This window comes from the organism of the source record quoted next, unplaced genomic scaffold (genome assembly GCF_019419815.1).
Source record: "Pyrus x bretschneideri cultivar Hongxiangsu unplaced genomic scaffold, Pyrus_bretschneideri_v1 Contig25, whole genome shotgun sequence".
In the NCBI taxonomy this organism is placed as follows: domain Eukaryota; kingdom Viridiplantae; phylum Streptophyta; class Magnoliopsida; order Rosales; family Rosaceae; genus Pyrus; species Pyrus x bretschneideri.
The window spans coordinates 206,378-278,466 of NW_025999557.1; the positions used below are offsets into that span (position 1 = coordinate 206,378).

A 72,089-nucleotide genomic window follows, 5' to 3' on the forward strand; every position below is an offset into this window, starting at 1 on the left:
TCAAATGGATGTACAGACTTCGAAACGGACGGAGAGAATGGTAGTTTACTAAACTTACCCTCTAGACAAGTTTGACACAATGAAGGAATACTATCAGCAACACAAGACACTTTGGAATTCCTTAAAATCTGAGAAACTATGGAATTAGAAGGATGACCGAGCCTCTTATGCCAAATACTGACTGTGACCTGTTTTCCAAGAAAAGCTACAGGTTGGCCTGTATAGTGGACTGAAGAAGCACGCGGTGAAATGATGGGATACAATCCATTGTTACACAGCCCTTTGTAGAGAATCTTCCCTGTGGCTTTGTCCTGAATCCAAAACGAAAAAGCATCGAAGATCAACCAACAGTTATTATCCAAACAAATTTTATGGACAGACAGTAAGTTTTGTGACAGTTTTGGAACATATAAAACAGAATTGAGCTTGATAGGCTGCATTGGAGTTTTTAGGAGAGAAGAACCAATGTGAGAGATAGCTAAAACTTCACCATTAGCTGTCTGAATTACTTCATTTGCGGGATAAGGAGTTGCTAAGGAAAGAGTGCTCAATTCGGAAGTCATATGGTTATTAGCACCAGAGTCAGTGAGCCAAACTTGTGGTTGTTGTGCCGGTGCAGATGGAACTGAGAATTGAGAAGTAGCAGCATGCATTGCATTCAATTGAGTAGACGAATTCTTCTGAAAACAAGTTTCTGCACTATGATAAGAATTGCCACAATTCTGACAACCGGAAGGAGCAACAGCATTCCTATATCTGCAGGTATCAGCAAAGTGATTGTTTTTACCACAAATCTGACAACCTTGTAGGGTGATTGTATTCCTGAACCGGCAAGTAGACGCCAAATGATTATTCTTCCCACAGATCTGACATTGGTGATTCTGAAAACCATAATTTGGAGCTCTTGGTAGAGATGTACCCAGAATTCCAGGAGCAGAATTCGAATGAAAATTCTTGTTGTTGCCAAACTTTGAGTGGAAGTTGGAATTGAACCGATTTCGACCCTTATTGTTATTGGTGAATGACTTGTAAGCAGTAGAATTAGGACTGCTATGAGTACCACCAGCAGCAAAAAAAGACTGATGCTTGGGAGAAAAACCATTACTTTGTGCCATTAATGCAGATAACACAGGAGAATTCGTGCCATTTTCAAGCAAAGCTTCTTCAGCAAGCAATTGAGATCGAAGATCTTTCAATGAGATCACAGTCTCACGACCCCTAATCACAGATCGTATGGTATTGAATTCAGAAGGTAAACCATTGAGTGTAAGAATCACCATGTCATCATCATCAAAAAATACACCAGCAGCAGACAATAAATCTCTTGCTTCTTTAATTTTCTGCAAATATAATGTGACAGAATCATTACCCTTCTTTATTGTCTGAAGCTCAGATTTGAGTTGAAAGATACTCGTTCTTGTGACTGTAGAGAACTGATCTTTAAGACGATTCCACAGTTCTTTAGAGCTAGTGCTTCCAATTACACAATAGACTGCAGCCGGAGACAAAGTCGCAGTAATTAATTGCATTAAGGCCTTATCATGCATCTTCCATATCTTGTAATCGTCAGACAAAACCCTAGCAGAAGAATCACCAGACAAAATAGCCGAATGATCAGAAGAATCTTGACTGAATTGAGCAGGACAAGGTATTGACCCATCAACGAACCCAATTATGCTATGGCCTTCAAGTAGGAGCTGCATCTGGAAATGCCAAGCCAAATAATTCGTCTCATCCAGTTTCACATTTACCGAACTCGAAACAGATGAGATCAAGGACGCAATCGGAGATTGTAAGATCTGTAGCTGAGACGCTGTTACCATTGTTGCAAATCGTCGAGAAATCACAGATAATCGTGTCTGAAACCAAATCACAAACAGTTGGTGTGCACGTTTGGAGAACGGAAGAACCAGACGTAGAGTAGCAGAGAACACTCGCCAACTACCAGAAACTGAACAGCAATATATCAATATACAAGAAGAACAATTACAGTAGCGGAAGCAATTGAAACCAAGATCGACACCACTGCCAAGTTGTTATGCGGATTTCGGCGAAGATACCATGTAAAGCATCAAGTGTTATTGAGAAAAGAGATTATACAGAAGCAAGAAGAAGAAGAACATAGAGGAAGAAGGAGACGATCGGAGATATTTGAGAGAGAAGTTTGTTGTGAATTGTTGTATTCTTTTCTTATTAGTTACAATGATTTGTTACAAGCTATATATAATAACATTTGGTAGCTTACACTCTAAGTAACAATATAACCAATGTAACTAACTTCATGATCTTTTGACACTTGTCCATTTCATAACCATTGGATCTTAATACTCCAAACATAAATCACGTTACTTATATACATTAGAGGGTAGATTGGTAATTTTTCATAAAGAAATAGTAAGTTAACTTTAAAGAGTAAATTAAACGTTAGATTCGCAACCTATATGAAATGTTAAGGGCTTATAGGTGAAAAAATGACGGTACACTTCAAGTAACTTAAGTTAACGAAAAATTGAATAAAATAGCTTTGAATATGATAGTAGGGATGAAATTAGCAATTTTTAATGAATTTAGGGACTTATTTTACTGAAAAAATAATTCAGTGACCTAATTTTCTCTGAGGTAATAATTTATGGACCAAATCGGCACTTCACCCTAAAAATTAATGTAAATATACAAGAGAACATTCGAGATTACATTCAACTGTTCATTAATCCAAAAAAAACTTTAACATAAAATAATAGATCAACTTGGCTAAACTAATTGTCACCCTACTGTTGTATAGTTAACTAATTAATTTAACTAATGGCATTTCAATTTCACTTAATCAAGAACGTGTTTCACACATATACAGGCTGTTTAGAATCAAGCCACGTGGTGTCTTTGATTATATAATAGATGATAAATATGTCTCTAATACGTGGCTTAGTCTTTTAATAAGTATCATAATTAATCAATCTTAATTATGATTGTGGAAACCCTATAAAGCTAAGAAAATTTTGCTTAGGGCTAGTTTGGTATTGTTGTGCTTTGAAAAAAAAAATTGTTTCTGTTGTACTGTGAGAATAAGCTCATTTTTGCTATTTCATATTTTCAGCTTTTTTTATCTAAAACTGTGAAATAAGCCATTTTTAAGTGTTTACCAAACACATTTTTCAGCTCAACTTTTTTTTATACAAACTTTTTATAAAATCAGCTCAGTACCAGACCAATATTGAAACTAATGAGAAGGAGGGTTTCCTTTCGTGGTCATGATTGTGTTGTAATGACAATGTGGTCGCCGCTGATCTAATTATAATTTGAATTAAAGGTAGTGGGGGCATTGTGCCGTTGGTAGACCCGCCTTGTTTGGTTTGCAAACTCTTCTAGGTCATAAGCAAACTAAAAACAAAAAATTAATTACAAATTAATATAAATCAAATCAACTACAAACTCATGCAATATTTTTCACGATATTATATATAAATAAATACAGCACAACGCAATTTTGATATTAAATTTGATAAAATCTTAGATAGTGTTATTCAAACATACATTTTTATACTTCTTCTACACTTTTGTTAATTTTTTGTCACTGATCTTTTTGAATTCATTCGATCCGATCAATGGCGGAGCTAGAAATTTTTCACCGAATGAGTTAACTTAAAAATTTAAATCTTTATAAACAAATAAACTTAATACTGTATTTTTCACAATATCAGCAAGCTTAAAAAAAGCCAAGTATTTTCGTTATTAAACAAATACATGTTAAAATTCAAACAAATCAAAACTTATACAAATACGAGAAGCGATGAGAAAATGGATATAAGAAAAAAAAATGGTTTGTAAACTGCATTATATAATTTTATATAATTAAAATTATAGAATTTGGATCAATGACTAAATATATGATGGGTTACATTAAAAAATCAATAAAAATTATATGTAAAATTTTATTTTCCACTAAAAGCTACCTGGGCTATAGCCCAGGGTAGCCCTTAACGTGGCTCCACCAGTAAATCCCAGGGTTAAAAATTTTAAAAATATATATGTAAAAAATAAAAATAGATATATAAATAACACTATCTAATATTGACAATCTATGGGCGCAACGAATGTGATTGTGAGGCTTAGAGGCCTACTTTTAACATTGGACCTGGTTTCTGTGCCCTCCCAATTTCCATACACTCTTATTTCCTTCTATTTGTACGATTACGGTTAAGCCACGTTAATATTTTATATCACTATTGTTTTTTGTCTTATGATCTCTATAAAAAATTAATATAAAATGTTGATATACCTTAACCGTGATCGTATAAAATAAAAAATAAAAGGGAATGAAAGTGTATGGAAACTGAAATGATAAAGAAGCCGGGTCCTTTAACATTTTGGCATAATGATTATGTTTTCTAGCATTATGTGTCTCAGTTCACCAACTAACGACCAGGAAGGATGTAAATACAATTCAAGGGGTGGCTGATTGGACGGCATCGATATGACAGTAAGCCACTCGTCTTGAATATATATGTTCTTTTCTTGATTAGATGCATCCTTGTTTTGAATCTAGCTGACAACCTGTTCAAGACACACTTAATTGTTATGGACAAACGAAAAGGAAACCTCTTATCAAACAGTATATGATTTCAGATTTTTCATTTGCAATCGTGGGATCATGTGGAATGATTTGCACTAAAAGAGTTCATCTTGACTTTGACGTCGTACCTTAATAATATAATATTATAAATAAGTTTTTTTTATTTTTACATGATTGCACTATTAGAACGTTATTCGATAGTAAACATATTTCATGCAAGTTGTTCTCGACAATATATCATGTCAAACATATATTAAAGAAGAAAATTCTTGTTAAAGAGTCTAAGCATATCAAATTTATAAACATAAAGACGTAATTTGGTATCTAGGATTGAGTTGGAATACATTTGCTACTATATTCAAGTCTGAAGGTAGAATGAATGATTTCTTTTATTTAGAAGTGATCATAACATAAGAAGATTAAGCATGAAAAAAAACTTATTTCTTGTAAAACTACCTTTTATAAAATAAAATAAATAAGGTAAAATAAATAAGTTTTATCAACGAATAATACACATATTCTCTTCTACCCTCAAGTTAAATTTATTTTTATTTTTCAAAATCTTATAAACTAAACGTAACCAAATTGTGCGAGATACATGTCTCCCCGGAATCATAGTTTTGTTAAAAAAATTTAATCAAAGAAAAGAAGAGTGGATCGAGAACTAGGTTGGTGAGGATCTCTCGTCTTTTGCTTTTGCTTGGCCCTGCATGACAAAACACCAAGATCCTTTTTAGCCTATCATTTTGACAAGTACCAAATACCAAACCCCACTTTTAGCTTTACGTGCAAGTCTTGTCCAACTGTCCGGGGGTCCGTTATATTACAGAAACATTATAATATAATAGTTTACATATTCACCATGCAGCGTCAATCATATCATCGCCTCACTTGACTTGATGCTTTTTTCTACTTTTCTTCAGCAAACCCAACCAAGATAACTAGCTCAAGTTGTATAGTTTTCCGAATCGTATAAGGAACTCTGGTTTAATCGTATAAGGAACTCTGGTTTAATCAAACTCTCGTTGTAACTTAATTCTGCTCATTTTCTTTAATTTCGCTCACCGTTTGATGTTAATTCTAGTTTTATCGAACTCTTAACTTGATCTAATTCTAATTATTTTTATAATTTATCTCACCATTTGATGCTAACTCTAATTTTATCGAATTGATTGTCTTATCAAAGTTCTATGCAATAATAAGAAAATTGTTATAGTGACACTATAAGTCTATAAATCCAACACAATGTCAAACACAAATTTTTCGATGACTTTAGCATCACATTGATATGTCACATGATATTATTGTCACGTACAATAACTTTTCTTTTCTATATTTCCTTATAGAAGTTATTGCCTCTTTGTGGCTATATGTTCCATGAACATCAACAAAGTTTTGTTAGAGATCCGAGTGCATAATAAAATCACCCGTTATAACCATATTAAACTCATCTAAATGTTTTAAAAGTACAAATAAAGTCTTTGTCTCATACATTCCATAAGCACATTTGATCTGGTCTAGCTTATATTCTGAGGCAGTCTGGGCTAGCCGTCGACCCAACCCTTTTTCTTGAATGAAGATCCTCTTCGGATCCTCTTTTGTGAGGATCTTAGGGATCAATTCATTTCAGTCGTTTATCATATATCGTGCGGTCAGTTTTCATTAGGTACTGTTTATCTTCAATTTTAAATAAAAAATTCAAAATGATTTCTAACAATAAGATAACTGATGAATGGATAACATGAATTGATCCCTAGAATCCTCACAAAAAGAATCCAAATAGAATCATGTTCCCTTTTTCTTGGTGTCTTCATCCTCTTTTAGTTTAATCGTAATAAACTATTCACACGAGCTCCCCAAAGCTTGATATGCAAGAATGAGTTGTAATGCATTTTTGGAACCAGGTCAGGTCAATGCCATATTTAGCTGGAAGATAATTTGGTCAAGTTACTTTACCATATTTTAATCTTAATAAACCATTTAGATACATGGCTTAACAAGGAAACCATCGGCATGTTTGGATGAAATGCACGGCTGTCAAGGTCCCTACTCCCTAGTTCTTAATTAGGTATTTGCCTTGCTAACCAAGTTGGAGTAAAGAAATCATATAAAGCTGCACTGCACTAGTTATTATATCATGAAGGAATAATCCAAAGTGTCCAACACCTTGAAGGGATGGGATTTGGTTTACCATGAATTGTTGGATTCTAAATTTGCAAAAATGAACTCTTTGATTGTCTTGGTATTTTCTCTTTTTTTTTTAACAAGCTGCAGTTACATCGATGATCATAGTCATTTTAGCTATGTCGTTGATATCTAATTTTTGTTAGTTTATCTATTGAGATTTAGTTTTTAGTCATTTAGCTAATTTTCTAAATAATATAATTTCAAATATTACTAAAATGATCATTTTTTAAGTTTTTTTTAATATATATATATAACCAATTTGATTGCTAATGTCGTCAATATTTGATTGACATGTTTTCATTGAATTTGAAATGTCAACAATTAAGATTTATAAAATATTCATTTTAACCAATTTTCCTAATTAATAATAACACGAAACAATGTTGTTTGCTTTTCAAACATAAAAATGTTTTGAAAAAATGGTCACAATAATAATTTCTCGTGTCTCAATTTTAGTATATCTTTTTCAACATAATGTCAAAATTTAATCATTATGTCATCAATATCAGATATGTGATAATCCGTCCCTAATTTTACGATTTTATTAATTTTTAAAAGAGTGAATTGACGAAAATGCCCCTACTGGCGAGATTGTTGATTTTCATTGACCGTCATTTAGTGACGCATGTAAGTTACTATTTTACTGTACTCTTGAAGTTCTCAACGGGACGATCGCATAAGCATACCTGAATAGAAACCAGAGTTATGATAGGGTTTTTACGGAACTACAAATTCGAAAAGTACTTTTGTAAAGATTACTATTTATTATTATTATTATATATATATATATATATATATATACATCTCATAGTTATTATGTCACATCCCAGCCCGAGCCCCCACCACATCTCGGACTCGACTCCACCATAGCACGATATTGTCCGCTTTGGGCTCTGATCACGCCCTCACGGTTTTGTTTTTGGGAACTCACACGAGAACTTCCCAGTGGATGACCCATCTTGGGATTGCTCTCGCACGAACTCGTTTAACTTCGAAGTTCCAATGGAACCTGAAGCCAGTGAGCTCCCAAAATGTATCGTGCTAGGTAGAGATGGGAATATACATATAAGGCTTACAGGATCTACTCCCTTGGGCGATGTGAGATGTTACAATCTACCCCCTTAGGGGCCCGACATCCTCGTCGGCACACTTCTGGCCAAGGATTGGCTCTGATACCAAATTGTCACATCCCGGCCCGGGCCCCACCATATCTCGAGCTCGACTCCACCGTAGCACAATATTGTCAGCTTTGGGCCCCGACCACGCCCTTACAATTTTGTTTTTGGGAACTCACACGAGAACTTCCAAGTGGGTCACCCATCCTAGGATTGCTCTCGCACGAACTCGCGTAACTTCGAAGTTTTGATGGAACCTGAAGCCAATAAGCTCCCAAAAGGCTTCGTGCTAGGTAGAGATGGGAATATACATATAAGGCTTACAGGATCCACTCCCCTAGGCGATGTGGGATGTTACATATTATATTATTATTTTAATATTAGTTGAGAGAAATGAAGGAAATAAGAAGGATGGACAGAGGAAATAAAGGAGAAAAGAGAAAAAATAGGGTGTTGCTGCCCAATCGGATGAGAAAAATGAGAAAGGAAAGAGAGGAAGTTGGATGCCCAATCAAAAGAAGAGGAAGAGAGAATGACCAACCAGAGAGGAGAGAAAAGAGAGGAAAGGAATGAGTGGGGGAGCACCAGATCACCCTTGACCCAGTTCCTCCCTGCCGACCCAACTTGATTTCGAAACACCCCATGCAGATTCCGACATTTTCCAGGCGAGACGACCATCGCCACTACCCAAAACCAACTCCACGACCTTCCTTCTTCAAGTTCCACCCCAAACCCGACCATTTTTTGTCTCAGTTTCGTGGGGATAGCATCGACGGCACTGTGGAGGAGATCGGCGAAAATCCACCATTTTTAAGGTGATTCCTTCAACCACCACATCTATTAGCCTCCTCTTGAACCCAAGAACAAGGACCAAGCCTTGGTTGGTGTGGCGGAGCACTGAAGGTGACAAATCGAAGCATTTTCTGATGGTTCATGGTAATTTCAGGCCACTTCTCGGCCGAATTAAACTTCGGCTCATGTATGAAAGTTGTTCCTCTCATTGAGAAATTCATTTCTATGAAATTGGTAATTTTTTGGCTGAGACCCCACTTGACCATCCTAGGCTAATTTTATGCCCCGATTCCATAAATTGACATCCGTTTAGTGAAATCCGTCACTTGAATTTGCGATTAGCGGAGATCCAACCGTTGGATCGTAAAAAAGTTTTAGTATGTTGTTTTAGAAGCATAGTGTGGATATTGGGAAGTTACGAATCAGAAATCCATCGGTGGATGTTCCAGATTGACTTGTGTAGGGTTGTGGACCCTCCTCAGCGTATTTCGACGTGTTGATTTCAAATCCACTGTCCGTTTTCCGAAATTAGACCGTTATAAGATAGTTCCTTTATTAGCCATACTTTGTACGAAAACTTGTAATTTCATTAACACGTTATATTTACCTAAATGGTTTTGTTTCTAGGCGAAATAGATCTCAAGGACTCTCGATGCTACGAGACGGGTTCGACTCGGTGACATGATCTATAAGTGGGCCTTTTTCTTTATATATATATATATATATATATTGGTTAGTCTCCATATATACAAGCGTTAATAAATTCTTTATGCGATTGCCATGATTAAATTAACGTTTATAAGAAACATCTTATTGTTAGGAAATGATGAAATAATCCTACGGGATGTGCAGGTAAGTTTATTATGTTTACTAGAATTATTGAATCATTATGGCATGATTATATTTATGTAGTCTACTCATCATTGCTGCATCCAGTGTTAGTGCTCGCCTAGGGCAAGGGCCAGGGCCAATCTTTCATGTGTATGTTCACATCCACACTGTACACTCGCCTTAGATCCAAGTAGGTGCCAGTCTTGTTGTACAGGTTGCAATAGGCAACTCCAACTCGTATGTGACTGCGAATAGCGCCAGTCTTCATGTGATTGTAGCACTAGAGCGTGTATATATATATATATATTACACCCAATCATGTTCATGTCAGAATACCTCTGCATGAACTCGTGTGTCAGCATGTGTCAATGAGCATCTGATATGATATTTTGCTTATGTGAGATTTTATGATTATGGATGTCATGCCTTTATTTATGAGATATTGTGCCGTAATGAATCTTGGAATGTTGTAGACTACAGTAAGTATTTTCTTACTATCCATAGTATGTATATTTTGGAAACTGTACTTGTTTTACAGCAATAGGTTACTATGTTTTCGAAAAAGCTTTTACAAAGATTTGTTTCTAGGCCTACTCACCCTTGTTTTTCATCCCTCCAGGTTTTATTGTTGAACTTACATGTCGATGAGGATTTTTAGCAAATCTTGGTGTAGATGATTACCTTCGATGATATAATTCTCACCTTATCTTACTGTACTGTACTTATGCTTTGAATCACGTGTGAAATGAGTTCATTCCCGCTCACAACACACTCTTATATTTAGGCACTTTTAGGTTTAAATTTATTCACATTTTCCACTACACTACACTTTATGGCTTCTTCACCTTCCAGGTGTCGACTAGCACAACTCAATTCGGAGTTCAAGTGGACATTTCGGGTTGGGGTGTGTCAAGATCACTACATTGGTAATAATTTATTTTTCTCAATACAACATTTATAATTTAATTTCTAATCATTTAACCCATTTCCCATAAAATTCCACTATTATCAAAATTAGCTTGTTTTTGTGTAATCACCTTTTTTGTGAAAGCTTTAAATATGCATACCAAAATAATGTTTTTTTTTTTTTTTGTTTAAATTACCAGTTAGTGGCTTCACTACAGCAATTCACCATTTCAAAGACTCAAAAAACTCACATAAGTATTTTAGCATCTCCTTAATTACCATCGTGTGAGTCACTATCATGTATAAAACCATCCTTATTTATGGTATTTGAAAATGGGATATATGCATTGTCTTTGACAAACCACAAACCCACCTCTCTATAAAATACATATAGTATTATATTTCTAGGGTTGTTTAGGGCACTCACTCTAAAAAGTTGTAAATACCTGCAACCAAACACGTGATTGAAGGTGGGTGATGATAAATCTTTAGGACGATTTTAATAAGACATAAAAAATGGGAACAATTTCTTTGACTTTTTGCCCTTTTGTGATAGTTGACAATTTAATCTTCTTCAACCTACTCCATATATATAGGCTTAGTCTTGCTTACCCTATTTTGATTCTGCCCTAAGACCTAAACACTGCCATATCAAATTTTAGCATATGCTATTTTCCATAGCTGTGTGTATCTTTCTTGTTATGGAGGTATAATTGAAACCTCCCTCACCACTTATTTTCTGCCAAAAGTCAAAAGGGATGAGATGTCCTATAAGTAATGATTTATTTTGTATAGTATATAGGTCCATGTCCCTATTAAGGTGTGAGAACTTTGGATTTGTCTTAAGATTTTGGAGTGTGACCTCAAATTTTTATATGGTATCAATTACAGCTATTAGGACATTTGTTTGGGGGTTTATTTAGTGAGGTTTACAAAACCAATAAAATTATTTCAATTATTTATTTTTATTTTTTACAGATTATGTTGGCAATCATGTTGGAACTAAATTTATGCACCACCCTAGATACAAGAGTGCAAGAACGGCCACTTGTAAAAGAAGAAGATTAACCGTGAATCCCTTAGGCACCAGTGTGGTGTACCGACCAAAGGTTTTCCGATGGTTAAGTTCATATAAAGATCGTAGAACTCAAACAGTAGGCAAGGAAGTGACTGAGAGCAAATTACGCGTTGCCATGTTGAATCCTAGAGGGGTGTATTTATAGTAGTCGGGAGAGAGTCCTCTTAAGATAGTGATGTCCGTATTAAACCGGAAAAATCCTAGCGGATAGCATTAGATATTCTTTACTTTTAGGATTGTGATTACTTAAGGCATAAGTCAATCCTTAGATTGTATGAATCTCCGATATTATAGGAAACTAGCTTGTCGGAACAAGCCTTCGTATCTTCTGGAGCAAGCATACAAGACCGATTGGCCTTGCCTACCATTCCAGAGCCCAACAAAGTGTGGTGGCATCATTTGTTCGTTTGTACAGCCCCGTCTAATCGAAGCCGTTTAGTTCATGACCAGACTTGAAAGACGTTTATATTTTGATCCACCTTACTCCTGCCTTGAAAAATGCATCGTCTCATATATGACATCTCCTATAAAATAGATATGATAGCTTATGAAAAAGGTGATCAGCAACATTATCTAAGATGGATATAGAAGGGAATACATAAGCTTGAACATACAATACCCAAAATTTTGCGTATAGATATATACTTGCAAAATGAGATGCACATTAGGTTACAAGAACATACGTTTTGTGGTTGTATAAGGTGTTTTTTGTTGGAATTAATTTTTCGGTTAGGAATTGGTTGGCCACCCAATAACAAGTAACAATGGTAGATATTATTCAATGAAAGACTTTCTCTATGTATCTCTCTCATCTCATAAGAGAGATAAGAAAAATAAAGGTATACTCTTAATGAGTATCATTCTCATGGTTACCTGATGATCAATGATTGGTGGTTATTCATCATCAAATTTGATATCATGAGTGGAAATTAAAAAAAATAAAAATAAACTCATTCATTCATTCTTCACACTCGATATTGAATCCAACGATGAGTAATCATGAAATTTAATCCCAACCATCGATGTGTTTTTTGGGATGTAGGATAGAATGCTCTATAAAACCCACCTACCAACAAGCATAAAGAGAAAGCCATTTGTATATATATATATATATGGGGAGATACACATTACAAAATACACACACAGAATTGTTAAATATTAAAATGGCAGGCAGACATTAATATAATGGTCCCAATTGTCTAAACAAATATAATTTATTAATAATCAATGAGAATTGTTATTAGCACTCCTAAAATCTTATTTAGCACTCTAAATTTTCTATAATTAGAAAGAAAAATACACTTATGTGGAATGTAAAATAAGATTTTTAAAGTGTTAATAACAGTTCCCTAATTAATTGGTCTCAAAAACGGTTGAAGCAAGTAGGAAGAAAAGCACTTAACAGTAATGGGCTGGACAGCATGTGACAGGTAAGGTGAATGGAAAGTGGTTGGCCACAAATACACAGGCAGGCTGTATAATCTAACTACTTTGCTGCTACTACTAGTCTGCTGCCGCTGCTGCCGCTGCCGCTGCTGCTGTATGCACTCAGCATTGAATTTGTACACAGTATTTGAATTTTACTGGGCTTGCAGTTTTAGGCCCAGATTAAAGCAAAGCCCGTGACTAGAGGTGAACTCTTTTTGGAAACTTTTTGGGTAGCATCACCATCACGTTCCCACTTTTTACCTTTCCTCCCATCTCCATCTATATGTAGAGGACCATCTTGATTTAGAGATCTTGGCTTTAAAAGTGATGAATGTAACAAAACTACTTATTGCAAACCGCTTGTAACTTTTAACTAACTTGTAAGCCAGTTAATTTTTTTTTAGTACAAGTACGACGATATATTTTACATTAAATGGAGGGAGAGAGTTAGGTTAAGCCACACAATAAGCAATCTAATTCAGTAATTTGGTATCGAATTCGTCATCTACGAGATTCGAATAGAAAAACATTTATCTCTTCACCCCGAGGTCCTAGGTTTGTTACCTCTTCTCCCACTATCTCTTTTATAAAATAAAATAAAAACTAATTAATTTCAAAAAATAAAAATTAGAGAGGAATATCAAACAAACCTAAAAATCTAAATGTCAATTGCAGAGTTGTAATAACAACCATAAATTTTCTTTTCCTCTTTATTTCTGATCTTTGAATTTAATAAATCAAATGGAAACAATAGAAATAATTAAATGGGAGTGTATAAAAAACAGAAACCGTGTCTGTTATCGTTTCCCTAATTGCTTTGCACAAAAAATAGATTACAATTTTAGAATCAACATTCTTCTATATTTATTAATGAGAAACTGTCATTGATGACATTTGAACTTTAAACCTCTTCCAACAAATAGGTGATTGAGTGCCACAATCCAATGGTCATTGATACATTATATCTTAGTTTATAAATTAAAAAAAATCAAATCATTGGAATAGCGATGTTAAGTTCAAAAGTGAAAGATGTCATTTATTACTATGGTATAATTGTATTTCTCTTTACTTGTAAGTGATAGGTCTTAGATTCAATTATCGACAAAGGAGAATTCAAACAAAACTATTATGACTAACTCATTGTAAGGTTTAGCCCACCTCCTCACTCCTTAGTGTAAATAATATCTAGAGCCATCTCTGAAATTTCGAGGGCGATGTGCGAAGTTAATAAAAGGGCCTCTATAGTCTTCCAAATAAAATTACGTTAATGTATTGAGCTAGAAAGTAATAACTTAAATCAAAACAACTATTCACATTGATTATAAGTTTACAAATACTATTAAATAATAAGTAAAGAGAGTTCCAAATATACCCTTCACTAAAAATTAAAAAACCGTTCAATCTTAAACAACCAAATAAAAAAAACTTCAAAAACTCTAAAATTAAAGTTGTACTTGAATATATAGCATTATTATATATATAATTGGAAAATCATTTTATTAAAGTGTTGTTATTAGCACTCCAAATATATAATAGTGCATTCCAATTTTTTAAGTTTTTTTTAATGCATATGATATTATTTACACTGAGGGGGAAAGTGTGCTAAGCTTTATAATATGCTAGCAGAAAAATTAAAAAAAGATTTGAATTTTCTTTTGACGAGAATCAATCCTAAAACATTTCACATGTAAGTGAAGAGGAATACTAGTAAACCGTAATATTAAGTGGCCCAAATTTTTATATCTAGAAAGAAAAAATGTATAGCTATAAGGAATGCGCAATGAGATTTAATAGTGCCAATAAAAGTATATTTTTTAAAGACATACGATATTATTTATGTTAAAAAATAGGAGAATGAGTTAAGCCTGACATTATTATTATTATGAATATTAAATAGCAATTTTTTTGTGGAGACCCTTTAAGCGAATATATTAAAAAGAAATGCTACAAATTAAAGAGGAAAATATTAACTCGAATATACGTTGCACTTGATACTTTAGTTTTCTATTGATTTGTAATCTTTTCCGATTTGCCAGTGATGGGAACCGAAAGAGGGTGCTCAACATGCGTCCATGTGCTGCCGATATTCTCAGCTTAAGTGATATTGGTTAAAAAACCAAAAGAAGCCACCTTAATTTTAGGATAATGCTTGTGTCTTCTGTAGGACGGAATTATTTGTCCTTTACCTACTATTAACGAATTTTTACAGTCTGAACATCATAATTAGAACTGTTCATTCTTTTTATTATCATCTAAAAATCATATCTGTAAAAAAAAAAAATCATTCAATTTGAAAATCATTTAGTCATTCATATATGTTAAACCAATCAATGGTTTTGGTATTAAGTAGTATCCCTATGATGGATCGTCAATTTGTTTTATGCATATGAATGTTTAAAACTTAAAAGATCTCTAAATTTAATATTTTTTTGCAGAAACAATTTTTTGATAATGATAAAGAGAATAAAAGAGTTCCGATTATGATGTTCAGATAGTAAAAATTCTATTAATCATAAATAGAATAACAGAGGAGATACAAGCATTATCTTAATTTTTGTTACATTTTCCATGGCTATCCATTAATCATATAAATTAAGGTGAAGAATCAATGGCATGTAAAAAGCCAATTAAAATGATTGTTAGTTGTTAATTCATGAGTCTTCCATCGTAAATCTCCACAACAACCTTCTTGTGATCATGAAAAAATGGGCTTCTAATGCTTTGGGATAAAACTAGAAGATGAAGCAACCCCTTTGGTTTCCTTAAGAGTTTCAAACCATTCAAATAAATTTAAATTAAAAACAGTTATATATATTTTTTGGGAATTGTTATTGGCACTCCAAAAATCTCATTCTACACTTCAAACTTTCTATATTTGGAAAGAAAAATATACTTGTGAGGAGTGTAGAATGAGATTTTTGGAGTGCCAATAACACTTCCTTTTTTTTTATTGCAATGATATATTTATACTACTAGTTGGGAAAATGGGTTTAGCCACACAAAGTGTCTGCACAATAATTAACTAGCATATGGGCACAAACAAAGTGTGTGAGAAATTTTTTTTATTTTTGTTTTTGAAATAGAAGGAGAGAGGAAGGAAGTGATAGAGAATGTGGGAGTGAGATTTTTTTTTATTTTTTTTAATTTTTTTAATTAGAGATATGTCAGGATGACATGTAGGTGAGATTTTGAAAAGAAAAAAAAACAAAATTTGGTTATGTGAAATTATATTTCTGCCCCATATTTTATTCCTATTTTGTTTTAATTAGAGGGTTAAACTAGTAATTTTATAGGGTTTTGGTTAACAATGAGTGTTTTATTAATTAGTAGAGATTAGTAGAGATAATGAACTCATCATCCATAGGAGTCGAACCGAATAACTCTTACTCACAAGTGGAGAGAAATATTAGTAGATATACTAAGTGCAAAAATTCCACAAGTATTAATTATGTTCAAAATTCTTTAAAAAAATGTTCAAATAAACAAGTTTCCAATAAAAAAAGAAGAGTGCCTGTCTGGTTCGACCTAAAGTATAGATGATTCCGATCATTGCACTACATCACATGATAAATCAAGTAAAAGTTAATTCGCTCCCAGATTACTCACACTAGCTACCTTTCTTTCTCGTCTATGTAATAAATGTTAAATTATAACAGTTGTCTCTCAATTATTTTGCATTTTGGTCCATGAATTTGGTTATCCGAATTTTCAATAGTTAATATATCACACATGACATTTTAGTCTTTTTCTCATCATTTTTGTCAAAGTTTTTGCCCATTTGACAAAATTGAGTGATTGTGATTTAGTTGTTATCTATATTAATTGAATATTAATCGATTTTTAATTCAATGTTAGGACTAAATTTGTAGTATATTAAGTGATTAAGGCTCAGTTTGGAGTATATAATTAACCCCACTAATTTATGCAACCAATGGTGGTGATTTCATATAAATGTGACCTAAATTGACCCATTTACCTCTCATATTGCATAAGTGATGGAGAAGAACTAATAATACCACGCATAAGAGTGTATTCCCTGCCTCGTCTCCTCCTCCCCCTCCTTGTCTCTAAACAACTCTCACCATTCCGGGCTCCGCCCTCAATCGTCTCCTTCAACTGCCGGTTTAAGAGTTGGCATGTGTTCTCGACGTTCTTCGCCGCTTTTCCGACATTTATCGTCAGTTTTAGTTGCCTTAATTGTCTTAGTTTTCCACCCTTCTCATCTTCTCATCGTCCTTTTCAAACCCAAACTTCCATCCTTCCCATCCCTTTCCTCTACACTCCCCAACAGATGTTCTATGCATTTTGAATAATAGGAATAAGGGTTACCTTTATTTTTGTCCTATCACTTATTGGGCTAGACCTTTATGTAATCCGTTGTAACTTTTGTTTCTGCTTATAAATGTTATTTTTCGACAAAAAACAAAAAAAAAAAAAAAAAAGAAAAAAGAAGAGGAGAGTGTTAAGGACTAAATAATTAAAAAAAAAAAAAAAAGTTAAGAACCAATGTAAATTAGAGTATAATCAAAGCCCCATACAAAAATGTATATTCAAACACCTATATTCTTAAACTCCCAACTCAAATCCAATTTTGAAATTTGGTGTTTAACAGTTTGAGATTGCGATGGCCATGAAATGATTAATTCATGTATTGTAAATGCTACTTAATTAGACATGTATTCTAACATGGTGCATAACAACAATAATGTGACTCTATAGTGGTCACACCATGTAATTTCTACCATTGAGAAGTGTCATGGCCATGTCCAATGCCTCCAGTTGAGATAAACCATAGACAGGTGTATCGGTGTTCAAAAGCAATACTCTAATACCTCTGGATAGAGGTGCTATTATGATCAGAATTTTTTTTTTATCTTTTTGTAAATTTTTAATAATCATGATGAGTATTTGTTTTTTTTTTTCTTCGGAAACAATGGGTAGTTTTTTTTTTTTTTTTTTTTTTTTTTCCAAGGGTAGTTTTTTTAGTTGTAAGAAAATTAGAAGAGTTTACTTATTTGAAACTTTTAAAACTAAAATTTGTTTTTATGTTAAACACATAAATAGAAAATTACCTAAAGCCCGTTAAGACAAACCGAATCCAACAATTATCCCCTAATTACCCCCAAATTTATTTCCAATCCCATCCATCCCGTACAAAATTAAAATCCAGAGTCTCAATCCAAACGTTTCCTTTCCCACTCCTCACACATTTTCCTTTTTATTAGAAAAAAAACAAACAAACAAACAAGAAAATCCCTCTCTCCCTCTCTCTCTCTCTCTCTCTCTCCCCCCTCCTCCCTCTCTCCCTCTCTCTCTCTCTACTCTGATACACGCACAACAACATCAACAACTGCTCAAGCCCCAACCCAAACCAACCCAGCAGCATAGGGCTTCGTTCCTCCACGCTCTCTCTCCTCCATCTCTTCTCTCTCTCTCTCTCTCTCTCTCTCTCTCTCTCTCTCTCTCTCCCGTAACCCGATCTGATTTACAACCCGAAAGACGCACACTTCCACAGCCGTCTCTTCTGCGATCCCATCAAATTCCCACCCCGCTCTCTCCGAACCCAACAAACGAATCGGCCGATTCGAACCGAGCACACTACAAAACGCCGCCGTTTCTGCCGCACCCGCGTCGGATCCGATCCGCGCTGGTGAAATTTCTCGGGCATTTTCATTACCCAATGGGAATGCCCAGTAAACGATGAGCAGAGCCGGACAGGAAGAAGACGAAGACAACGAGTGCTTCTACGAGTCCCTCGATCGCATTGTCTCCTCCTCTTGTTCTTGTTCCACTTCGAACTCCGACTCCGACCCCGACCCCGACCCGAATCCGAAGTATGCCGTACCCAAATTCCCAATGGGCGCCTCCACCAAGTACGACGTTTGGATCTCCGAGCCTTCTTCCGTCTCTGAACGCCGGTCCAAACTCCTCACTGAAATGGGTCTCACCGGCGACCCAGTTCTGACCCGGGCCAAACCCCAACAGGGTTTTTCCGGCGAGTTCGGGCGGTCTGTCTCGTCGGATTATTCGATCACTCAGGTAAATTCCGGCGGTGGAGGCGTTAATAGCATCGTCCGCTCCAAATCTGACGGCGGCGATCAGTGTAATAACGCTTGTTCTACTTCATCTGTTTCTTCTTCCCCAATTCTTTCGATTCGTTGTGGTGCCGGTGAGGCCGAGACCGAGCCTGAACCCGAAACCAGTTCATTTGTAAATAGAAATACAAAATCTTTGGCTTGTAAATCTTCAAGCGGTAAAAGCAACTCATCCCCGCCGCCGAATAAGCCGCCTTCCGGCAAGAATTCGAGGAGGGTAGACGAGATTCGAAGCGATTCGAAGGTGGAGGAGTTGGATTGCAATGACATTGGTAAGGTTGGTGAAAGTGATGCTAATACTAATGCCCAAGTGTGTACTATTAGGAACCTTGATAATGGTAAAGAGTTTGTTGTGAATGAGATTAGGGAAGATGGAATGTGGAACAAGCTTAAGGAAGTGGGTACAGGGAAGCAGTTGACCATGGAGGAGTTTGAGATGAGCGTCGGGCATTCACCGATTGTTCAAGAACTGATGAGGAGGCAGAATGTGGAGGAGGGTCATAAAGATGGTTCCGAGTCCAATGCCAATGGGAGCAATGACGGGGTTTCAAAGTTGAAGAAGAAAGGGGGTTGGTTGAAGAGCATCAAGAGTGTTGCGATCACCATGACAGGTCACAAGGATAGGCGGAGTAGCGATGACAGGGACACATTGTCGGAAAAGGGAGGTCGGAGGTCAAGCTCTGGCACAGATGATAGCCAGGATGTGTCGTTTCATGGGCCGAAGAGGGTGAGGGTGAGGCAGTATGGGAAGTCATGTAAGGAGGTCACTGCATTGTTCAAGAGTCAGGAGATTCAGGCGCATACTGGGTCAATTTGGAGCATTAAATTTAGTTTGGATGGAAAATATTTGGCTAGTGCCGGTGAGGATTGCGTGATTCATATTTGGCAGGTGATGCAGAGTGAGAGGAAGGGTGACCTGTTGATGGAGAAGTCAGAAGATAGCAATTTAAACATGCTGTTATTTGCCAATGGGTCGCCGGAACCATGTTCAGTCTCACCAAATGTGGACAACCATGTGGAAAAAAAGAGGAGAGGAAGGTCGTCTATCAGTCGAAAATCTGTTAGTTTGGACCATTATGTGATTCCAGAGACTGTGTTTGCACTTTCAGAGAAACCCTTTTCTTCATTCCAAGGGCATCTGGATGATGTGCTTGACCTTTCTTGGTCCAAGTCGCAGGTTAGTTACTGTTCTGGTATTCTTTTTGGATTTATTTTTTGTCAACTTCTAATCTCCGCAGGTTACATTATTTGCGTATCTGTTGTTTCTTGATACCAAAATGTTGGGTGAATTTGAACGGATGTTGTTTTATTGTCATGTGATCCGAGGACACTATTTGGTATTTGTCTGCCAAGTGATTTTACTGACACTTACCTACCACTTTTTTTGCCTAGTGTTATGTTTCTTTTTTGTTTTGGTTTCATTACATTCACATGGAGAGGGATATATGAATCAAGTCATATGAAAGGTCCAAGAGGATAGGCTAACAGACTGTGCACGTTTTGTAGTGATGAAATTCAAATACTCTGGACAATTTTCTTTATTAGTTATAAGTTGAAATTTAATTGAGAGGAACTTCGAAAAATGTAAGGCTTTGTTTCTTAACTGTACCTGTTAGGTTCTTCAGTCTATGCACCTTGGATATGGTCAAGCTGCTTTGTTAAGTTTCAAGGAAGAGAAAGAAAATAAATCACGGATACTTTTGACAAAATTGGATAAGTCAATGGGGCTCTGATTAAAAGTCGCAGTAGAAACTTCGGTAATGATTGCTGATCTGGTTCTGGAAGTTTCGTGTGCTAGGTTTAACCATACTCTAGTCCATATGCTGTTTGTCTAAGTATAGGCTTGCAGGATGAGTGCGCTATTGTATCTTGGTTTACTCAAGTAGATATCTGATAAATGAATGAAACGTTTGACTATACCACTCAACTGCTGTGTCAATGAAGAAATCTATTATCCCTGGCTGCTCCCATAGTATAAGAATTTGTCACCTCCTTTCTCTTTCTATCTGTATCTGAACTTACACTGTTGTTTTCTTGACCTTTTAGAACTGCATATTTTAGCAGAAAGTTATAGTTTTACTATGGAAAGTTTAAAATTTCTTAAGCGGATAAGAAAAACAATTTTGGAATAGTCCTGATTATATTTCAATGGAATGATGGACATCATAGTAGTGAAGGCTAGGTTCTGTTTTGGAAATAGACGGTCACATAGAAGAGTGTGTAATGCTTATCTATGATAGCAATTTCTGTAAGTTAGTCTTAGATATGCCAATTGGCATTGATCGTTGAGATTCTGCAAGTTAAAGGTTTTGTTAAAGAAGGCACTCAAGGCTAGGGAAGTCTGAAATAAGCCAAATTAAAATTCAAAGTGGAAGGGAGCTAAAATGGTTGATAATGAGGAAAGATGTTTCAAATTCCTCATGTCATCAGCTTCTTCTGGCTCAAGCGAGATTACCGTAAATCAAGAACTTGATTGACAATAAAATAAGAGATAGAATCTTCTCAAGGAAATCAAGGCTTTTGGGTTTTATTTATTTATTTATTTTTGGTCGATTCAGGTGGGGGGATGAGGGTTTTTTTTAGTGCACTGACAAGTTTATAATTTTAAGGCTTATAAGTGCCTTTTCCTTGGAGTGGATTCCAGTTGGTCATTTTCTGAGCATGACAGGTTTGTGAAATGTGAAAGAGGGGAGGAATGATGCTGTTATTATTATTTTATTATTTTGAGGCATGTGTGGAAATTAAATCAGTGCAATTTCTGCTCACTGCCTTTTGGTAAGGGTTATCTAGTGGATCCAAAGGTGGGCAGAGGGAATTGGCTGTAACCGTGCATTGTAAATTGTTTTGCAGAAAATGATGCCTGTCGACCATATATCAGTTTTCTGATAAAGTAGCATAGTATTCAGATGTCAGTATTCCAATATGTTTTGTTCTCTATCTTTTGATTATTTTGGGATTCACTAAAAGTTTTTAACTATTACCCTGAAAGTTTCCTAGAGGCCAAAAAAACTCTCAAAATCTTATTGACTTCTTGTGTTTATATTGTCCTCTCTTTTTCTAGTTATCTAATGTAAATTTCTTTATGTTATATTTTGCAATCAAGTCTTTCTTAGTAGTTTGTGTGGAAAGAGGCAGATTGATTTAAATGGTGGTGCGATCGTAAAATAAGCTTTATACATGGCAAATGGCAATAATGTGGACTTTTTTCCTTTTCAGTTATTTCTTGTTGCATAATCTCTAAATAAGGTTCCTTTTTTGTTCCTTTTTTCAGCACCTGCTCTCATCTTCAATGGACAAAACTGTGCGCCTTTGGCACTTGTTGAGCAAGACTTGTCTGAAGATATTTTCACATAGTGACTATGGTAAGTATATGTGGTCTGTATTTCAACTTTGCTCTACAATTTTGGTTGGCCTCTACTTGGAACAACTGTTGTATAAAAAGGGGCTAATTCGCACACATCTTACTTCACGGTTTATAAAGTGCTGAAAAATCAAGTACATACCTTTGATATCAAGGAAAAGTACTTTGTTTATGAATCTTAAAACAGTAAGATCTAAATGAGTCGAGTTTGACTATATGATTTTTGGCTCTGGTGTAAGGGATTGGAAGGGGGATTTGTTAGATCCTAGGTTCAGATCATGCCAAGCAATTTTTATTTTTAAATATATATATTTTTTTTAAAGTTCATCATCTGAATTCTTATAATCTGATACTTTTAACGTCTTTTCTGAAAGATGTTATAAATGTGCAAGTGATATATGGATATTTTCCCCATCGCCTATCATTTGTTTCTAATAACTTTATTTTGCATGAACATTGATGCAGTAACTTGCATCCAGTTCAACCCTGTTGATGATAGGTACTTCATTAGTGGATCACTTGATGCTAAGGTTCGCATATGGAGCATCCCTGATCGTCAAGTGGTTGATTGGAATGATCTGCACGAGATGGTCACTGCTGCTTGCTACACTCCTGATGGTCAGGTTGGGCTCTAGCTTTTATTCTTGTCTTTATGTATTGTATTAGTATCGTTTGTAGCTCAATAAACTTTTGGTTGATATCTGAAGGGCGCCCTAGTTGGTTCATACAAAGGCAGCTGCCGTTTATACAATACATCTGGTACAACTCTCTCTCTCTCTCTCTCCCTCTCTCCCTCTCTCCCTCCATGTATATGTGTGCATGCAGCTAATAAATTTTTCCACATTTTTCAGAGAACAAGTTGCAACAGAAAAGTGAAATTAATCTGCAGAACAAGAAAAAGAAATCACATCACAAGAAAATTACAGGTTTTCAGGTAATAAATTGCCTTGATTTGCTTTGCTTCTGTATAGATGATTTTAGCCTTGAAATTGGGAGACAAACCTTTTCCATTTTACCATTATAACTCGGGCCGTTTTCCCATCTTGTATTTTTTATTCTTTGATTACTTTGAGCTGCAAGATTGTTGGTTTGATACTGTTGCTGATTAGTTTTGCTTGGCAGTTTGCACCAGGAAGTTCATCAGAAGTACTGATTACATCTGCAGATTCACGAATTAGAGTTGTTGACGGTGTTGATCTGGTTCACAAGTTCAAGGGTAAGCACATGATGTTCTATGATTTTCTTTATATGTTATTTTAACAATTTCAAATTCAATTCATGAATTTTTCCATCTAAGTTCAACATAGTAGATCAAGATGATGGTAGTACCATATGTTTGAACATTTGTGAAATTGTTAGCTGTCAAGCTTATAATAGTTTCATTCTAGCTTAATTCATTCCGGCACGTTTGATATTATCATAAGATTGCAAAACATAAGCTCTTAGACCATTGATATTTCATTTTTCTAGAACATAAATTTGGTACCCAAGTTTAGATTAGCACAAAGATGTGTTTTCTGGGCAATAATTTAATGATAATGCTGTCTTTTAGATCTGTGAACATGTCATTTCGAATGTTAGCACATGCATTAGAATGTTCCCCTTTCCATAGGTGAATTGGTCTGTTTTTTTGATAGGATTTCGGAACGCAAATAGCCAAATCTCAGCCACCCTCACGGCAAATGGTAAATATGTGGTATCTGCTAGTGAGGATTCTCATGTATATATATGGAAACATGAAGCTGATTCCCGTCCTAGCAGAAGCAAAAGTGTCACTGTCACGCGCTCATATGAGCATTTCCATTGTCAAGATGTATCAGCAGCCATCCCTTGGCCTGGAATGGCTGATTTATGGGGATTACAAGATTCAGAACGTAATGGGCTTGACGAGGTCTCCACAGCAAATCACCCGCCTACACCAGTTGAGGCGGCTAATGCCAACGAGGGTTCAAGAGCAGCATCTGGTTCCACCAATAGCCCTCTCCACGGAACCATTTCGAGTGCATCCAACAATTACTTCTTTGATAGAATTTCAGCAACATGGCCGGAGGAAAAACTTCTTCTAGCTACTAGGAACCGAAGCCCACGTGTAAGTTTTGATTTTACGAATGGTTTAAGCCAAAACATGTCAGCCTGGGGTGTTGTGATTGTAACTGCTGGGCTTCGAGGTGAAATTAGAACTTTCCAAAATTTTGGGTTGCCTGTTCGGATTTAGGGGGGGCCAAATAAGTGGAACCCTTGATCATGGGGGGAAGATGAGTTGATAATTCTGCAAGGAGCCAGTCCATTTTTCCCTATTGGCAAAATGTGTACAGAGAGAGAGAGAGAGAGAGAGAGATTTGTAATATTAAAGCGTTCCATGTGTTTCCTTGTGCTTGTGCCGTCGGACGTGGAGTTCAGTTGGAGAGCCGGTCCGTCGGGCCAACAAGAAAGAAAAGTAGATTTGTTGAAAAAAGAGGAGGCAAAAAAAAAAAAAAAAAAAAAACTACACTGATGAATGTCTGTAGTCGGAAAATTGTAGAGTTATGAGATGGGAAAAGCTTATTGAATTTAGAAATGAAAATTCTTTTACAATTTATGTGCACAGGTCTTGATTTCTTTTTCTGCCTAATATTGGTAGTTGTAGGTGTGTAGGCCATTTAGACAAGTAACATTCTTAGCTTCCAAGTAAACAAAAACCTTTTAATCTCTGTAAAGATGGTTTGTTATAGGGTATCGGAGATGGATTTTGTCTTGAACTCTAATCTCGAATATCTCCTAATTTGAATTCTTCAAACCAAGTGATGGACCGTTATATTATATATATGTATGTATGTATGTATTTTTTCTTAATTTTTTTTTTTTTTAAAAGGAGACAACTGATGCTAAGTTATGGTTATCCACCTCTTTCGGGGGCTGGAAGACTCACAGAGGTATTTTAGTTTTCCTCTGGCCACAAGTTTGACTTCTACACCAAAAGCGGGTTTCGGACCCAAGACCTCTAGTTTTAGTTTGAAAGAAGCCTCGCAATCCGTCATTTACCATTGAATCATCAGTTCGTGGTTCGTTATATTATATGTTGACTAGACTAGTTGGTGAAGATAACGGAAACATTTCACCAAAGTACAAATTTCTAATGTTCTAGAAAAATAAGGGTAAATAAGAAGAGACAGACAACTTTATATGTTTTGTTAATGAATATTTTTATTTTATTATTGAATATTTTAAATTGAATAGATGATTTTATAAATAATTTTATAATAGTTTTTTACTTATTTAACCGTAATTGGATCCTTGATTGGCTAACGAATAAAAACACGATGATTAAATTGCTAAATTGACAATTTAAAGTTAAATTGACCAACGCGCCAAATTGACAATTTAAAGATTAAATTGATCAACGCGCCAAAACGCGGGACTATTTTGACATTTAAGCAAAAAAAAAATAATTGCCCAGACCCTTTATTTTTGTAAGCTAAGTAGGACATGGATCTCCCATTGATAGGGCGGTAAGTTTCCGCATCATTCATCGTCATAGCACTTGCGATGGTGGTGCTTGTGATGGGGCTGTTTTTCTCCTCGTCGTCTAATTTGGCATATCCATTATTCGGATCCTCGAAGGAAATCACATCACCCGCACCTTTGGCATGAACCGCGTTCTCCTACTCCTCTCTGGCTATTTCCTTTTACTCCTGCCTCTCTGTGGCCGTTGCGACTCCTCCGATAATCAACTATTCCATGTTCTCATCCATCGCCACGGTGGTCTCTGGAATCGTGCCGCCGTTGTCGCCGGTTTCCCGAATCATCAACGATGCACCGTCCAAACGAAAGACATGGATGACGTTGGGAGCTCGACCGCTCCAACTTCGGAGGAAATATATGTCAGTCATAATTTTTTTCTGACCGAAGTATTAATTTTGGATGTGGATGTTTCATGGTTACTTGATTTGATAGGTTTAATTATTATTTTTTTTTCTTTCTAACCACATTTGTTTAGATGTTGCTTGACATCATGTGATCAAAAGGTTTTTTCAGAACACAAATTTTTTTATTGCTGAAATAGATAAACCAGTTAATCGATTGAAAATTTGTTGCAGTGAGATGGTTACGAGGAATAACCGATGATTAATTATACGTATGGATGATTTTCACGGTTATAAAGATGTACATGAGACATTTTTCTCCGATTAAAACCATTCCCTTCCCATAATCAATTAAAAGTATTTTTTTTGAGAATTATTATTGGCATCCCAAAAATCTCATTCTATACTTCAAATTTTCTATATTTTGAAAGAAAAACACACGTATGAGAAGTGTAGAATGAGATTTTTGAAGTGCCAATAACACTTTCCTTTTTTCTTTATCTTTATTGTTCAACTAGACTAAAAGTATTTATAAAAAAATAAAAAATAAAAAAAAATCTAAAATGCAAGTAAGAATGGGATTTGGATCTTCTCCTGAGCCCAAGGAGAGGATCCTTTTGACCAATCAGTGTGGGTTGTTGGATTTTTATCCAACGACTACAAACAGAAGGGTTCCTTTAAGTTATATTAATTATAGCCGTTAGATTTTCATCCAACGGCCCACACTTCTTGGTCAGGAGGATCCTCTCCTTGGGCTCAGGAGAGGATCCAAATCCGTAAGAATGTTCAACATCCTATGTTTTCGGGGATCATTTTCCTGAGGATCTTGAGGATCCCGTGATCGTAACCGTTCATCGCATATCGTGCGGTCAGAAAACATTTCAAAATTTAAAATTAAATATAAATAGTACCTAAAGAAACCTGATCGCACGATATACAATGAACTGTCACGATCACGGAATTCTCAGGATCTCTATGAAAAGGATCTGGGATGTTTTCATCGAATCTTACCTCATGAAGCTGATGAAGATTTCCATAATCTTTATGAGATGCATTTGCTCATGTACCCCAATTGAGTCCCACATAATCTTTATGAGATGCATTTCCAAAATCAATCAATCGTGTTGATGTTGATGGTGCATTGTTTGCAGATGAAAATTAATTCCATAATCTTTATGCACGAGATCATTACCAAACTCCAAGACTCCAAGGGCTGCTTTATTAATTCAGATTAGTCTTTGATATCCAGTTCAAGAGAATTCGGTGCAACAAACACATTTTTAATGATCATTCATGTGTTTGGTTTAACAATATTCTTCTAGCTTTATTTCCAGACTAACCTTTGATATATATATCATTTTAGATCTGTCGCGAATCCACATTGTAATTTTATTTTAATCAATCGAAAAAATGTCCATTGTAATGCTATTGCTTTGCTTGAGTTTTCCGTCAAGAAAACAAAAATTACTGAACAAGTTACCTAGCTCCACTTCTTGGGCCATTTTTATACTTGGGTCAGCCCGAACTATATGCAAAATAGGCCCAAATCCTAAGGTTTGCCAAGATAAGGCTTCGACCAACCTTGAGGCCCACATTGTGTCTGCCAAAAGTCCCCACAAAAAGTGGGCCTACAGTCCTCCAACTTGCCATAATATCCAAAACAAAATCCAGAAATTGAAAATTCACCCAGATTCCAGAGCAAAACTTGCCAAAAATCTGGCTCTAATCCAAAAACCTCCTCCCACAACTCCCTGTCCTTTTACAACAGCAATTTTCTAATTTCTCTCTGCAGGCACAGCCCATAACACAAAAGAATGGGTACACTTGGCTGAAAAATATCTTATCCTATAATCCTATGTTCTAAAAAGCAAGGGGGAAAAGGAGTAATTTCTTGGTGCATTCGTAACATGGATATGTGTTGTTACTATTTCACTAGCTTCATAACATGTGAATTTGTTTTAACGTTAATACATCGAAGATTGATGCCTATTAGTTTTATCGTGCACCCTTATTATAACATTAGAAATAATATTCCACACGATTTGTGTTTCCAGTACGCGTAAAACTTTTTGAAAAAGAAGATAGAAAACAAATATCAAAAGGAAATCCAGTCCTCACAACCTCATTGGCCGCTTGAAATTTGATGTGGCAGACTTACATGCTGCCAATTATCTTATCCTCTCTGCCATAAAATAATGCTATTTTAGTCTCTCATGAGCCTCAAATCTGCCCACCAAAACGACCGTGTATAAATACAAACTGGTGGTTTCTTTTTCAAAGCACTTGAGCTCAAGCTTCCACTTTGGCCACTCCCACCACCTCTCACTCTCTCTTCCTCACTCACTTGTGAAAAGATCAGAAAAAAACCCAGTTTAAAAAAAAAAAAAACAGAGAATTAATGGCTCTTCAGGCTGCTTCTGTGGTTTCTTCTGCATTTTCTGTTCCCAAAGAGGTTTGTTTCGAGCTAATATCGCCTAATCCTCTATTTATTCCAAGAAACGTTTCTTCTCGTTTTAATCGACCAAGAAGCTAATGGGGTTTGATTTGATTTATTTTCTTGGAATTGTACTTTTTTTTTTCAGGGAAAGACGAGTGCTTCTTTCAAGGATTCAAGTCTGTTTGGAGTCTCTTTCTCGGACAATCTCAAGGCTGAGTTCAGTTCTGTTGCATTAAGCTGCAAGGTATTTACTCTGCAAATACACAATGCGTTTCCTCTTGTTGCAAAAACAAAACAAAAAGCACTTCTGCTCATAAACGTTTTTAATGGAAGCGCATCGGAATTTTTGATATAAACCGATGATCACTTTTAGATTGTTTCTGTCAAAAGATGCTTTAACTTTTTGGTTATCTGAAAATGCTTTTAGCCATTCAAAAGCGCTTCCGCACAGACCATTTTGGTGGTATCTTGTAGTAGTTGCTGAATTTGGAGTTGTATTGCATGTATGTTGAAATTTTACCAAATTTGTGTGTAAAAAAAACACAATGGCTGTGACTACAGAGGGAATTCAAGCCAGTGAGAGCCCAGACAACAGCTACAGCAAGCCCAGCAATTAACAGGGGAACATCAGAGGGAAAGAAAACTCTAAGAAAGGGCAGTGTGATTGTCACCGGCGCCTCTTCCGGACTCGGTCTAGCCACAGCCAAGTCTTTGGCCGAATCCGGAAAATGGCATGTAATTATGGCCTGCAGGGATTTCCTCAAGACTGAAAGAGCTGCCAAGGCAGCTGGCATGCCCAAAGAAAACTACACCATTATGCATCTTGACCTTGCTTCCCTCGACAGTGTGCGCCAATTTGTCGATAACTTCAGGCGATCCGAGAGGCCGCTGGATGTGCTTGTGTGTAATGCTGCTGTTTATCAGCCAACTGCTAAGGAACCTTCATTCACTGCTGAGGGATTCGAACTCAGTGTTGGGACTAACCACCTCGGGCACTTCCTTCTTTCGCGGTTGCTTATGGAAGATTTGAACAAATCCGACTACCCATCAAGGAGACTCATCATTGTTGGCTCAATTACAGGTACTTGATTCAAATGAAGAAGATGATTCTACAATATGCACTCTTCTTTCTAGAATGTGTGATAAAAAATGGAATTGCTTTTCAGGGAACACGAATACCTTAGCCGGAAATGTACCTCCAAAGGCCAACCTTGGGGACTTGAGGGGACTTGCAGGAGGCTTAAACGGTCTAAACAGCTCGGCCATGATCGATGGCGGAGAATTTGACGGTGCCAAGGCCTACAAGGACAGCAAAGTCTGCAACATGCTCACAATGCAAGAGTTCCACAGGCGCTACCATGAGGAAACCGGGATAACATTTACTTCCCTTTACCCCGGCTGCATTGCCACCACTGGTTTGTTCAGGGAGCACATTCCCTTGTTCAGGCTTCTGTTCCCTCCATTCCAAAAGTACATTACCAAGGGCTACGTCTCAGAAGAGGAAGCCGGAAAGAGACTTGCTCAGGTAAGAACTTAAGCTTGTAACCGGTGCATTATGTTTTTCAATCTCTCTTGTGCATGAACTCATTTCCTTGCTGTTGATCACTCTCAGGTTGTAAGCGACCCAAGCTTGACAAAGTCGGGAGTCTACTGGAGCTGGAACAAGGATTCGGCTTCCTTCGAGAACCAACTGTCCCAAGAAGCTAGTGACGCGGAGAAGGCTCGCAAGGTGTGGGAGGTCAGTGAGAAGCTTGTGGGTTTGGCCTGACTATAGAAACTCGATGTTTTGCCTCCGAGGCCGAGGATGTCACCCGAGATCAGGTTCATTTGCAGAGTGCAGATTTTGAAATCAAATGCTGTACTGTCATAGACAATTTGTCTCGAGTGGATGACTAGTGTTAGTAACAAATGAGAATAAAATCACTCACCTCTGTTGCGAAATGCAGATCATATTTCTTGTTACAAGTTAACCTTTTACTCTTATTTACTTTAAATATATCGTAAGGAAGTAAACGTCAATCATTTAAAGCTCATAACCAGGAAACCGCGCTTCAGACTGCTCAGTCATGTCCAAAAGGAGAAGAGCCATTCCACCAACACCTTCAAGTAGAGAATAGGGCCGATCTCCTCCATGCATCGTCCCCTCTGATATGAGTCTTTGGGCTCTATCATGTAGAAAGCAAGCAAATGCTTTGGCCCTGTACAAGTATTCCACCTTACCCGTTAATCGATAGAGTGAAAGAAAGACATAAGCGCAAGAGCAACTCCAGGAGCACCATGGCACCAGTGCACAAGACGGTCTGATTCACTTCCTTCACTGGAAGGAAAGTTTCTGCTGGGAAAACGATTCTTAATCATGCAACATAAAGTACCCTTAACATCCTCCACCTCATCAGGTTTCAGTTGCATGCTCATCAAAACATGCATAATCCCTGCCAGTCCATGGGCAGCAGCCCAGTATTTCTTTCCACGCCACTCGTACATCAACACGCTTCGTCCCTTCTTGGCCAATTGTCTACCAGCCTTGATAATTTCATCCACAACCGATCTCCACACAAATTGATTGTGCATTAAATGGATAATCAATTTAGTCCATTTAAAACCAATTTGAAGAAAGGTTCAAGCATAAATTATCTTACCATGGAAGCAGTAGAAATTGTCCCATTTCCAATATGATTGTTCAGGAATGAACAGGCCCATAAGAAGCCAGCTCTCCCGTATAATAATTCATTTGGAAGATCACTAGACAGCTTGATCTGCTGGTAGGAAACAAGTGATACTATCAACCACCTCTTTAAATTTTGACAAGTAGCGGTCGAGTAGCATTGCATCACCAGTATGCTTTGCAGCGACAGCACCAAGGGCACAAACACCAGCCTGCCCGCATATGAATGACACATGCCTGCAAGCCCATGCAGTACATACAAACAACAAAGCCTTTTCCCACTAAGTGGGGTCGGCTAGATGAATCCTAGAACGCCATTGCGCTTGGTTCTGTGTCCCATGCAGTACATAACAAATTTAAATTACTAATCCCCCAAGGTTAAGCCAGAACTAAAACAACATCAACTAATTGTAGAAAGCACACAACTACTAATGATGGATGGTAAGCTATGTTAAACTGCAATTAGACGAAATACTTTCAATATGTTTCATAAACTCTAAAACAGATCTGAATTCAGATATGGTAAAAAGTGTTCTTTCTATCAACACCTTTCTTGGGTTTGATAATTCCAAAGAGAAGCTAATGAGGATTGAACCAATAATCGAGCACAGGTAATTATCTAACTTGAAAGTTACCATTGAGGAACACAAACTATCGAAGAAATCACACAGATGAAGAAAAATTTATTAATAAATAGAAGAATTAGTGATACAATCAAAAGATCTACTTCAAAGCCTTTAAGATCACATGCCTTCAGAGCACAATTTAAGATCACTATCCTTCTTGGTGACTTGGTAAGCCTTGAAGGCCAAGAAAGCAGTCCCAAGAGTCCGTGTACAAATTCGTTCTATGTTTTAAATTTGTTTTTTGTGAAAATTGATTCTAAAACCTTTTATTTATAAATAAAGAGAAATACTGTTAGAATATAATACTAAGTGTCTTAACTGAGTTAGAGTGTCAATTTCTACACCCGAGACTTTACGTTTGAGTCCTTTACCAAAAAAAACTGAAGAAATTTTTAGTTGTGACGGGAATACAAGTGGTACACCACGTGTTTTCATAGGAGTGGTGAAAAATTTTATTTTTTAAGTTATTAACCTTTTAGCACATATATTCCACCATTTGCATAGTGACACGTCGTGTACTGGTCACATTGAAAAATCTCTCAAAAAACTGATAGGAAAACATTTATCAAAGCAAGAAGCTAGGCTCGGGCCAATGCCAAACCAAATGAGCAGAAAAAACTTGGGCCAGGCCACAAAATATGGGTGAACCGAAGTTTGTTGATCAGAAAGGACAATCCAAGCCCAAAACGCAAAACTTTACTTACCCGCCCGCACGCCGTTGCTTCTCTCTACTGTGTAGTTACTATCGTTGTAAACCCTAAACCCTAGCCCTCTCATTTGCAGAAGCCTCCCGTCCCGAGAGCCCCCAAATATCTCTCTGGTAAGAAATCGCTCAACCAAAACCCTAATTAGGGTTTCCATCCACACATGCTTGCTTAGATTTACGATTCACTATAATTTTTACATTGAATATTGGAATTTTCAGCAAAAAATAATGGGGAAGAAGAGAAAGCAGAGCGAGGCCGCGGTGCCAGAAAAGAAGGAGGATGAGGTTGCTCCGGAGAGGCCGAAGCGAACGCTTTCGGGTTGGAAGGAGAAGAACGACGATGATGAAGTGAAACCGAGTGAATCGACGGCAGTGTTTAGGAACAAAGAGAAGATCTTGGTTACTTGCTCTCGGCGCATTAGTTACAGGTAAAGTTAATCAAGAACCAACTTTTTCTATGCTTCGAGCGCTCGGTGTTGTTTTATTCGAAACTCGAAGGATTTGTTGAAACTAATTGTGAACTGATTGGAAGTTGATTGAAAAAGTAGTGTGGTAGCGTATGATGAGTGTACCATGTTTCTATCTATTATCAAATTTTGAAATGGTTGGGGGATATTGAAAAGGTCATGTGCGTTCGGAACCAACGAGGGTTTCTGTAATAATTGTAAATTTGTGACCTTTAGATGAATTAATATGATAATAGTTTTGGTTTATATGATATATTCGTCTATATAATTTTTTTGAGTATATATACTTGGGTGTGTGTGTGTTTGTATATGATTGTATGGATTATATACGCAGGTACCGACATCTGATGTTGAATGTGGTGGACCTGATGCCTCACTGTAAGAAGGACAATAAGGTGGATTCTAAATCAAGTAACGGGGCAACCCTCAACGAGCTGGTCGAGCTAAAGAATTGTTCTTCCTGTATGTTTTTTGAGGTTAGTTTTCTTATTGTTTCTTTCTGACCTTGTTTAGCATTCGTCATTTGATATTAGTTTTATACTACATTTCATTTTAATTGGTGAATTGATATTTGAGTTTAAGCTGACACGTTTATCTATCTGTGTATATTTGCTACCAGTGGTTAAGTCTGTTGGTATTAAAGTTAATTGCGTGATGTTTTAATTGAATGGGATTATTATGACATCTTGGGTGTTTGAGATAGGGATACAAATAGCAAATTGAGGTTACTGGTTTTCTTCGGTTTTCTGTGTGCTAACTTGTACTTTGTTTGGGGGTCTCTAAATTACAGTGCAGGAAGGGGAAAGATCTGTATCTGTGGATGTCAAAGTGTCCCAATGGGCCATCTGTGAAATTCTTAGTCAATGCTGGTAATGTTTCTGTTTTATTTAGTTGATTATCATGAAAGATTTGCTTATCTCATTTGGGGTTAAAGTTTTTTGGAAAAGTTCTGATCAAAGAAAGTTGCTTTGTGATTTACAGTGCACACGATGGAGGAATTGAAGCTTACAGGAAATCATCTAAAAGGGTCACGGCCTATTTTGACTTTTTCATCCAACTTTGATAAAGATGCCCACTGGAAGCTTCTGAAGGAGATGATCACTCAGGCATGTTGAATTTGTTTCCTCCTTGTGTAGTTATAAACATTCTCCTGTTCATGCCCTGCTTAGTTGCTTGTGATCAGTTTGCGTTGTTGATTTTGATCATGCCCTGCTTACAGCATATCTTATTCTCTTTCTTATTGAACTTTCTTCTCAGATATTTGGCATTCCCAAGGAGCATAGAAAATCTAAACCCTATCATGATCACGTCTTTGTATTCTCTATCGTTGATGACCACATTTGGTTCCGAAACTATCAGGTATTAATTTGTTAGACATCACCAATAAAATTGGTTTACTTCAATTCTTACGGAATATATGTCATTAGTCTCAATGAGTAGTCAACAGAGTTAATAAGTGGAGGGGCGAGGAAGGAATTATTATGAAAGTTTATGTGATTTAGCGGATGTATTTTTCATAAAAGCACTGTTGTACCATTGGCATCCCCAATTGTAATCTACACCCCCACCAATTACCACATTATTCAGCCGATCCCCCTCGTTCCCGTAATACTCCTAAAGCCTTTCCTAATTTTTTAGTTTACTCTCCATTGATTACTCCATGGGTTGAGTACTGCCGCAATTTTCTTTCGCGGCCTGTCACATGCCTTACTTGGGAACCCTTGGAGCTGGAGGCCAAATCTTCATTATGCAAGTTATGAACTCAAGGTAGAGGGATTGCCTGATTCACCAGCCCTTCCTTGCTGAAGGCACGGCTTCCATTTATCTTTTGGCACTCTTAAGATTTTATTTTCTGAGAGTATATAGTTGGTAGTTAGTTTACTAAAACGTGGTTGGGAAGTGCATGATGAGGGCTGACAATAGTGCCAACCTAAGTTTCGTGTAAACACTGATGATGCTTTTTGTGCTAATGGTTTGAACTATTATAAGCTCAGCTAAAGTATATATAGTAATGTCACATGAATATTTTAAATGACCACCCTAGTTTTCAGGAGGAGGCATAATGCATATCAAAATAGGTAGTGCAGATTCTGCAATAGAAAAAGGCTTATAAAAGAACACGTATCAAACCATTCGTGCTCTAGAAACAATGTGGTAGTATTGTCAAATAACTTCTGAGTTAAGATTTGCTTAATATCATACATGTATGATTTTCTTTATACCATATTATGTTTGTGTCTACTCAGACGACTATTTGTTTTATAATTCTTTTTAAAAATGACAATTTGTTGCTTTAGATGTCGCTGCTTTTTTGTCTTGACCTTTGTCGCTTCTTAAATTGCAGATATCTGTTCCTCATAACGAATCGGATAAAATAGCTCGAGGAGGCTTAGATAAAATGACCCTTGTTGAGGTTCGTAGTGATGCTTTTCTCTGGTCTATATATTACAGTATCTTTTATGACGTTTTAACTCAGAGAACTGGTTGTATATAGGTTGGACCACGATTTTGTTTGAATCCGATCAAGATATTTGGTGGCAGCTTTGGAGGTCCAACATTATATGAGAATCCGTTTTACATATCACCCAATCAGGTTAGATATCTTGATTTTGTTCATGAAAGAATATTGATCCTAATACTTAACAGTTAATATGAGAAAGTCTGTATCGACGTATGATTTTACTTGCAAGTTTATGATTCTGTCCAACTAAATTTATTAATCCGTTTTATGAAAGGATGAAATCAAGCCAATAAATCCGGCACTAGATTTTACTTGCATGAAATTGTACTTTTGAAACTTTTGTTTTGAGGTTGGAAAATCTCGCCATGTGCTCGTAACACTGTTTACTGGTTGTAATGGAAATTTTTTTCCAATGGGTTCAGATTCGAGCATTGGAGAAAAAGAAGAAGGCTGGGACCTTTGTCAAGAAAGTCAAAGCAAAGACGAGGAGAAAAATGCATGAGCTTGAAAATCCACTGGAGGCTGATGAGTTTTCTGAGATGTGGAAGGAATGAAAACTTTCATCTTCCTCTGAGAAATCACAATTATAAATTTATGTCATACGTTGTATCGTTTAATCGAAAAGGAAGATTTTGGTTAGAACTGCCCATTCTTTTTCAAATATTGGTTCTCTCTAAACTGCAGTAGCTTATATATGTAAGTTGGCTTTGGTGGTTGCACTTTGTGGAATTGGATTTTTTTTCTTTCTTTTTTATCTAACCATTAACCAATATTTGTGCAATTCAGCTATACTAGAGTGAAGTTGGGTCAAATGTCTTAAGATTGGATTTTTCAATCCTCAAGGCTCTCTAAAATTTATAGGCTTTTTAGCTAAAATGGTTTCTTAGATTTGCACAACTCCTCACTTTGGTTCTTGAGATTTCAAATCAATAGAAGTAATCCTTGAGATTGTCCACCATCTATCATTTTGGTTCTTCCGTTAAGTGTCATGGAGCTCTTGGCCGGAAGTTTGGGCAATTTTCAAAGCTTCATAACTCAATCGTTTCTTAACCAAATTCGACCCATAATATATCAAAATGAAGATAGGAAAATGTAGAATAAGATTATACCTATTTGGAAGCCTTGCCGGAGATGGTCGTAAAATAACCTCAAAGTTGACTAGTCCAAGGAAAAACTGGAAAATTCGTCGGAAATTAGGCAAAATAAATGTTTATACTTCTTCAATACTCAACAAAATCAAGTGATTCAAAAATGAAAATCATACTCTCGACGAGACAAAGAGAATGGTACCGTTTTCTATGACTAACTCATCGTGGTTTAGCTGGAAAATGGCTGTCTTGGTCTCAAGTTAGCCACTTTCGAGCTGTTTTCCAGCCAAACTACAACAATTTTTGTTGAGTATTGAAGAAGATATGAACGTTTAAAGTTTGTCCAGTTTCCGGTGAGTTTTCCAGTTTTCCTTCGGACCAGGCAACTTTGAGGCTATTTTCCGACCATTTCTGGCAACCATTGGGCTTCCAAATAAGTATAATCTTATTTACACTTTTCTATCTTCATTTTGATATATTATTGGTTAAATTTGGTTAAGAAACGATTGAGTTACGAATCTTTGAAAATTGCCCAAACTTCCAGCCAAGAGCTTCGGGACACTTACGAAGTTTTTAACAGAATGACCAAAATGATAGATGGTTGACAATCTCAGAGACCACTTCTATTGATTTGAAACCTTAGGGACCAAAGTGAGGAGTTATGCAAATTTCAGAGACCATTTTGGCTAAAAAACCAAATTGATATGGTCACCCATTAAGAAGTAAGAAAAATTAATGAAAATAACTTAAAAAGTTTTAATTTTAATAAAAAATCATGTTACAAGTTTTTTAATGAGTTTTTTTATTAAAAGCAGTGCTTCTTCAACTGAAAAAAAAATACTTATAAGCAAAGTGAGAACTACGAGTTATTTACATCTTTGTTCGGAGGTAAAAACTAGAAGCAGCTGATATGGTACAAAATTAGAAAGAGACGAAGGACGATCAAAGTTATTATTTGAGGCATGGTAAGAGCGAGTGACAAAGCAAAGCAGCAATGACTAATGGGAGGCCCACTCAGTCCAGTCGGTCTGACTTCCGACACGTGGAATACTGTTGACCCTTGTATATTTATCGACTTTGAAGTTGGCCCCACACATTGCCCCCTCACTATCTACCCTTGGCATGGCCTTCATCTTGTTCATTGGATGCTCAAAGCTCATCAATCCTCCCTCACTATGAAACATGCATCCTGCACAACAATTTATCAATAACAAGTTAATTACCAATCCGGATCCTAAGCGGATCTTTTTTGTGAGGATTCTAGAATAATCGTATCCGTTCATCGTACATCGTATGATTATAAATTTTTTAAATATTTTTTTTTAAATTAAACACAACCAGTACTTGACAAAAACTAACAGCACGATATACAATGAACGGACACGATTCACGAATTCCCATGATCCTCACCAAAAGGATCCGAAGAGGAGTTAATTACAAGTTACAACAATTGATTTGATTACTCCAATTTCTAGGATCTTTCTCTAATGCGGCTACTCCCTTTGAAATGTAAACATGTCACCTAATTATTGATATTCACTTCGTTATACTTCAATTGTACTTAATGTATAAGCGACCTGAATTTTGACTTATCAAATGTATGTTTTTTAATTGGTAGTTAACTATATTGTATAAATTACGTTTTTTTTTTCTTTTTCTTGTCAATAAGCAAGACACACGATTTAAACTCAAGACACACGATTTAAACTCAGGACCTCAAGTGCAGAACAAAAACTGTATAAACAATTTGTAACAAATCCCTTGTAGACATGAACATAGTAAATAAAAACAAAAGCTTATAACATAAGGTACCTTTTGGGAAAGGGGCAAATGATTTAGCACAACCCTCTTTTATGACCTCCAATTCATCAGAAATAACCACAGATCCATCGGCTGCAATGCCCCAATACAGTTTTTCTCCACCATCAGAACCCTAAAATCACAACATAAAAAATTATGAAGCTCATAAGATCCTTAACAGAATGATGATCCATTTAATTTTGGTCCAAATTTAAAATTATGCAATTTCTCGCAAATAAAAATTAAGGTAACCTAAACATAGGAAAATAATTGTCACGCGTTTTTCTTATTCTGCTCACCCTTGTTAATTTTTTTTTTTTCAATAACCTTTATGTAATTTATTCAATTAAAGTGGAAAAAGGATGTGCGAAAATTATTTCCCTTTAGATGAGTGTACGAGTACATACCAGTGCAGCAAAGACATTGCCACCCTTGCTGTCATAGACAACAAAAGCAAAGCTTCCTTCAAGATCTTTGACAACCTGATCAGCTGGGTACGGACCACGATCTCGAAGGGTTCTATAAGCTTCAATCACAAACATGGCCTCATTGGAGCATTTTGTTAGACCATACTGCTTATTCAGTAAACACAGATTGTTCAAGCTCCCCAAAAACAAGCAGTATATGTCATCAAACCCACAGAACAACCTGATATTTCACCAAACCCTAAAACATGTTAATTGCTTTGAAATTAAAAAAAAAAAAAACAAAAAAATAATTGATTTGATGGGAATATTTGTTACCACTTCAAAATCGTCATCCTGCACTTGACAACTGTGAGAAGTACTGCAGTATGACGGTTTTGAAGTGACAATAACAGCGATGATTAGGTTAGTAGGGTTTACGTCTGGTGTTTGGAGTAGGAGCCTTGATCTGGCTTGACGTAAGCAAGGACAGCAGCATCGCCAAATCCCATGGAGAGGGAGTTGTGAGGATGGTGGGAGAGGAAGTCTCTGAGAGTCTCTTCTGGGTGCTTAGGTTTCTTGCTTCCGTTGTAAGACGCCGGACTGTTCAGCTCCTCCGGCGGATGAGCAAAAGCTTTGTGAAAAATGGCCAACATTATTTCCGATCAAAACTATATGCTCATAGATAGTTTCTGAGCTTAATATTTTGTATATTTGTTACTGGGGCTAGTGGCGGTATTATATGGCTGTTACGGGGGCGTGGATCTTGTGTGTGATGGATAAGATTCTCTTTCTTCAAGGTGTTCTTATCCTTTTGTTGAAATTTTCAGGTCGGGCTGAGGGTCCATTCTAATAACATCGATAATGTTTTTACTTTACTATCTGCCCAATTCATTAGATCTGAGGTTTTATTACAAAAGATTTCGATGTTAGTTAAAATGAGGTAATTCTATTTAAATTGTTGTTCTCTTTTCCCTCTGACCGATGTGGGATAATGGGATTCCAACACGTCCTCACACGTGAGACCCCATTTTGTGGGTCACACGTTGAGATCCACACATGGCAACTACATGGAGCAAAGTTGGGGCTCACCCAACACGCGGGGCCAAACGGGGAGCCACCCAATCACGTGGCAACTTTCGGATACATGGAACCATGTCGGGACTCACCCATTGCGCAAGGCCAAAGGGAACCCACCCAATCACATGGCAGTCCCCTGGCTCTGATATCATGTTGAATTTTTTAGGTCGACAGGCTGAGTGCCCACTCTAATAACACCGATATTGTAACAGTCCCTTGGCTTTGATATCATGTTGAATTTTTCAAGTCGACAGGCTAGGGGCCCACTCCAACAACACCGATATTGTCCCCACTTTATGACCTGCACAATTCGTTAGGTGCGAGATTTTATCATAAAAAATCTCAATGTTAATTAGAGTAGGATAATTCTATTTAAATTAATGTTCTCTTTTCCCTCTAACCAATGTAGGATAATGGGATTAACACCTTTTCTGTACTTTGTGACAAACAACTTTATTATATAATTTGTTCTTTTTTTTTCTTTTTTTGGGAAACTATTATATAATTTGTTTAAAAATGATGATTTTGCAATCTTATTACACATAGAACTTTATATTGACAAGCATAATAAGACAGTTTACTAGAAATGACAATTTTTCATACGATCAGTTAACAAAATACATAAATGAGATGAAAATAACAGGTTTTGGATCAACACGATAACTAATTGGGTTGTTATTGAGTCACACAATAAAAATCCGTTAATAACGAGTCCATAACAAGTTTACACGAGGGTGATATGCAGATAATCCGTTTCAACACGTTAAGAAAAAAATATTTTGATGATATTAATTTTTTAAATTACTAAAAAAACTTAATATATGTATATATTGTATATAAATATGTATTACTGTATTATTATTTTATATAAATTTAAAAACTTTAAATTTTATTTATTTATTTATTTATTTTTATGTATACTATAGGCAAAGAGTGAAATTACAAAGTTATAAGTAATTTAAAAATACCAAACACGTTTTAAAAATTATAATCATTAATTTACAAATGTGAAAAAAATAATATAAACTCTCGTAATCGCATACACCGTCATTTGAATTTTTAAAACCATACAAACCATCATGAATATTATTTTTTTTTGGGAGCTCAAAACAAATAAAATTCATAATCATTAATGTACAAGTCTAAAAAATGTGAAAGACAAATGTTTTTATTTTTTTTATATTTTGAAGTAATATTTATTTAATGTGGTATGCTTATACTAATTCAGTATTATTTTTTTCATTTTTTTTTTTGTCAAATTATGTCTTTCGTTTTCATTATTTATTAATATGAAGTATATTTTCTCAACGGTTTAGTGGGTCGGATCATATTACCTGATAATATTAACTGGTCAATTTTTGGGTTGGGTTATATTACCCGTTTACTTTAAATGATATTATACGACACAACCCATTAAGATATTAGGTATATCACGAACACATAAAATACGACACAAATGTCATATCTACCTTTTACAACGCATCAACTCTGTTACAATAATGACAATATTATTGTGTTAAATGAAAACATGAATGTCAGTTTGCATATTTTTTGTAAGTGATGGTAGAAGATTTGAGCAAAGAAAATTTATTCCTGTTAATTACCACAAAATAGTAGGACTAAGAAGAACAATTTTTCTTCGCAACTTTCTCCATGTTCTATCTTTGCTAGAAAAATATGCAAGTTAACATTCATATTTCTGTCAAATATTCCTTAAATCTAGTGTTGTCTAAGTCGTGCTAATCTTAAATATCAAACAAGTCCTAAAATTATTATGTACCATTAATTGTAGACTTACACCCTAACTATATATATTTTTTATAATTAATATATTGAATAATAAGTAATTTCATAACGCACTAAATAATTATTTTATTTTAGAAAAGTAACACAGAATTTCCATGTATAAAGCTGTTTTGGTCCTGTAAATTGGAATACCATGGGAGCAATAGCTGCCTAACTTGACTTATTGCAGAAACGAAGATATTTTGGACAATCCTTGGAATTTAATAAGTTTTGAGATAATATCTTCAGATTTTTCTTTTGTCGTTCGTAAGGAATTGAGTTGCGTGAGAGCTTGGTAATCCTCAGAAATATCTGTTCCATCAACTCTCACAATTTTATAGCTGGAGTTATTCAGCTACATTATACTTGTATACTTTCCTTATTATATTTGAGATTAACAGACATAGTTAGATTACATAATAAGGTGCTTAAACAAGTTTAGAAGGAAACAATTTAGAGCAATTAGCTGCTGCCATTCCTTTTTTGATGCTCATATGTCAGCTTTTTTATTTTTATTTTTTTTCCTTTTTAAAAAAAATAAAAAATAAAAAGCCCTAAAGTGTCAGTTTTATATTATGATGTTTTGATAAAAAAAAAAAAAAAAAAAATAGAGATATAGTTTGATGGTGATGGGGTGTTTTAGACTTATCCAGAGCAGGTAAAAGTGACAGGGATAAGAGTCAGCTACCCCACCTGCATAAACATGTAAGCAACACCAACTCTATTATTAAAAATAGTAATTTTCGTGTAATATATGATACACGGTTACCGTGACATTCTATATTTATAATACAATATTACTGGTAGAAAAATTACAAATAACGTTACAATAATGGTATGCACTTCACTACAAGGAGCAGATGCTGCAGTGTCAAGATTTAAAAGTCAGAGTCCGTGGTTTATTGTTAATTACATCGTTTTAACTTAAACAGCTGCATAATTCAATAAACATTAAAATTTTATCATAAAATTCTTAATAATAGAACTGTTTATTTGTAAATATTAGTATATTTCATCAAGTTTTCGATTCGAAATTGCAATCTTCGACAAGATAATTGTAACAAAGACCCACTGCCATGATTCGACCCACTCACCAAGCAAAAAGCATTATTCAATTATAAAAGATAACATTATCTAATAGAAATAAAACGATGGGCTAGCCAGCCCCTGGTGTTGGTGAGTGCCATGTAAAATTGGAAAGGGACGTGCTATTTTACTTCTCACACATTTCTTGATAATTTTTTTCTGTTGATTTTCTTCAATTCATCTGATCCAAAGGCCTAAAATTAAAAAATGTGTGAGAAGTGAAATGGGATGTGTGGATATCACACCCCAATTAGAAAATGGTGGATACAATTGAATGATTATTTGGTCTAGTAGCGCTAAGTCTTTATTTTATTTGAGGATGTCTATTAATTCAAATCTTATAAACGACACTTGTTCAATGGACCATTGAAACAAACTCCGCACATGCTTAAAATTACAGCGGAGGTGCACTTGGCATTACCTTTGAGCAATTTGAGTTAAATCACACAATGAACGGATCATAATAAGTTGGTATCGAACTCATCATCTATGGGAGTAAAAACTTGACACTCTACTTATAAATGAAAAGAAATAACATAGACCTTAATACTAAGGGGTGCACTTGACGTTATTAAAAACGTTATTCCCCTAACAAACTAGAAGTTCTAAATAAATACTGCATTGCCAATCTTGAATCTTGTTTTAGTATGAGTTGGGTTGAGAACTTGAGATGGAAGGAATGGGATGGGTTGGGCTGTACGTTAATTTTTAATACTGTTAGGGTATCTGTTGCGGAAAAACTTCAATGGGCCCGACCAGCCCTCCAAGTTCAGGCCCCAAAACACTTGGAAAGAAAATATGGGCCTTATATGTTGGGGTAAATTGAGAAATCAATGATAACTGGATTGTTCATATTAATTCACATTGTTAATTCCTTATTATGGCTTTCATCATTAGGTTGGTATTGTGATGTCATCCTACGGTGGGGTAACAATGTCGGCTTAGTGTCAGCCAACACATTACGACCTCTTAGCTTGCTAGTTATTTGGTCGGAGTGTGTCAATTTGGCAGAGAGAGAGAGAGTCATGCACATGAGCACGATCCATATGCGCAAGAGAGAAAGACGTGCAGTGGCATGTTGGAATCAACCCTTTTAGGTGTCTAGTTTTATCCATAAGGCTACACATCCAACACCTTTAATTATTCATACATAAGGGAACGGAGCCAAAATTCCAACATTCTACCACTTTTTTTCTTTAAAAAAAAAAAAAAAAAAAATACCAGCTGGTGGCTTTGCCACGGTAACCCACCCTTTGGGATGTTAGGAAGACTCACATAGGTATTTTAGACTCCCCCTGGCAACCATCGTGTGGTTCATCAGTGCCAGGAATTGAACCCAGGACAAGTAGTGTGAATTACGGGCCTGAAATTCATTCCCAACCACTAGGCCATCCGGTGGTTGTTTACCACTTTTTTTTATTCTTTAAAGATAGATAAATAAACAACATAAAAGATGATTGAGGCCCAAGATAATCATTGTCACTATGACCCAAATATTTGAAGCCCAAAATTTATTTAGTCTTACTCACCACGTACGAGTTTTTTTGTCTCCCGCATTATTACATGCATGTTTGTATTGTCACCATCAGAATCAAATGAAATATATTCATCCCCTCAAGCCAGGGAAAAGTACTACCTCTGATTTTGTATTGTCATGGAGCGTTGATGGTTTTAAAAAGCACGACATCACTTTTTGAAAGTCGAAAGAGGAACGTCTATCGTAGGCAGTTATTTACACTTACTCTTATTCTACAAAAAAGATTGTTTTTACTACTCGAATATGTGACCTTACAATCACAAAAGAGCAACATTTCTGTTGAGCCAAGATTCAAACTCATCATAATAGTTTTAAACCTAATGAAATTAACAATACATTACCAACTTGATTGAGCCATCTGAAATTACATACGTCTAATCAAATTCACGTCATTGCCTAAAAAACAATCAAATTCATGTCATAACTATAAAACCAAAACTTTGCACTTCTCATAAAAAATCTACACCTATAGCATTTAAGGGAAAAGGATCCTCGCCAGATCATTTTCCTGAGGATCTTAGGGATCCTGTGATCGTGATCGTTCATTGTACATTATGCAGTTATTTTTCGTTAGGTACTATTTATATTTAATTTTACATTTTAAATTTTGAAATGATTTATGACCACACGATGTACTATGAATTGTCACAATCACGAAATCCTTAGCATCTTCAAGAAAAGGATCCAACAAGGATCCCTTTCAGCATTTAAGTACCTATAGTCTTATAACCACAAAAAATGATTGTGACTTTAATAATACATAATATTTAATACTACGAGTATTTTAACAGTTAAATTTGTTATTCACTTTTTCTGCTACTTAATACATCGTGTGATTGTTGCAAGAAAATGAAAATGAAAGGGTTGCAACTTTTCCAAACGAGGACAAATTAATGCAGAGGACACATACAACAAACACAGACGAAATATTTGAACCATACCTTGTTCAAATCCAACACATCAAATTAGTACAACATGTGATCCACACCCTAACAAAATCAAATTAAAATATTAATATAATGATAGTTAGCTATATATATATAAGGGAAGAGATCCGGTCCTCATAAAAGATCCAAAATCAAGTGATTAGCGTCATTAAAATTTAATATAACGATTACAAACAAAGAGTTTATCTAAAAATTATAATAATTATAATCGCTGAATCAAATTTCAACGGTTCACATTATTTAATCCTGAGCCTCGACGAAAGAGACCCGACGAAAGAGACCCAGACCGGATCTCTTCCCTATATACATAATGTAAGAGCAGCCGTACTTTCGTTTTAGTTGCATTATTGATAACACGTACACCCATGTGCGATTGTGAAGCGGACGACAAAACAACTGTGGCAGTCAGATAAGCCACCTCTCTTTTCACCTGTCGCTTTTGCCATATTACAAGCTGTCAAGCACATAAGTCCACAAGCCGTATGGTACGGATGTACAGTACATAACGTTATCAATAATTAGAAATGCAAGAGGCTTCTCTCTCTTTCTAATTTTTATCTTTTTTTTTTTTTCTTGATTACAGCAAAATTATTTTAATATTGTATATCGATTTTTTTTATAATGACAGTAAGATAAAAATTAAAGTGTGAGAAGAGAATAGAAAAGAGGATGAAAATAGGATGAGGGAAATTCTTGTGACATCTCACAATTTAATAAAATTTTTGTGCTAATATTATAAAAAGAAATTGTTATTGGTATTTCAAAAATCTTATTCTACACTTCAAGTTTTCTATATTTAGAAAGAAAAATATACTTGTGATGAGTGTACCATGAGATTTTTGAAGTTCCAATAACATTTTTTATTATAAAATATTATAACGAAAACATGAAGTGACAAAGTATTTTATAAAAAAAATCATATTTTTAAGAAAACCTCTATAATATTTCCCTTTATATTATTGACTGACGCTATTGTAATGGAAAACACCCGAATCTCTTTTCTTTTCTTTTTTTTTTTTTTTTTTTTGGTACTTATCTGTCACAGGTAATAGGTACGGACTAATGACAGCTCATGTCTCACTATTTTTGGAATCTTTCAGCTTTATGGTAAAACTTTAGAGCAAAGCTTGGCTAGCTACTGATATTAATAGCAATTTCTTTTAAAAAATTAATGTGACGCTTTGGTTTGACATTTTTTGAGTTCTTTTTTCATTTCTAACAAACTAACCAATAGTGGAAATACCCCATGTAATAGACTATAATGCTCCTTTTTACATACAAGCCATGCATGTGTGTAAAATTTTCACGTCTTTTCTTTTCTTCAAAGGTGCCGACGCTGATCAGTTTTTCTTTCGTTCTATTACTCTCTATAGATAAAAGTTAACTCCTTTATATTTTCTAGAGTCATGGACGCTATTTAATCTTCCCACCTCATACGTTAGGTATGCACCAATGTTAATTTTTATTTTTGGCATATTATTTGATGAATTCTTGGAATTGAGCGAGAGCAATTTTTTTACAGAGTAATCAAGGACTGAAAGAGATTAGTAGGTGAGGGCATTCTAGTCTTTTACGTAAACCAGGCAATTTCTTACACGACCCGTTAACACGACACGTAAATGACACGAAAATAACAGGTTTCGGGTCATTATCGGATCACACGATAATAACCCGTTAATAACGGGTCCTTAACAGGTTTACACGAGAGTGACACGTGGGTAACCTGTTTCGACACGATAAGAAAAATGCTATTTTGATGATTTTAATTTTTTAAACTACTAAAAAAAACTTACTATAAAATGCAATAGATATAATGAATATGTATATATTGTTTATTAATTATTATTCTATTATTATCCTATATAAATTTTAAAATTTAAGTTTTATTTATTTATTTATTTTATAGTATATTATAGGCAAATATTGAGATTAAAAATCATAAAACACATTAAAAATAAAAATATCAAAAAATACCAAACACATAAAAAAATTATAATAATTAATTTCCTACGTAATATTTCAAGAGTTTCATCCATTTCCCGCCTAATATTTAACCCAAAGAAACTCTAAGTGTTAGTTAATGTATCGTTTTGATGGGATACGCATGCTATGAATCTAATTTCAATGATCCAACCGTCAAACTTGTTTATATATGCTTCGAGATCGCATACGCCAAAATTTGCAAAAAACAAACATTCAGAGATCAAGTAACGAGACAAAACTTTTCGACGGTTATAAACCAAAAATCACGATTTAACGGTTATTTTAACTTTAATTTTGAAGATTTTTTACAGCTACACTCCTTGACCCTATATGAATACAATGAATGAATTCGATCTTCAATTTAAAATATTTACACTAGTGGATACCACCAAATCTTATGTTATTCTTGATGAAAGTATAAATAAACTCTTAAGTGTTAGTGAATCTATCATTTTGATGGGATACGCATCCTACGAAACTAATTTCAATGATCCAACTGTCAAACTTGTTTATATATGCTTCGAGATCGCATACGGTAAAAATTGCAAAAAGCAAACATTCAAAGATCAAGTAACGAGACAAAACTTTTCGACGGTTATAAACGAAAAATCATGATTTAAAGGTTATTTTAACTTCGATTTTGATGATTTTTTACAACTACACTCCTTGACCCTATATGAATACAATGAATGAATTCGATCTTCAATTTAAAATATTTACACTAGTGGATACCACAAAATCTTATGTTATACTTGATGAAAGTATAAATAAACTCTTTTAAGTGTTAGTGAATCTATCGTTTTGATGGGATAGGCATCCTACGAAACTAATTTCAATGATCCAACCATCAAACTTGTTTATATATGCTTCGAGATCACATACACCAAAAATTGCAAAAAACAAACATTCAGATATCAAGTAATGAGACAAAACTTTTCGGCGGTTATAAATGAAAAATCACGATTTAACGGTTATTTTAACTCCGATTTTGATGATTTTTTACAGCTACACTCCTTGACCTTATATGAATACAATGAATGAATTCGATCTTCAATTTAAAATATTTACATTAGTGAATACCATAAAATCTTATGTTATACTTGATGAAAGTATAAATAAACTCTTAAGTGTTAGTAAATTTGTCGTTTTAATGGGATACAAATCCTATGAAACTAAATTCAATGATCCAACCGTCAAACTTGTTTATATATGCTTCGAGTTCGCATACGCTAAAAATTGCAAAAAACAAACATTCAAAGATCAAGTAACGAGACAAAACTTTTTGACAATTATAAACGAAAAATCACTATTTTACGGTTATTTTAACTCTGATTTTGATGATTTTTTACAGCTACACTCCTTGACCCTATATGAATACAATGAATGAATTCGATCTTCAATTTAAAATATTTACACTAGTGCTACAAAATCTTATGTTATACTTGATGAAAGCATAAATAAACTCTTAAGTGTTAGTGAATCTATCGTTTTGATGGGATACGCATCCTACGAAACTAATTTCAACGATCCAACCATCAAACTTGTTTATATATGCTTCGAGATCACATACACCAAAAATTGCAAAAAACAAACATTCAGAGATCAAGTAATGAGACAAAAAATTTCGACGATTATAAACGAAAATCACGATTTAACGGTTATTTTAACTCTAATTTTGATGATTTTTTACAGCTACACTCCTTGACCTTATATGAATACAATGAATGAATTCGATCTTCAATTCAAAATATTTACACTAGTGAATACCACAAAATCTTATGTTATACTTGATGAAAGTATAAATAAACTCTTAAGTGTTAGTGAATCTATCGTTTTGATGGGATACACATCCTACGAAACTAAATTCAACGATCCAACCGTCAAACTTGTTTATATATGCTTCGAGATCGCATACGCTAAAAATTGCAAAAAATAAACATTCAAAGATCAAGTAACGAGACAAAACTTTTCGACGGTTATAAACGAAAAATCACAATTTAACGGTTATTTTAACTCCGATTTTGATGATTTTTTACAGCTACACTCCTTGACCCTATATGAATACAATGAATGAATTCGATCTTCAATTTAAAATATTTACACTAGTGGATACTTGATGAAAGTATAAATAAACTCTTAAGTGTTAGTGAATCTATCATTTTGATGAGATACACATCCTACGAAACTAATTTCAACGATCTAACCATCAAACTTATTTATATATGCTTCGAGATCACATACACCAAAAATTGCAAAAAATAAACATTCAGAGATCAAGTAATGAGACAAAACTTTTCGACGGTTATAAACGAAAAATCACGATTTAACGGTTATTTTAACTCCGATTTTGATAATTTTTTACAGCTACACTCCTTGACCTTATATGAATACAATCAATGAATTCGATCTTTAAGTTAAAATATTTACACTAGTGGATACCACAAAATCTTATGTTATACTTAATGAAAGTATAAACAAACTCTAAGTGTTAGTTAATTTATCATTTTGATGGGATACGCATCCTATGAAACTAATTCCAATGATCCAACCGTCAAACTTGTTTATATATGCTTCGAGATCGCATATGCCAAAAATTGCAAAAAACAAACATTCAGAGATCAAGTAACGAGACAAAACTTTTCGACGGTTATAAACGAAAAATCATGATTTAACGGTTATTTTAACTCTGATTTTGATGATTTTTTTACAGCTACACTCCTTGATCCTATATGAATACAATGAACTAATTTGATCGTCAATTTAAAATATTTACAGAAGTGGATACCACAAAATCTTATATCATGATGATCTATGAAAATTGAGGATTTTGTAAAACGAATAACATGTAAGCTTTGAGTTCCATTGGTAAGGTTACATGCTTGTTTAGATTTTTAAAACCCTCCAAATCTCATGAACAATGTTATTTATTTAAGTGAAAAATTAATAAAATTAATAATAATTATTGTAAAAGTGTGGAAAATGTAATCACTCATAATGAAAAACTTTATAAGTTTCATTAAGGGGTCAACTCCGAAATTTGGTATATATATACTAATTTAGTATTATGTTTTACATTTTTTTTGGGGTCAAATTATGGTTTTTCATTTTCATTTTTATTCATTTAAAATATATTTTTTTTAACGGGTAACGGGTCGGGTCATATTACCTGAAAATATTAACGGGTTGATTTCGGGCCGGGTCATATTACCCGTTTACTTTAACAGGTATTACACGACACGAACCGTTAAGCTATCGGGTATGACACGAAAACGACACGAACACGAGAAACACGACACGAATGCCAGGTCTACTTTTACGGGATACTTTTCAAACTGAATAATTCTTTGGAAGAAAAAAATAAAACTAGACATTTGTCAAACCAAAAAGCAGCTACATTTGTTATATAGCAGAACCTCTAGCTAATTGTTCAACCAAGCTTTGTTCAAATCTTTATCGAGACCCCTTTTAGTTCCGAAAAGGCAACAATATTGTTGTTTCCTTTTGTTAGGGGCCATGAACTGGTGTTCGAGCCCTACCTCACTCTCCTTGAAGTATGCATGTCTTCCGGCCTATGGAGATTATAAAGCTGAATCCATTTCTTGTCGTTTCTCAAATAAAATGAAATGTGTTATGTCTTCAGGACCACAAATAATTGAAAGATGACATCAACATGTCCTCATTGCTCCATTTAGTGTTTTAATTCGAATCCGGATTCTCGCCGGATCCTTTTTGTGAGGATCTCAAGAATTCGTCAATCTTGTTTATTCATCGTATATCGTACGGTCAGAAATGATTTTAAATATTTTTATTTAAAATTAAACACAAATAGTGCTTGACAAAAATTGACCGCACGATATACGATGAACGGACACAAGTCATAGATCCCGAGGATCCTCACCAAAAGGATCCGGAAAAGATCTTGTTGGTTTTAATCCATTACCTCAACAAGTGGGTCGTCTTTGTTTGCGTCTTCGTAAAGAATACTAGCATCTGGGCACACACAAAGTGTGTGAGAAAATTTTTAATTTTTGTTTTTGAAATAGAAAGAGAGAGGAAGAGAGTGATAGAGAGTGTGGGAGTAGAAAATTTGGTTATATGAAATTACATTTCTGCCATATTTCTTTTTCATGTTCTGTTTTAATTATAGGGTTAAACTGCTAATTTCATAAGATTTTGGTTGAAAATGAGTGTTTTATTAATTAGTAGAGATAAACACTAAATATTAACACGAATAAATCAAATTTATTTATTTAAGATTAATTAATATTGAGTAGGGCTGATTGATCGTTGCAAGTGATTATCACCCAACAACCACGACTTTATATGCAAGTTAATTGATTGAAGGTTGACATAATTTCTGATCACTTTGGTTTTTGAGATTTAAAATTAATAGAATTGGTCCTTGAGTTTATGTACCATCAATCATTTTAGCTTTTCTGTAAAAAAATATCTTTGTAAAATTTTAAGAAAATGACAAAATATCCTTAATTGTTGTCAAATCAATTTGGCTCATTATTTATTAAATTGAAGTTATGTTTTTTGACATTCTGATCCTTATTTAACAAAGATTTGTCGTGGAAAGACCAAAATGATTGACGGTTGACAAACTTAGAAAATACTTTTATCGATTTTAAATCTTAGGAACTAAAATAGGAGTTAGGCCAATTTCAATGACCAGTTTGGTTAACATGCCTGTAATTGAATATGCTTCGAATGTAGCATGCAGGAAACATATACACTGCTAATCCATGTAGCATTTGAATATTTATTACATTAATTCCAAATTAATTAAGCTTGATTATATTTATTTAATCAGTTGATTAATAGAGGATATATTGTTATGATCTGTGACACCATATAAATACAAAGACCGTATCAACTAATGAGAAAATAAATCAAATGAATGTGAAATGTGAAGTGATAAGCTATATGCATGTTCTGTTCATCTTATTGGACAAATATATGCTGTTGAAAAGGACAAGGAGATCAATATTAACGGCATATTGCCACAGATCTAGATTTTTTTGGTTTAGCCGCCAGATGTTTGTTAAAATATATAGAAATTTGATGTTATATGTGTATTTAATACAATCACCATCTCGACAGTTATATTGTAATTGTCAAAACATGTATTTATATAAATTATATTTGAACATCAGATGATAGGTGGTAATATGTCTTTAAGTTATCATTCAATATTTCATTTTTTGTTTTCTCCAAGTTTAATGGGAGAAGAGGCTACTTTATTCCAAAACCATGACATACTACAAAGTACAAACCTCTTTGAGAAGATCCAACATTCCATTCTCGAATCAAGCAATTAGCATCTTAGCAATTTCACATTCAATACAAGAATGTAGAGAGGTTTTTTTTCCCGTCTCTCTGAATTGTTCCTTTTGAAGCATGAACCAATTTCTCATTGAAAACTACAACCTATATTTTAAGGCTTTAAGCATCAAAAGGCAAGGATAAAATACCTTTTTTTCTTCTTGTGGTTGGCAAACCACTGGTTTGGATTTTTCATTTGGGTTTTATTTATAATTATGTACGTTAAGCATATATGTATATGTATATTAATAAAAACAACCATGTTTCATCAGCACTTGATATTAAACGGAGTAGTTTATAACAATTATTAATATTTATATAAATTATATTTGATGGGCAAGACGAGCCATTAGGTGCTAATTTCATATTTGTATAAATAATGTAATATTTGACTCATATATACTTGAGTATTTTATAACAATTAATTAATATTGGAAGTGGGAATATTTGGTATAGAGTATGATTTAAAACATGTGATATATTCCTAATCAAAGACTTGTACGAGTGACATATTTGAGCTGTTGAATTGTAGAGCGTATGCAGTTGAAATTGTTCATTAATTTGTTTATTTGGAGTTGTAAGATCGTAGAAACTGGTCGTTGAATCAATCATCCGGAAAGTACTGTCTACCACAAAAGAGATAGCATGACTTGTTTCTGAGAAACTCTAATCTATAGCATATATTTTATCCTCTTTTTTATAATTGACCACCTTAATCTCAATTAATATCACAACTGAATGTCATCAGTGTTAATCTCGCGTATTATATTGTTTACCTCATCATTCACCATCTTCATTACATGTGCATGTTTTCTTCTAAGAATATTCTCGGAGGATAATAACAAGAGCTTTTATCCAAAGGGTTTCCCTTTTTTTGTAAAAATGAGGACTAGATGTGAGTCCCAGTCCATATTGAATTTCAACGATCCGAATAGTCTATTTTTTGAGTCATCATTCATGGATTATCCTTACAAAAAAAACAATTCAATCCGAAACCATTTAGATATTTGATTGTCATAATGAAATTCAATGTTTTTTTTAGAAGATTGTGTTTATCAATTTCTTAAACTCAATTAAAACCCTTAAACATTTACGATTTGAGCAATATTTGGCAGAAATAATCTATGAAGTGCAACTTGAAAAATAAACAATTTGGATTATTGAAATTCAAGATGGAGTGTTTACCACAACTAGTCCTAATTTTTACGAGGAAAAAAAATGAAAATCCCTTTGGATAAAGGATCAGGTAGCATATATATGTGGGGTGGTGCTATTTATTTTTACTTCACACATCTTTCTTAATTCTTGACTGTCGAATCGAACAAATTGAAGAAGATCAATAAACCAAAACTAACATATATGCATGGGAAGTGAACAGGAGTGTTGACCAACATTACCCCTATATGTGGTGCGGATAAAAAAGTACTAATCGGTGGTACCTTTTGATGTACTTATCACGCGTCGTCTCTTGCAAGTTGATGAAGCGTCCAAAGTTAATTAGTTGCAAGTGGACAAATAGATCGAAACATATAAAACATCCAAGTTCATAAGTTGCATGTGAACACACTTCTAGTGGACCGGCCACTCAGCAAGTTTTATACCGACGTACTGTGTAATATTCCACCAGCTCACGATTCCGACCGATCGATTTTGATCTTTGGTAACAGTGACATGCATCTTTCAAGTACCCTCCACCTCCATAGCCATGCCATTTCCTTTTCTAGTTACCACACGATGAAAATTGTGACATGGATTTGGAAATTGGGTGACGCACATGCATTGGCTTGATTTTCGTTTGGTATTTGTGGATGCAAATTTCCGTTTCCTTATTCTTGGACAAAATTGCACTTACAAAACAATTAACACATTAGGGTCAAGGCCAAGAGCCTCACACGTCCACGATGAATGGGGGGATGGGGCTTTGGCCGAAGAGCCTCTGATGCCAAAGTTAGAATTTAGAGAGAAAAGTGTTTAGGGAGTTTTAAGAGGAAATGAGGTTGAATATATAGTGCATGGCCGGTCCCCCTCTTGTGAAAAGGTAGCCGGCCCTTTGGGGTATTTTTGTGTGAAATGGGTCATTTCATTGGTAATTAATGGATTAATTAGGAATAAATCCATTAATTAGCCAATTAACTCAATTTATATGGAATTGATGTGATATAAAATAGCACACAAACTTAAACCTTCTTTTTGATAGTTGTAGTATATGAAAGTAGGGATTGTTCTAGGCTGGGGATCAGGAGGGCTGCTAATCTACACAAATTGAACTCTAAATCACTAAACTAGACTCGAAAACATAAAACTAAACTTAAACTACTCAAAATAAGTTAAACTGATTCAAAACATACAAACTAAGTTAAATTGACTTGAAATAGGAACTAAAGGGAAGTTTGGACGAATATTAAACTAAAAAGACTTAGAATACTAAATGGGGGATTGTTTTGACGAATTTAAGATTTAAACAAACAAACTTGTAGAAACAAACTAAGGGGTACAAAATTGGGTGGATTAAGGGGGTGAAAGGCTAGCTAGATGGTCCTTCTCCACACATGACACATATGCATACAAATCGATTTCCAGTTATTCATCCTATAAACCATAAATGACAATGCCCCAAGTTAACTATGAACTGCACCAATTAACCATCAGATTTTCCTAAATTCATTGAATTGGACTCAGCGACGCAACCAAATTATTCTTATCAAGTTCCCTACATGAACTGCATAATAGAGATACATATCAAAGATCATTAAGTTCTGTAAAAATCATAAGCATTGACATGGCATTCGTAACTATGAACTGCATGATATTCCTGCCAGGAATTTACCTAACGCGAGCGTGACTAGCAACCTCCACTACTTGTAAATATAAGTTCATAATTATTAGGTGAAACTCCCTTATATTTTAGCATCAAATTCATGCATGCAAATTAAGTGGGCCTCCTTAATCAACACACAAGAATAAGTTATCAATCGAACAGCTAAGTAAATTGCATTCATGATTTATGAAACAATAACTGGATGTAATCAATTCATATCACATATATTTTCATGGTTTTTGAATTCACCTCTAGCTAAAACGAAATTAGTTCCTTATGTTTGCAATTAAACAAAGATAATTAAAATTAAACATTGAAAACAAAAGATATAATACACCTAGAAACGCTCCAACAATCCAAAGGTCTTAAATGGCAGGCATGGCTCCAAGCTTCTTCTTCTCCTTCCTTGCAAAGCTGCGGCACAAGTGTGTTTTTCTGATTTTAGGCTCTTGTGTGTGGTCCTTTGAATGGTGCGGCATTGTGGTGTATTTATAGGCTGAGGGCACACGGCATAAGGTAGTTTTGGAGAAGGATTTGGCACTCCAAAGGTTGTGTTGGAAAGGGATTGCACAGCACAAACCAACAGGGACAAGGATCCAGGGTGTGGCAGATTTCTAGGCTTCTAGAAATGGGGTATTGTGATAGGTTTCTAGAAGGACAAGGGATAAAGTATGCGGCACCCTTTTAGGAAAAAAGTAAGGCCTTCTAGAAATTAGGTTTTTAGATGTCCTAATATGAAAATAACTCCCCCTTGCAGCTAGAATTTAGGTAGAATACGATTAGGATAAGGTTAGGATAATATAAGATAAAGTTTTGGATAATGTTCCTTTTCTTTAGCTGATTCCTTATCTTCTATGTCTTGAATTAATTTCTTCAACTCTTTAGCACATTCATAGCCTCTTTTGATCTTCAAAAACGTCCATCCTCCTCGTTCTATGCATGTGCTATCTATTCCAAGCCCAAAACTGCTCTAAAATGCTCCAAATTGCATTATCTTGCCACTTTTGCCATTTGAACCTACAAACACACGAAAATAGCTTAAAACACTCTAATAAATATAAACTAACTGAGTAAATGCAAGGAAATAGGCTAACAAAGTTGCATAAATATGCTCATATTAAGAATGTTTTGAAGGTTATGAAATATTACCTTGTGGAAAATATAGGCTGATGATGGATGAAATAACTTTGAATTTGTTACCTATTTTTGGCACTTTTGACTTGATTGTGGGATGTTTGTCCACTGCTCGTGTGTATGAATTATGGTTCTTCTTAAGGGTAATTTTGTCATTTTTGCCCAAAAATTCACGTGTCGCATCTTGATTATTTTTGGCTCCACAAATGCCCCCACACCTGTTGGGCTACTCGCAGAAAATGGCAACAGGTGTAGATATTTTCTTACTTTAGGATCATTCTAGTAAAGGGAAATAAATTTCTCTCAAAACCTATTTAAGTCCACCTTAAGTGGGTTATTAAATCAACTTTGGAGAGCGATTTATTCTACCCTACACGAGAAAGAGAGAGCTTAGAGGATATTGGTTCCCCCTCTTTTAGCAATCTTCTACATCTTGTCCGTGCAAAGGATCGTATTTCGTTGCTTTCTTCATCTTTTGCGCACCTCACCGAGGTAAGAAAAATTAATTTTTCTTGTCGTATTCTTGGATAATGCTTTCCTGAGGCAGCCGTCAGGGTGGTACGGCACGTCAGCTGGCAGGGGCCAGGAGTCAGCTTGGCATGGGGCGATGAGGTGTTGTGGTAGGGACCATTGCTTAGCTAAAGCCAAGGGCAGCTTGCGCGGTTGGGGTCGCGGATTGAGGTGCTAGGGCGCAGTGCTAGGCAAGCCGCATGGCTTATGTCATTTGGGCTCTTAGACCTGAAGGGGGTCAAGCCGGCGATTGAGAGAGATGAGGAGGTCAAGGGCCTCATGGGCTGCTGGAATGCTGGGCATGCAGGCCTCCTGCCTGTTGGCCTGGGAGAAAAAATAAGGAAAAAACCAGTATGGGTTGAGTTCCCCTACTGAGTACCGTGAATAACGTTGGCTACTTAGTTCTTTTCGTGGGAAAAAATGTGGGTTGCTCTTGAGAGAGAAGATAAAGAGCATCAAGACTGATACTTTGGCTCGTCTGATCGTTATCGTGGAACCTACTGTGAATGAAGGTGGAAAAAAGAGATATTTCCTGTCTGCTCAAGAGATGCTGGTTAAGAAAAAACTGAGGACTTCCTCTGCTACTCGTGAGGTTCTACCTGCTGTCGAGAAGCCTGTGATTGACATGACTTCGTCCAATGGAAAGAAAAATGAGGCTGCTAGATCTGAGCCTATGATGCCTGCTATATTGAGAATGGTTAATTCGATTGCTGATAGTATTGTTCAGTGTAGAAGTCTTGTCATGCCCCTAGTACCGAAGTCTGTGCTAAGACGTTCGTTAGGAGCTAAGTCCAGTTCTCCTTCGGAAATGCTTGCTATTATGAAGAGCGATAAGGTGGACTTTGCTGCTAAAGTGGCGCTAAGGCCTACTCCCTCTGCTACTGAGATTGATTCACCTGCTAGGAAAGAGGAGACTGTTCGTATAAGCAGCTATGAGAAATCCATTAAGCCTACTTCTGGGAAAGCTGCTGAGATCTGTGTACTCTTGAAACTATATCTGCTTGAAGATATGGACGTTTATGCCAAGTTCATTGATGGCGTTAAAAAGGTTTGTTTGCTCAAGTTCCTTTGTGAAGCATACGACCTAATATAGAATAACTGCTTTGCTTGCTATGATGCATATATAGCAAGGCTGCCAAAGAAGTGGTGAAGACTATGGCAGCTGAAACTTATTCCTCGGCTGAGGAGATCAAGATGTTGGATTCTGAGCTCATTGCTTTGAAGGGGTCTAATATTTCTGCCCCCACTTCTCTGTAGCTTGAGACGGCCCGCCAAGAGATCGTTGACTTGAAGACTAGGCTTGACGTGATCTAAGTTAAGTATGAAAGTGCAGAGAATGAGATTGGATGTTACATACCTCAGATTCAAGATCTTAAGTTTGCAGTTTCTGAGCTTCATTTTGTTGCTTATGTAAAAGATGAAGAGTTGATTGCTGCTTATAATCAAGTGATCCACTTTAAGAAAATCTTCGATTGGCTTGAATCCCAAGTGTTGGAACTTCACGGTGTGCTGAAGATCAACAAAAGTCTGAAGAATGAAGTGGATGAGTTGCAACGTGTCCGTGTTGGTCTGCTCGAGGAGAATGAGCAGTTGAAGGGTGAGAATGATGGGCTTGAGGTTACGAGACATTTTCTATTTCTCCAGAAGACTTGCTTGCTTTTACTTTTGAGGCTTTCATTGGTGAAATAATTGAAGAAGTTGGTGCCCAGGCTAGGGCAGCCGGGGGTGAAACACTGGATGATGCTGCTGCTAAGAGCGTCGCGGCTGTTGAAGGTGTGGTGACCTAATAGTCGTGGGATGTCTAAGCTACTGAAGTGTAATCTTCTAGGTAGCCTTTAGGATTTTCTTTGTTTTTCCTTGTAGCCCTTGTTTTTCTTGAAATCCTTCGGTTTTTGCTAGTTGTTTATAAACATGCTTCCTTCGTTTTTCTTCATCTTCACTTCTTTTGTTCATGCCCTAACCTTTAGACTTTATAGACCAGTGGCAGACGTGCTACTTTTCTATAAAGAGACAGGCATGCGTAGCCTATGCAGCCGTAGGTGTTGGTGTAGAACTTTGCAAAGTTGTTAACCATAGGGTTAGCAGCCAGAGTCTGCGTAACCACTAGGCTGTTAACATTGGCTTTCTCCAATTCTGTAGGTTGCGTAGCAAGTATCACAACACTTTAGGACTTGGTGTAAGTTGTTCTGCGCTTGGCAGAGGTGAAACTTATTGACTACGTAGCATGTCAGCAATCGTATATGCATACTAACTTGTTTAACCTTTCACAAGAATGTGCGATTGTATAAGTCTAGCGTGACTTTATTGCTCGAAGGGCAAGCCCGTAAGCAATCTTCTGGAAACCATAGGTTACCTTAGTTTAGTAGGTAGCAGCTTTAGGGTTCCAAGGTAGCCGTCCATCGGATGTACTGTGTAATGTGACCTCTCCGTCTCGAGGGCTCGGTTCCCCACGGATTAGGCCTAGAGACCTAAAATCCTTCAGTTGCCTAAGCCTTGAAAAAGACCATTGTGGCTACTTCTAGGAATATCAGCGCAAGCCATCGTGCATCTAGTTATACTAGAGCAGCTAAGCTCATCCACGTTTGGATATTCGGAGTGTAAATTTTATCTTCCCGTCTTAGAGAGCTGACCCATGTGGGTGTCGGGAAATTGGTTTACCTTCTTGCATTGGAAATCATGGTTGGTCCCTCGGGGGGAGGGGGAGGCAATCCCTGCGATGAGTCCGTAAGAAGGGCGCAATCTTCTTTTGAAGTGTAGGAGTAATCAGTTGTTGTAAGCATGCAGCCGAGCCAAGTTATTATTACTTCTGAATTCCTCATTGAAAAATGAGTGAAACGAACGAGAACTTAGCTGTAAGGTAGGAATTGCATAACAACTGGATAGTCGTCGGCTTGTGAAGTGGTGCTCATCGAGTTGCTTGAGTCTTCAGGCTTTGATGTAGTAGGAGGTCACACGGTACTTCCGTAGATTGTAGGCGCTCCACTGCTTTTCAATATTTTTTTCGTTTCATGGTGGCGAGGGTGTAATTACTCTTGCTGCCAATTCTGCTAATCTTGTACGAATATGAGATCCATCTTTTTTGGAGCCCATTCTGTGGGTAGTGATGAAGGCTTTTCTTAAGACTGGATCTTCGAGCTGGAACAGCAGGATCTTGGCTTTTTGTTGTAGCTAGAGATGAGTTGTTGCTGGTAGGTTGCGATACGAGTGATGGTCTGCTCGTGCTTCTCCTCTGCCAGATCTTAGATTGTGGCCATCTCCTTACTGTTCTGCTCAATGCTTGGTAGTAGAGCGATGATACTTGGCTTGATGACATTGGGATGAATGATTGCTTCTGAGCCAAATGCCAAAAAGAAAAGAGTCTTACCGGTTGCTCGTCTTTTGGTGGTGCGATATGCCCATAGACATCCAGGGAGTTCGTCTGGCCATTTTCCCTTCTTGTTGGTGAGGGATTTCTTAAGGCAGTTGAGGATCATCTTGTTAGATGCTTTGGCCCGCCTATTGCCTTAAGGATATCTCGGTGTGGACATATGTTGCTTGATGCCATACTTTTGGAAGAACTTCGCCATATCTTTGTCCATGAATTGTGGGCCGTTATCAGTGACGATGGACTAAGAGGTGCCAAATCGGCAAATGATGTTCGTCCATATGAAGTGCTCTATGTCTATTTGAGTCTTGGGCTCTGTTTTTACCCATTTGGTGCAGTAGTTGGTTACCACGATCATCATGCTTCTGCCCCCAGCAGCAGGTGGCATAAGTCCTACCAGGTCGATTACCCATTGCATAAACGGCCAAAGACTTATATGTGGGTGTAGCTCACTGGCAGGCAGTGTTGGTATCGGCTTGTAACATCATTTGCCATCAAGTCTTTTGCCATTCCAAGGCCTGCTAGTAGGGTCTCGTACTCTGCTTCGTTGTTAGGTACTTTGAAGCTTAGAGTGATTGCCTGTTTGGGTATCGAATCGTCTGGGATGACAAGGACTATGCCTGCTCTCGAACCTTTGTAGTTGGATAAGTCATCGACATGCAAATGCCAGAAGTCTCCATTAGGTAGAGCAGGCGCTGTTAGGGCATGCTTGGCTACTTTCAGGGCGTCGTTGGGACGCTCTGTTGCGTTGTTAATATGTGGTAGGGAGGCGTGGAGCTGGGGCCATGTTACGCATAGCAGGGGATGCTCAATTGTAGATATTGGACCATTTTAGGGCTAAATTATGGAGCAAAGGTTGGCTAGGGCCATGTGACGCGCAACAAGAGGTAGTGCTCAACTGCCAGTACATGTTGCTCCTATGTAGAATCTTTTGGGGCGACGAGGATAAAACTTACTTTCGAGTGTGTCCTTCCAATGTTCGTCTGCCCTTGGCGTGTCTTTTAGGCCTAGTTGTTGTGTTCGTCAGAAAACTTTGCATCTGCCAAGGTCTATGCCTTTATCGTCGAGTGTCTAAATTGGGCCAAATAATGTGTCATGAGGATGATTGTGTGCGTTTGAAGGTCAAACTTGAGCTTTCGGGTTGCAACAACTATCGCCAAAGTTAACTTTTGAATTTCTGATAGCATCGAGGAGAGCTTTTGAACTGTGGAATATAGGTAGTCTGGCCTCCAGCTCTTTTCGTATGATGGTAGAGCTTATTGCTACTTCAGATACCGTCAAACATATGAATAAGTCCTTCTTTACTTCTGGTTTGGATAGTAAGAAGGTGATGTCGGGTACTCTTCAAGTCCTTGAATGTGTATTGGCGAGCCTCGTCCTAAAGTACATGCTTCTCTGCTAGAACAAAAGAGTTTGCCAGAGTTAGATCTTCTTTCATCATCAATTTTCTGAATAGCGGATGGTCTGCTGGAAGTCATTTTTGGAAGGTTGCTCTAGCTATCGAGTCATTGCATTCGACTATCTTTGCCTTTTCTGCTCTGAACCTCTTCACATAGTCACGAAGCGACTCTTGGGTTCTTCTTGACGTTGAACAAATGGTTGGACTTCTTTTTTATTGAGCGATAGGATGAATATTCTTTGGTGAAAACCAAAGAAAGTTATTTGAAACTTCAGATAGATTGTGGCAGCAAGGTGTAGAACCAATCTTGCACCTCGCCTTGTAGAGTGGTGGTGAATATCTTGCACATGAGATCGTCGTTATTTCGATAGAGGATCATTGCGCTTCGGTAGTGTTTTAAGTGTCCTTTTGGGTCTTCATCCCCTTTGAAAGATATGAAATGTGGCATGCTGAACTCGCGTGGAGGCTCTGCCTGCTCGATCTCATTCGTGAAGGGTGACCTGCTTATGTTGGTCATGTTCTGTCGTAGTGACTCGTCGACGACCTCGTTGCGTTGAAAATTACGCAATCGCTTGGACAAGAGTCTCTCTACTTCTTCCTGAATTTTCCTTTGTTGGGGTAGCAGAGCTCTCGGCTGCCCCTAGCTGTGACTTGTTGGTCTAGGTTGATCTTCCATGTGTTTGGCTCGTCTATGCCCCGGATGTGGTGAGTGTGGTATGTTCCTAGCAGACAAGTGAGTTCTTCGTAGGCTGCCAGTTAAGATTAAGCTGGATTGAGTGACTATTTCTCTCCATCTGTCGTGTTACCTACTCTGATGTAAGGTGAAAGATGCTCCTTGCAGGGCTAGTTGCGAATGAACACTTTGCCTGGAAAGTTGCTTATGTTGACTATCGGAATGTAACCCTAACAGTGAATGTACGCTCATTTGTGGGCCTAGTCGAGAGTGCATGCTCTTCCACGCGCTAAGATGGGAGTATACGCTATCTCGGGGGCCCAATCGGGAGTGTACACTACCCGAACACTTGTTTCGTGGCTGGTCGAGTAGCTGCTTGCCAGGTCGCTGTTGGATAAGTTATTTATCTGCCCTTGTCCTACTTCAGGACACCTCGTCTGGGGCACGTTGCATCTCAGTGCGCTGTAAGAGTTGGTTCACTAAGGTCGTCTGCTGTGTGAGGGCGCTCTTGAACTGTATGACTTTGTCGAGACAAAAGTGCCTGTAAGAGTTGTTGTTCTCCATTTGGGTTGGAATAACATGGAAGGAATGCGTCTCCTTGAGCAGTGGAAGTGTGGTAGACCCTGGGCACGATATTTGAGTTAGGAAATGTCAAATCCGCAGAAAAATGTGCTGAAAATGTTCCCAGTTCGATTGTCGGTCCGGAATTTTAGAGCCGGGACGGTTGAACTAATCTTGGATCGATTTGGGTTGCTTAGAAGGCCATGGGAGCAGACTAGGCCTCGAGAGCAGGCTGCTCGGCGGGAGCAAGCTGGGCCTCGGGAGTGGGTTGCTCGGTGTGTAACGCACATCGGTGTGAGGCTAGGGCTCGACTTGGCAACGCGTTGGGCTTGGAGTGACATGGCTTGGGCCGTGGTTTTAGTGCCGAGGGCCTTAGATGGCACGGCTTGGGCTTGCTTACATGGCATGGCTCGGGCAGTGGTGGTAGTGCCATGGACCTCACCGCAGGTGGTGGCCATGGTGGCCACCGCGGTGGTTGCCATGGTGGGGCCCCGTAGCGGTGGTGCCACTCCACCTATGATCACATTTAGCCTCGTGGATCGCCGCGGTCCCATTTCTTGAATATTGGAATTTTCTCTTGTGGAATTTTCTAAATTTCTAGCCATTGTATTTCTCTTTTACGTTTTATCAAATAATCTTTGCAAATAAAAAATTCTAATAATAAGAACGTACGAAAAATATACAACTGGACAAGAAAAAATAGAAAAAAAATATTTTATGCAAGAGTCTTCTACGAGTATGTGTACTTCAACTCTCAATGAAAGCACCAATTTGTGGATGCAAATTTCCGCCTCCTTCTTCTTGGACAAAATTGCACCTACAAAACAATTAACACCTTAGGGTCAAGGCCAAGAGCCTCACAGGCCCACGATGAATGGGAGGGGGTGCTTTGGGCGAAGAACCTTCAATGCCAAAGTTAGAATTTAGAGAGAAAAGTGTTTAGAGAGTTTTCAGAGTTTTGCAAGAGTGTGGACTTAGGTTTTTAGAGGAAATGAGGTTGACTATATAGTGCATGGTAGGTCCCCCTCTTGAAAAAAGGTGGCCGGCCCTTTGGGGTATTTTTGTGTGAAATGGGTGATTTCATTGGTAATTAATGGATTAATTAGGAATAAATCCATTAATTAGCCAATTAACTCAATTTATATGGAATATTTTGAAGGTTATGAAATAATTATCTTGTGCAAAATGTAGGATGAGGATGGATGAAATAACTTTGAATTCGTTACCTATTTGACTTGATTGTGGGATGTTTGTCCACTGCTCGCGCGTAGGAATTCTGGTGTTCCTCAAGGGTAATTTTGTCATTTTTGCCCAAAAATCCACGTGTCACCTCTTGATTATTTTTGGCTCCACAGTACCGACTAGAGGTGGATGCATGTATGGGTTCAGGTGGTTCCCGAAGTCACAAGTCCATAAAAGTACTTGTGAGGATCTACGGGGACCGCCCAACAGTCTGAGCAGGTAGTGGAAGAGAGAAGACCATTGAGTGGTCTTCAAAGTTCCTCACATACACTTTTTCGAACTTCTGAAAGGTCCCAGGTCCATACATGCGTCCGCCTCTGCCTACACGTGCATTAACAACATTATTAGCAATGTGGATGTATCATGTACTATCTTTATAAATAGATTCAATCTTTAGCAATTACCAACTATTACTCAACAAATTAAGCGTCCAATCTTTTATAACCTTAGATTTTTAGAAAAGTGATTGAGCGTTAACATATTCTTTTAATTGTTTTTGTAATCCATATAGCATCAAGGACAAAAAAAAAATGTCCACCGAGATTGAACCTCGTACGTCACTTTTCACTCGGTTCTTATTTTCTTCCAAGAGTAGTCAATAAAATCACTAAACAAAGTTTACAGTTCTAAATAGGTAATCAATTAACTATAGATAAAGTGAAGCATGATAATGAACATATTTTATTGCGAAAAGGCAACAAAATAATTAAATAAGCAGAAAAAAAATGATCTATAGAAATCAGAGACGCAACTTCGTGATATCACTAATGAGTTTTAGTTTGGTAAATAAGAACAATGATTTAAATCTACGGCTCACATGAAAATGCATGTACGACTCCATAATTTTTAAGTTGAGGGGTTATATCCATATTTATATGTAGTTGTTCGCATGGGGAGGTTTTATTACATTTCTGATATATACTAATTTCTTTACTTTAATACATACAAAATATTATTTTTGTGATGTCCCTTTTTTAAATTTTAATTAATTAATATTTTAATATTTAAAAAATATTAAATGAATTTTTTTAAGTTTTTAATATTATTTTATTAATTTTTTAATAGAAAATATGCCACGTCACACGCCACGTTAGCATTTAACTGAGAAACTAACAATCAACTGATGGAAAGTATGACATTGCAACAAATTCGAAATATAAGATATGATATTGAAACTTTTTAAAAATGAGGTATGAAACGATTAATGATCCAATGATTAAGGTAGTTTTTTTTGTAATTTATCCAAGAAAATATTATACTAACCTATAGCAGTAGCTAGATCGAAAGATACAAAATGGAATATTTTACTACCAAAAGTAGAACACTGGTGTTGAAATATTGATGCCTCCATATCATCATTTTTCACTGTTCTCGTCGTTTATACAAGACCTAGACAAGTGGAGGTTTCGCTGGCAATGAGGAGCGTTGCCGATGACGGAATGGTGTTGTTGCGACGGGTCGGGTGCATGGCTGTTGGTAGGTTGGTGAGGGAGTTTGGGTGGCTCTTGGTTTTACTTTTCTTTAAATTTTAGATGATATTTATGTGAAGTTAATTTATCTTTTTAGATCAATATTCGAAATATTTGATATATGCTTATGTGTAAATGTATTAATTCTATAGTACACTATGAGGCTTATCATTTTCAATGTAATATGTATCTAAAACTCACACAATGAACATGACAAAATACAAAAAGTTGAGTTAATTAATATAGTCTTTTATAAAAATAAGTATAAAAAGATGGAAAATAACTTTTCATATAAAAAGTTTGGACTATTTCAGAAAATTTCAAGTCGGAAATTCAAAATTTCGAAATCTATTTATGCAGACCAATTTTCATCCGATCTTTTCAAATTCGAGCTGAAAATCTTAAGGGCTGAATTAAAATCTTAAGAGCTTTAGCTTCCTCGATACTCATATTTCACTGGTTTAAATTTTCCCGGCAATTACGCTTACTTCCATAATCTTGGTTAGGACAAAAACTTCTTAGGTTTGGCCGTCAACATGATACTTCTTATAAAGGCATGCGCCTTTATCTTATTTTGGTTTCGTCGAACCACGTGCTGTTCCAAACTCGGTGTGAGATATGACGTGGACAACTCTACTAAAATTTTACTCCTTTGATAACGTAGACAGACATATGTTTGAAGTAAATTGCTCTTAGTTCATAATTTCTTTATATAGGTTCATCAAATTTGTTGGGAACGGGACAAAGATGGGAATGGGACTAAAAATTGGCCATCAACATGATATGGGGTCAAGCCATGCCTAATGCTTTCAAATGTAACGTTGATCGAAATTGTACAATGTACAGGGAAAGCTTTTAATTTTGATACAGGCAATCATTTCTGAAGAAGTTGACCAATTAGGGCAACGAGTGCCTTTGATATGATTGTACATGCATGTGAGGACTCTTGATTAAGTTACACTCAATATTACTTGGGCTAAAATTTTTACCCATGCATGTAAGGAATGTTGATTAAGTTACACCCAAAATCATTCAGGATAAAATTTTAGAAAGTTTAGTTAATCTTAATTATAGAAGGGAATTGTTATCAATAATTCAAAAATCCAGAACGCCTGTGTTGAAACTCAATACCTTAACAACTAAAATATTGGACCATATGAATTAGGATTCTATGCTTCAATTAGTGATATTTTTTTTATAACCAATGTAAATTGAAGCAAAGAAAGGTTTAGAGAGACAAAGAGCGGGAAGAGAGAGAATGAAACTGAAAATATAACTTTGTATTTCATAATCTCATAAATGACAAGTACATTTTAGCTTTTGTAAAAACCTCCTTACTCCTTCAATTACTATAATACCCTTGTAACAAACTTAGTTCTTACACCAACACTCCTAACTAATTTCTAAGTAATCCAATCCTTACAACCACAAATCATAACAGTAAACCATATCAGTACAGTACATATTGGTTATTAATTTTAGGGTGAAGGCACATAGTTTGAGCCGGAGTGAGAATTTGTTTATAAAACTAGTTGTAAACAAGAAAAATTCTACAATAAATATATAAGATAAGAACACGTGTATAAAATAATATTTGTATTCATGAGTGATGGACACTTGATCTTATACTGGAATGTGATTTCGCCAATGTCCGGTAGAGTGTTGATCTTTAATTAAACTGGTACTGATATTCCACATATAACCAATTTTCCAATATGAATTATATATGTCTCACAGCAACAACCAAGTGGGGGACTGGTATAGGAACCTAACCAACCTTACGAATGCCTTCACTAAGATCTCTATCAGATAAGAAATATAGGTAATAAGTTCAAATGGAGAATGATTTCCGGTAGTGGTGGCAAATTAACTCATTTGGTTGTTAATGAGTACCTATTAAGACCTATCTAGTTTGGTTTCACCTTACACCATCATCACAATTGCCAATCTCACCTTTATATTATGGTGATATCAAATTAAACGTCTTAAGGGGTACCCATTAACAACACAATAGATTAATATGCTATCTTTAATCTCCGGTCATAATCTATGCGCGCACTTTCAATTACTTTCTCCAATATTGAACTGGACTGAAGTGATCAACTTTTCACTAAAACGCTACTTAATTAACAACGAACTGCTAAGGCTCTTTCTTAATTGAAATCATACAGTAGTACGGTCGTTAATTATACATCACATCATTACCTTCACTCTAAAGCAATTAATCCAACAGCACCAGTGTGAGTGACAGTTAGGCTTCCTCAAAGTCTTTGTTAGTCGCCACATTTGACTAATCTATTGACAATACTTAGTCCACTGCGTACCACCATGTTTCCCCAAAGTTTTTGTGTTGGGGTTTTAATATATATATATATATAATTAATTTACAATATGATAGGTGGGTTATAAGCAGCAACGTTCACTTTTTTATGTGGGATTCATAATTTCGTACAGTTTAGGAGAGTGCGTAGGTTCAAAATAAGGGGGAGTGAGTTAGGGTTTTGATCTCACAATTAGCTTATAAGTGATCGAATTGTCTATTAAGTGTCCTTAAAATAATGAACGAAACATTTTTGAATTATTAAAAGGGTTTTGACAATATTTGGCAGAAAAGTTAGAAGTGTTTTTAGATTACAAAAAGTACTTGAAGTTTCTGAAAAAAGAAAAAAAGCAGCTGCTATGTTAATCTTTCAAGAATCACTTGCAATTCGATAAAGTGCTTTTACCATAAAAACGCTTATGATCCAAAGTGCCAATTAGGGAAGGCGTAGCTTGTGGAGAATGTGAGGTCATCTCTAACCGAAATGGCTAAATATAGACCCATCTAAAATTATAGTCATCCAAAAAATTATTTTTAAATGGACAGTGTCAGGCCATACTGATACAACATCTCCAACCGAGGAGCTAAACATAGCCCCCTTAATAATTTATTAGTTCTAAGCTTATACTTTAAATTCATTAGTTAATTTAATTAAATTACCGATTGATGTTTTTAAAATCTAATCGTTTAATTTGAATCAATTGTTGCAACTAGAAAGTTGGGCCCTAAAAAAGGGCTAAGAGGGAGGCTACATTTGGTCACCCTAATGCTCCTTAGGCCAAATAAATCTCTGGTGGGCTTCATAGGGTTATAACCCAACCATCGGTTGGAAATGAGTTTTTAAGCAAATAATGCTATTTTTTAGCTTTTGGACCTCTATAACCCAACCTGAGGATATAAGATTAATTATTATAAAGTACGTATAACCCCGATTCAAACTTGTTGGAAAATAAAAAGGAAAGTATTTTAGGGATATGATTTAATTAGTGATTTTATATGATTTATTTATGTTTGATATGATTTGATTTAGTCTAGGTTTCCTTGTCTTGTTGACAAATGATTGTTTTGATTTATTTCCTATTATTGCTCCTATATAATCTTATAAATACATCCTTATGGAGAAGAATAAAGAATTGAAGTAGTATTTGAGAATTGTGAGATTGTAGAGAATTCTAAATTTACCCTAAACGCTTTATTTTCAACTTGGTATCATAGCAGAGTTCGATTCTTGGTTGATTAACTTTGCTGTTGGCGTTTCCCCGTGGGTGTATGAAGCTAATTTTCTTTGTGCACCCACATGCCATGAACCTGAGGGTGAATATTGTCTACAATTGTTAGAAGAAGATAAATTTATGTTGCTATGAAGAAGAATAAAGGGAAGAAAAGTGTGTGGTTTCAATGCCTTGGAGGAAAGTGATTAGAAGAAGAAAACAAATTTGTCAGGGTTGGATACGTTTCCGATCATGAAGCCCCTTGGGTTTTGTTTTATTTTTAATTTAGTTTGATAATGAGTTTGAGAAAGAAAAAAAAAAAAAAACAAGAAGAATGAAAAAAGAGATTTGGTGGTTGGGGCTTTCGAAAAAAGGCGTTGGTTCCAACATATCAAGAGAATTATTTATCGGGCTTTCGAAAAAATATGTTAATTCCAATTAGGCTTTCAAAAAGATTAGCGTTAGTTCCAATTGGCTTTCGAAAAGAGGTGTTAGTTCCAAGGATTATGATTTGTTCTTTGGCCTTTCAAAAAGATATATTTGTTCTAGTTGGGCTTTCGAAAAGATTGATGCTAGTTCCAACTAGGCACTCGAAAAGAAGTGGGACGGATTGTGATTTGCTGATCTTTCGAAAAAATTGGCATTCGAGTTTCAGCGTATCAATGAAGACTTCCTTCTTGGCAAACTCATGATTTCACATCATGAGTTTGAGGAGGGGGTGTTGGAAAATAAAAAGGAATGTATTTTAGGGATATGATTTAATTAGGTTTGATATGATTTGATTTAGTCTAGGTTTCCTTGTCTTGTTGACAAATGATTGTTTTGATTTATTCCCTAGTATTACTCCTATATAATCTTATAAATATCTCCTTACGGAGAAGAATAAAGAATTGAAGTAGTATTTGAGAATTGTGAGATTGTAGAGAATTCTAGATTTACCCTAAACACTTTATTTTCAACATGCCATGTGCTGCTTCGCCATTTGCATTCTCAACATAATTAATCAAAATAGGTTTTTTTTATTAATCCAAAATGGTCTTTGAGATTAACATGATTCCTCATTTTAGTCACTGAGATTTAAAGTCCATAGAACTGGTTCCTAAGATTGTACGTTAAATTGGGCGTACTTTTGTCAAATCAACTCCTCCCCTTGAACCGATGGTTTTCTTCAATTTAATCAGAATTTTTACAGAATAACCAAAATGATTGATGGTAGACAATCTTAAGGACTACTTCTATTGATTTTAAATCTCAGAGATTAAAATGAAGAGTTATGACAATCTCAAAGAACATTTTAACTAAAAAGCCGTCAAAATAAAATCAGATTGACGTAAAACATGTGTCAATCCATGCATAATATACAAATAGTAGTTGAACAGTTCTAGGCAACCTATACCAAATCCACTGCAAGGGCAACTAGGACTTGTATGTGAACACCTTGCGCCAGCTTCACGTGTATATAGTACTAGAGCGTAAACTTTAAACACCCACCTTGCTTCATGTCAAAATATCTATGCATGAGCTTGTGTTTCTGCATTATCTAATAAACAGCCCTTATACATAGATTATTGATTGTGATTATCTTCTACTTGGTTTTCTACTTTCAGTTGATGCCATGGAATACTATATTATTGTTATTCTTACCAATCACATACTTTGGAATTGCGGTTCTACTTGTCTTTTTCCTAAATGGTTTTATATTTCGACTCCAAGTATTCTTATATTATTATTTTAATACCTCGTTTTGCGTTCATACATAGTATAATACTTTGCGAAGTCATACTTGTTTTATGGCGAAGGATTACTTATACTTTTGAAAAGGAAAGGTTTTATAAATCTTTATTTTTGCCCGCTAAACCTTTTGTTTTGCGACCCTCTAGAATTTAGTAGGCTTTGGAGCTTTGACGTCGAGACACGTGGCATAATCTTCTCTCTTCAATGTAAGGACTTCCTAGAAATTTATAACTCACATCTTCAGGTGTGTTACATTAGTTCACTTCTGGTAGCTATATTTAATTATATGCTATGGTCCATCACACTCACTGGATTGGCCTGCAAGCTTAGTACTTTTCTACATCATCTTCAATTATGTTTTCGTCCTTCTATGAGTGTCGGCCAGCACACTTCGATTCAGATATCCACCTAGATTATTTGGATCAGCGTGTGTCAAAAAGTATAATGAATGAAGAAGAAAGTGTAATGAGGGAAAAATGAAGGAAGAAGAGTGGACGTAGGTTGGTGAGAGCAATAAATGATAAGAGTATATGAAATAAAAACGTGGGCTAAGTACATATTTCAATTTCAACCATCAATATGTGGCAATTTCTTGATGAAGAGCTAAAGCTTCATTCTTCACACTTATGGCTTTAATACAATTATATCCCAAGCATATATAATCTTGGCCGTCTATCGACTTGTTCCCGTTAAGCAACTCCATCCCTTAAAAATGAGCTAGCCCAAAATTTATTTAATCTACCAAAATGAATAGTAATTGACCCCAATGAACAGTAATTGGCCAAATGTATCTCCATTCCTAAAAAATGAGCTGGCTCAAAGTCTAGTCAATTCGAATTAAAATATTATTAATTTTTTGCACACAAAAGTATATGAAAGCTTTGGTTCAAAGTGTTGAAAATATTGAAATGTGGTGTAAGGTGGAAGATGATGGTTAGGTATTTATAGAAAAATAAATAAATAAATTTTTGTCTTATTTTTTCTGTATCTTTAAACAATTTTTTTAATAATTTTTATTAAGTTAATTAATCTAGATCGTTGGATTTGAA

At 35.9% G+C, this 72,089-nt stretch overlaps 4 protein-coding genes and 1 pseudogene across 4 annotated transcripts; 3 read left to right on the forward strand and 2 right to left on the reverse strand.

The window, feature by feature from the left end:
- The first annotated feature begins 18,565 nt into the window (after positions 1-18,565).
- Positions 18,566-24,941, forward strand: LOC103966970 (WD repeat-containing protein 44). The gene is made up of 7 exons (XM_009380210.2): positions 18,566-20,179; positions 22,274-22,364; positions 22,829-22,986; positions 23,071-23,122; positions 23,215-23,297; positions 23,486-23,579; positions 24,001-24,941. The coding sequence occupies exons 1-7, from the start codon at positions 18,608-18,610 to the stop codon at positions 24,576-24,578; spliced, it is 2,628 nt and encodes an 875-aa protein (XP_009378485.2). The 5' UTR covers positions 18,566-18,607; the 3' UTR covers positions 24,579-24,941.
- Positions 24,942-28,487: 3,546 nt separating this feature from the next.
- Positions 28,488-30,587, forward strand: LOC103966968 (protochlorophyllide reductase, chloroplastic). The gene is made up of 5 exons (XM_009380209.3): positions 28,488-28,657; positions 28,788-28,886; positions 29,204-29,723; positions 29,809-30,167; positions 30,255-30,587. The coding sequence occupies exons 1-5, from the start codon at positions 28,604-28,606 to the stop codon at positions 30,408-30,410; spliced, it is 1,188 nt and encodes a 395-aa protein (XP_009378484.2). The 5' UTR covers positions 28,488-28,603; the 3' UTR covers positions 30,411-30,587.
- Positions 30,588-30,665: 78 nt separating this feature from the next.
- LOC125478459 lies at positions 30,666-31,625 on the reverse strand (annotated as a pseudogene).
- Positions 31,626-32,597: 972 nt separating this feature from the next.
- On the forward strand, positions 32,598-36,286 carry LOC103966967 (ribosome biogenesis protein BRX1 homolog 2). Its single transcript, XM_009380207.3, has 9 exons — positions 32,598-32,753; positions 32,859-33,067; positions 33,441-33,582; positions 33,897-33,975; positions 34,088-34,212; positions 34,364-34,465; positions 35,451-35,519; positions 35,601-35,699; positions 35,990-36,286. Exons 2-9 carry the CDS (start codon positions 32,868-32,870, stop codon positions 36,119-36,121), a joined length of 948 nt encoding a protein of 315 aa, XP_009378482.2. The 5' UTR covers positions 32,598-32,753; positions 32,859-32,867; the 3' UTR covers positions 36,122-36,286.
- Positions 36,287-37,583: 1,297 nt separating this feature from the next.
- Positions 37,584-39,583, reverse strand: LOC103966966 (stem-specific protein TSJT1). Its single transcript, XM_009380206.3, has 4 exons — positions 39,301-39,583; positions 38,863-39,103; positions 38,468-38,588; positions 37,584-37,844 (listed from the first exon to the last, which is right to left on the reverse strand). The coding sequence occupies exons 1-4, from the start codon at positions 39,513-39,515 to the stop codon at positions 37,654-37,656; spliced, it is 768 nt and encodes a 255-aa protein (XP_009378481.2). The 5' UTR covers positions 39,516-39,583; the 3' UTR covers positions 37,584-37,653.
- Positions 39,584-72,089: the final 32,506 nt, after the last annotated feature.

What these genes read in the sequence shown, in the direction of transcription:
- LOC103966970 (XM_009380210.2), top strand. Translation starts at nt 18,608, where the DNA reads ATGAGCAGAGCCGGACAGGAAGAAGACGAAGACAACGAGTGCTTCTAC. An exon ending in TTTCTTGGTCCAAGTCGCAG is followed by an intron (nt 20,180 to 22,273) that starts GTTAGTTACTGT and finishes TCCTTTTTTCAG; the next exon opens with CACCTGCTCTCATCTTCAAT. An exon ending in CCGTTTATACAATACATCTG is followed by an intron (nt 23,123 to 23,214) that starts GTACAACTCTCT and finishes CACATTTTTCAG; the next exon opens with AGAACAAGTTGCAACAGAAA.
- LOC103966968 (XM_009380209.3), top strand. Translation starts at nt 28,604, where the DNA reads ATGGCTCTTCAGGCTGCTTCTGTGGTTTCTTCTGCATTTTCTGTTCCC. An exon ending in CATTTTCTGTTCCCAAAGAG is followed by an intron (nt 28,658 to 28,787) that starts GTTTGTTTCGAG and finishes TTTTTTTTTCAG; the next exon opens with GGAAAGACGAGTGCTTCTTT. An exon ending in CTGTTGCATTAAGCTGCAAG is followed by an intron (nt 28,887 to 29,203) that starts GTATTTACTCTG and finishes CTGTGACTACAG; the next exon opens with AGGGAATTCAAGCCAGTGAG.
- LOC103966967 (XM_009380207.3), top strand. Translation starts at nt 32,868, where the DNA reads ATGGGGAAGAAGAGAAAGCAGAGCGAGGCCGCGGTGCCAGAAAAGAAG. An exon ending in TTTGGTTCCGAAACTATCAG is followed by an intron (nt 34,466 to 35,450) that starts GTATTAATTTGT and finishes CTTAAATTGCAG; the next exon opens with ATATCTGTTCCTCATAACGA. An exon ending in ATAAAATGACCCTTGTTGAG is followed by an intron (nt 35,520 to 35,600) that starts GTTCGTAGTGAT and finishes GGTTGTATATAG; the next exon opens with GTTGGACCACGATTTTGTTT.
- LOC103966966 (XM_009380206.3), bottom strand. Translation starts at nt 39,515, where the DNA reads ATGTTGGCCATTTTTCACAAAGCTTTTGCTCATCCGCCGGAGGAGCTG. An exon ending in TCCTACTCCAAACACCAGAC is followed by an intron (nt 39,104 to 39,300) that starts GTAAACCCTACT and finishes GTGAAATATCAG; the next exon opens with GTTGTTCTGTGGGTTTGATG. An exon ending in GCAATGTCTTTGCTGCACTG is followed by an intron (nt 38,589 to 38,862) that starts GTATGTACTCGT and finishes TTGTGATTTTAG; the next exon opens with GGTTCTGATGGTGGAGAAAA.